The 72,089-nt window shown below is 33.2% G+C and overlaps 3 protein-coding genes and 1 pseudogene across 4 annotated transcripts; all 4 read left to right on the top strand.

Moving 5' to 3' along the window:
- The first annotated feature begins 6,946 nt into the window (after positions 1–6,946).
- LOC133698860 (flavonol synthase/flavanone 3-hydroxylase-like) lies at positions 6,947–9,500 on the top strand. 2 transcript variants are annotated; one of them, XM_062121953.1, is made up of 3 exons: positions 6,947–7,576; positions 8,073–8,400; positions 8,772–8,981. In XM_062121953.1, exons 1-3 carry the CDS (start codon positions 7,023–7,025, stop codon positions 8,799–8,801), a joined length of 912 nt encoding a protein of 303 aa, XP_061977937.1. In that variant the 5' UTR covers positions 6,947–7,022; the 3' UTR covers positions 8,802–8,981. The 2 variants fall into 2 exon arrangements, with proteins under 2 accessions (XP_061977937.1, XP_061977935.1); XM_062121951.1 differs by lacking the exon at positions 8,772–8,981 and adding an exon at positions 9,090–9,500 and having other exon boundaries at positions 6,951–7,576.
- Positions 9,501–21,202: 11,702 nt separating this feature from the next.
- On the top strand, positions 21,203–23,938 carry LOC133698353 (flavonol synthase/flavanone 3-hydroxylase-like). Its single transcript, XM_062121244.1, has 3 exons — positions 21,203–21,815; positions 22,314–22,641; positions 23,525–23,938. The coding sequence occupies exons 1-3, from the start codon at positions 21,349–21,351 to the stop codon at positions 23,735–23,737; spliced, it is 1,008 nt and encodes a 335-aa protein (XP_061977228.1). The 5' UTR covers positions 21,203–21,348; the 3' UTR covers positions 23,738–23,938.
- A 4,015-nt stretch (positions 23,939–27,953) lies between these two features.
- LOC133699455 (flavonol synthase/flavanone 3-hydroxylase-like) lies at positions 27,954–29,280 on the top strand. Its single transcript, XM_062122689.1, has 4 exons — positions 27,954–28,184; positions 28,311–28,349; positions 28,432–28,572; positions 28,871–29,280. The coding sequence occupies exons 1-4, from the start codon at positions 27,969–27,971 to the stop codon at positions 29,081–29,083; spliced, it is 609 nt and encodes a 202-aa protein (XP_061978673.1). The 5' UTR covers positions 27,954–27,968; the 3' UTR covers positions 29,084–29,280.
- Positions 29,281–42,948: 13,668 nt separating this feature from the next.
- On the top strand, positions 42,949–67,431 carry LOC133699454 (oxysterol-binding protein-related protein 1A-like; annotated as a pseudogene).
- The last annotated feature ends 4,658 nt before the right edge of the window (positions 67,432–72,089 follow it).

The following is a 72,089-nucleotide window of genomic DNA, read 5'->3' as shown; positions in this document are numbered from 1 at the left end:
TCAAATTCAATATGTTAAAGTTACATATTACTACAAGGTATTCGATTTTTCCAAGAACTTTAACTTTTGATCCAATAAATTAATTCTCATATTAAATGACAACAAAATTATATATCAATTAAGATTTTAATAGGACTCTTATTATATAAATACAAGCTTTTAATTCCTAGGCTTACACACTAATATACATATTTTTACTTACAAAAACACACCATTAAATTTTAATGTGTTAGAGTTTAAAAGTACCAAAAACTTTTAAAAAACCTTTCGTGAGTGTTTTTCATCAAAGATAGGAGGTATATTCTGATATATTTATTTTTTTCATATTAGATCTAAATGTAAATTGTTCTAGAAACATGTTTAAATCTATCAAGTTTTAACAATTGATATTAGAGTTTGTAATAGTACTTCTGCCTTGATATCTATGTTGATATATCTATCTAGAAATTTTTGTGTTCAAGTATATTAATTAATATGTTTAATTATATTTGTCATGGGATTTTTTTATGGTCAGTTGATTTTTTTATTCTGCTATTTGCCTTGAGAATTTTAGGAACATTGGTTCGTGAATTGAATTAATGATTAATCTAACTTTATTTATGGCTTAAGAGTTTAGTTTATGGTGGAATGAGTTTTGATAATTGTTATGAATATGATGCCTAGTAGCGAAGGAAATAATTGCCTGAACATGCTCAATAGTGTAAGAATAAATTGAAAACCATTTGTGCCAAAAATAAATATTTTGGGGCTTTTGTTTTATTTGTTGTTTTGATGCTTTGTATGGTTACAAATCATTAGGAAAACTAATTTTTAATCATTTAATGTTTGGGCTATCCATTTGTTTTCCTTCGGGCTATGTAATTTGTCTGGTTGTCACTTTGATTTTTTGCGTGGTTTATTTTCATAGTTTTATTTTGTTTTTTTATGGTGCTTCTTTTATGAATTAATAAAAAAAGGTAACATGTTATTTTATGTCATATAAAATTATACCTCAACTTAATGTCTAGTGATCTATATGATTTTATATAATTAGGGATTAGCCACAACATCTTTAATTAAATAAAATTATATATTATGCTATGTTAGGATCACATAAAGAATTATAGACATTAATTGTAATTAATTATAATAAATATTATCCCACAATAATTTTTCATTATATTTATATAATTGATTAGAATAAAATATCAAATTATTTTTATAATATACCCATAAGAATTATACATTAAGTACATAATATGATAGTTTTACCATAAGATTTACGATAGAATATCAAATTATTCTCATAATATATAACCATAAAATTATAAATTAAGTACATAATTTGATAATTCTATCATATGATATATTTGAATTTGATTGAATTAAAAATTCAGTCCACATGCAATTTTTATGTCATTAGATTCAATTTTAGCATGATTTAAATTAGAAAAGCATGAAATTTTATTTAGTTCTCAATTTTGATGCAAGCATGCACTTTAAATTTGTTTTTGTAGTTATACAACATGTTAGTTTTTCTTATATTCGTTGTGACATTCCCGATCTAAAGGGTGATAAATATAAAGTATAGAAGGAAATAGTTCTTCTTTTTTTAGGGTGGATGGACATAGATTATACAATTAGAAAAGATGAACCACTTGCAATTACTCATACTAGCACTTCAAAGGATATTGTTCTTCATGAACGATAGGAGTGACCTGATCATCTTAGTATAATGTTTATAAAAACAAGAATATCAACTTGTATATATAGTTCAGTTGATCAACATGAAAAAGCCTAGGATTTGTTAAAAGCAATTAATGATCAATTTATCACTTTAAATAAGGCACCAACAACACTGTAATCATAAGTTCTCATCCATGAGGCTTACCAATATAAGAGGTTTGTATGAGCACATCATACAAATGAGGTATATTATGGCACAATTGAAGAATCTTGATGAAGGGGAAAGGTAAAACTCCTCTTCAAGTTGATATTAAAAAGGAATCCATATGTTTTTTCTAGAAAAAAAAAGGACAGTTGGAGAAGAAACGTGCAAAAATTCAGAAATGACTTGAAACAAAAGGTATTTCAATCTCATTTATTTCTTATAAATCTAATATGATTGATATTAATTATAACACATGGTTAATTGATTGTGTTTTATAATCCATTTTTCAAATACCTTACAGGGTATGCAATACCTAAGGAAACCAATGGGAACTGAGTAAAACATCTATTCAGAAAACAAGATGTGTTCACAAATGAAGGCTATATGATCGTGTTATTTTACTCTAAGTAATGGTTTTGTTTTAGAGTTAGAAATGACTTTTTATCTTCCAAGTTTTTCTAGAAACTTGGTTTCAGTTTCAAGAATTTTTTTTCTGGATATTCTGTTAAGTTTTCAGAAATTTTCAGATTATTTTATAAATTTGATTGTGTTGGAAATGGTATTTCGTCTGATAGTCTTTATTGCATTAATTTACAAAACAATGCCATTTATAGTTCAATGCATGTTCACACTACATTACAAAATGTGTTATTAATGAGCATCCCTCTAAGTTATGGCACTAGAGATTAAGATATATTTTCATAAAAGAGTTAATAGATTAGTAAATGATAAGATACTTAGTACTCTTGATTTTATTGACTTTGGACTTATATGGATTGCATTAAAGGAAGACAAACCAACAAGTCAAAAGAAAGGAGTCAGTAGGAGTTAAAACATATTAGAAATCATTCATACTAATATATGTAGTCTATAAACATTGACTCATATGGTAAGAAATACATCATCTTTTTTATATATAATTACTCATGATACATATATATTTACTTGCTTAATAACAAAAATGAAGCATGACATGCCTTTAAGATTGTTAAGACTGAAGTAGAGAAATAATATAACCTAGTTCGCTTGCAAAATTTTTTCAAGAGAATGAGATAGTTGCCTAATACACTATATCTAGTTCACTAGATTAGAATGGTGTAGAAGAAAGAAGAAACCAAATATTATTGAACATTGTACAAAGTACGCTTAACAACTTTAATCTACCTAAGTCCTTATAGATTGAAGCATTAAAGACAACAATTTACATATTAAATTGAGTTCCAACCAAGACTGTTTCAGAAATGCCATTTAAGTTATTGAAAGGTTAGAAATCAAGTTTGCGACATGTGTGTGTTTAGGGATGCCCATCTGAAGTAGGAATTTATAATCCGTAAGAAAAGAAGTCAGACCCAAGGATAATTAGTGGGTGTTTCGTTGCATATGTTAAAAGGTATAAAAGTATAGATTTTATTGTCCATCTCATAGTACTAGGATTATGAAATCAAGAAATACAAAGTTTTCTGAAAATGACTTGATGAGTAAGAGCAATCAATTCAAGAACATAGTTTTTAAGAAATATCATTCAGAATCACAATCTTCCACATCAAGTTATATATTGGTTATTGTTAACAACATCGTTCAAGTGTACAAAATGGGGTTTTAAGACTAATTGTTAAAGTTCAACAAGCTGATAACAACATTTTAGTAGATCAGGTAGTTCAAGCATTACTAAGAATTTCTGAATAACCAATTAAACCAAATACTTCTTAAGAAGATGATGGTACAATATTGAGAAGATCTACTAGAATAAAGAGATCAACAATTCATAATGATTATGTTATACATATATAAGAATATATCTGACTATAACATTAGAGCAAAAAATAATCATGAATGTTTTTACAGGCCATAAGTTGCAAAGAATCAAAATTCTTATATGATGCCATAAAGGAAGAGATGAATTCTATAAAGAGTAACAAAGTCTAAGATCTTGTTGAGTTACCTAATAATACAAGATGCATTAAATATAAATGAGTCTTTAAGACAAAGATAGATTCATTAGACAAAATTGAAAAATATAAAGCAAGATTCATTGTTAAGGGATTCATTCAAAATGAAGAAACTAATTACAAAGAGACTTTCTCCCTTATATCTAAGAAAGATTCTCTACGTATTATTTTGGTATTAGAAGCATATTTTGACTTAGAAATGCATCGAATGAATGTGAAAATCATATTTCTCAATAGAGATCTAGAGAAGGAGGTTTACATGAAACAACCTGAAGGATTCTCTTTTAGTGATGATGAGCATCTGGTTTTCAAGCTCAAGAAATCCATATATGATTTAAAACATGCATCCCAACGATGATACTTTAAATTCCATGATGTAATTTATTTATTTGGACTTAAAGAAAACATCATGATCAATGCATATACCAGAAAAATAAGTGGGAGTAAGCCTTTTTTTTTTCTTGTTTTATAAATGGATAATATTCTACTTACGACCAATGATAAAGGTTGTTACATGATGTGAAACAATTTCTTTATAAGAGCTTTGACATGAAGGATATAGGTGAGGCATTTTATGTCGTTCACAATAAGATATACAAAGACAAATTTAAAAGCATTTTAGGTTTGCCTCAAAAAACCTATATCAATAAAGTTGTAAAGAGATTTTAGATGAAAGATTGTTTACCAAGTGTTGCTTTGATTGTGAAGGGTGATAAGTTTAATTTGAATCAATGCCCGAAAAATAATCTTGAAAGGGAACAAATGAAGAACATTCCATGTGTTTTTGTTGTAGAAAGCCTAATGTACCCTCAGATCTGTACAAGGCCTGACATTATATTTGTTGTGGGAATGTTAGGACAATATCAGAGTGATCCAAATATAGACCATTGGAGAGTTGTATAGAAAGTAATGAGATACCTTCAAATAATCAAACACTACATACTTATGTATAGATATACAAACAATCTAAAAGTAATTGGCTAATCAGATTCAGACTTTGTTGTTTGTATTGATTTATGAAAATCAACTCTAATCTAAATGTAAATTATTTTAAAAACATGCTTAGATCTATAAAGTATAACACAATCTATTTCCATTTAATTATTGTCAGAAAAAATTAGTGTATGTGGTGCATGTATATGTGTATGTGAAAATATAATATTTTTTAGTATCTATTTAGTAATGTGATATAAGATATATTTAAAAATAATTTTTAATTGAAATATTTTAAAATAATATTTTATTTTTATTTTTTTATATCATCATCTAATATATATATATATATATATATATATATAATATTTTTTTTTAAAAAAAAAACCTTGTAAAGAAGTTTGAAAAGGAAAAGTTCATACAGGGCCACGTAAACTCTTTCTCAATGATTATCTTTCGTGGTCTGAAACGAGGTCGCCGACAATTCAGACATGTTCGGAAGAAAACGAAGAAGATTTGATGGTCTCTCGACGTCCACGTTAGCTTAGAGTTTATGTTTTTAAGAATGTGAGGCTAGAAATTTTCTTGTACTAGAATTTGATGATGAATAGATGACTGTCTTCTGGAGATTAATTTGTACACTTTCTTCTGCATCCCACATGTGTTTTCTTGAGTTAATAATAACAATAATAATGACTACTGATTTATGAGCTGCTTAATTAATTTGAGAAAACTCATTTGTACATGAACAAGAATAAACATAAAGTTTATTTGTTAAGTGAGAGTAACACATATAAAATAATATTTGAGAAATTATATGCATTGTAATATATGGAATACAGTACTCATTATTAGAGGACTTATTATCATGATTCCTGCATTTGTTTTCTAAAAAAAATAAAGGATATGATTAAATTAAGAGATTGAGTTAAACATGTTAATTAAGTGGAAGAATGTTAAAGTTATGTTTTAATATATCCCTATTATCGTGAGATTCAATTTTTTCAAGAATTTTAACTTTTGATCTAATAAATTAACTCTTATATTAAATTGCAATAAAGTTATATATCAATTAAAAGTTAATAAGACTTTTGCTATATAAATACATGCTTTTGATTCCTAGGCTTACACACCAATATACAAACTTTTACCTTAAAAATACACTATTAAATTTGAGTATACTAGAGATTAAAAATACCAAAACCTTAAAAAAAATTGAGTATTTTTCATTAATAACAAGAGGTATATTTTGATATATTTATTTTTATCGCATCACATCTAAATACAATTACTCTAAAAGTATGCTTGGATGGATGAAGTCTATGTCCATTTGAGTATTGTCTTGTTTTAGGTAGGAGTATGATCCTACATACGTGATCAAAGAAAGTAGTGTGTGTCTATGTATATGTATATGTATGTGTGAAAATATGATAATTTTTAATATTTGTTAGGTAATGTAGTGTAAGATATTTTTTAAAGTGATTTTTAATTGAAAGTGTTTTAAAATAATATATATTTTAATTTTTTATATCATTATTTAAAAAATATATATTAATTTAATATATTTTTTTAAAAGAAAAACTTGTAAAGAAGTTTGAAAAGGAAAAAGTTCATACAGTGCCACGTGAACTGTTTCTCAATGATTATCTTTCATGATTTGAATGTGAGGCTAGAAATTTTCTTGTACAAGATTTTGATGATGAATAGATGACAATTCAAAAATAAAAAAATCTGGAGATTTGTATCCTTTCTTCTGCATTGGATTCTGTCTTCTCAAATATCTTTTGACTCAAAATAAAATAAAAAATGGAAAGATTTATGCATTGATCATTTGTGAGAGGTGGTTCTGATTAGTGGCTGATTTAGTTCTTTCCTCCAATTTCGTTACTCTTAATCTTTGCTAAAGATGAATGTGTTAAATTTGGTTTGGATTTCTCAACCAATCAGCATCCCACATGTGTTTTCTTGAGTTAATAATAATAATAATAATAATAAAGACTGATTTTGACATATGCAAGGAATCTAATTGTCGTTTTTAGAACCATGATGCATGCAGCATTTAATCAGAATCAAAATATAGAAAAAAGAAAAACATATTTAGTAAAACAAATAAATATGAAAATATAAAATAAATATTTTCATGATGATTTTAAAGTCTGAAAAGAGATGACAAACAAAAACCATTCTGCTATTTTCGTTTTTTTATATCTTGAATTAGTAAAGAATTTAATACTTCAACCTACTAAATTACAGACACTTTATTAATTTACATGCTCGTAACTCAAGTCTCTCTATATATGGAGGGCAGTTTATTTTGCTTTGTAGAGAAATTAAGAAACAAGAAGATAGCCTTCAGGATGGAGTTTGATAGAGTTCAAACCATCGCTTCTTTGTCATTTGACAAGGAGGCGATTCCTGAGGAGTTCATTATGCCAGAGAAAGAGCAGCCAGCAATAACCACATTTCGTGGTCTAGCCCCTGAGATTCCAGCCATTGATCTCAGTGACCCTGATCAAGAGAAATTAGTGGGTTTGATTGCGGATGCTAGCAAGGAATGGGGGATATTCCAGGTTATAAACCATGGAATTCCAAGTGATCTTATTGCCGAACTACAGGGTGCTGGTAAGAAATTCTTCGAACTCCCTCAGGAAGAGAAAGAGGTGTGTGCTAGGCCTCGTGATTCAGAAAGTATTGAAGGCTATGGTTCCAAATTGCTGAATGATCCCCAAGAAAAAAAAACTTGGGTTGATCATCTCTTTCATAGGATATGGCCTCCTCCTTCCATCAAATACCAGTTCTGGCCCGAAAACCCTCCTTCTTACAGGTCTGTTTTCTACCATTTAAATTGGGTTAAAAAAAATAAAAAAAGTGCTGCATAAGACACAAGTACTCCCACGTAAGGACTAAATCCAAGTTCTTGCGAAGGGGACAGATAATTTCAGTAGTCAGTGCACATGAAAACAACCAAAAACTTTTGTAGGAACCCCTAAGTGGTTAGAAATTAACATATTTTGTTTCCACAGTCCTAGATGCCTCACTTTCCACTTTGGGGGGTACCGTTTCTTTTGACAACACAAGTAATCCTCAGCTGCTTGAAACTGTTTGCATCAAGATACAGTAAGCGTTTTGTAGATTATTCGATTGAGAATCTAGGTGGTGGTCATGTCTCAAACTTTTTCAAAATATCATTGAACTTACAAAATCTTGGAATATTTATACGAAATGCCACCCCTGACACTAAAACTACACATTTTGACCCTCCCACTTTTCAAACCCTTGATTCGTCCCTTTTACTAAAAGATAATATTTTTCTATGGCAGAGAAGTTAACAAGGAGTATGCTAAGTATATGAGAGATGTGGTAGATAAGCTATTCACAACCCTCTCTTTAGGGTTAGGGCTTGAAGGGCATGTGTTGAAAGAAGCTGCTGGAGGTGAACAAATTGAATTTATGCTCAAAATAAATTACTATCCACCATGCCCACGTCCAGACCTAACACTTGGGGTAGAGGCTCATACTGATCTATCTGCCATCACCATTCTTGTGCCTAATGAGGTCCCCGGTTTGCAAATCTTCAAGGATGACCATTGGATTGAAGCTAAGTATATTCCTGATGCATTGATCATTCACATTGGTGATCAAATTGAGGTAATTTTCTTAGCCCTTTATTTGATTTTTCACTCAATTTTTCTTTTAGTTCTTTTATTGCATTCTCTATTCTTGTTTGTTGCTATCTTTTTTGTTTTTCTTTCTTTTCCATTTCTAACAACAAATCAAATAAATTTCAATCTTGGAAATATATGCGATAATGTTAAGTTTTTCTTTTCCTTTTTCTTTAATTAGTTAATTACAAAGAAGAGATTTGAATTCTTTTTTTTAAAGGCCATATATAAATGCTAACTGGGCTATAAATTTATCAGCAACATCAAATCATCACCTCACCAATTAATCAATTATCTATCTAACACCCAATTGTTTTTTTTTTTTTTTTTTGGGGGGGGGGGGGGCGGCATTAACAGATTGAAAGTGTTGAAAACAACTTGGTATGACTATGCATTCCTTCCAAGTAACGGATGCTTTAATAGCAAGTTATTACTTACAACCAGTTGGCATTTAGTGGAGGAAGAGTTAATGAGCCTTTATGAGGAGTCCATCTTTCATTCATGGCAAAAGAAGGGTGTGGGCACAAAGCATTTAGAAAAAAAAATGATTGCATTGTTTTACACCAGGCATGGGCACTATCATTTAAAGGCTATCTGTACAATTTCTCTTGACTTATTGTGTTAATGGTTACTAAAATTTGTCAACTACATATACACTTGGCAATTGGAATGCAGATCCTTAGCAATGGTAAGTACAAGGCTGTTTTGCATCGAACCACGGTGGCTAAAGATAGGGCAAGAATGTCATGGCCAGTTTTCTTGGAGCCACCAGGCGAGCTTGTGGTTGGTCCTCTTCCTCAATTCATTAACAAAGACAATCCTCCAAAGTTCAAGACCAAAAAATTCAAGGATTACATGTACTGTAAACTCAATAAGCTTCCCCAGTAGTGAGGACTTGGGAGATGTCACTGCCCATAAGCCTTCCATGAATTTCATATGCATGTTACTTGGTATTACTTTATGAGGTCTTGCCTTAGAGATGCCACTGGATTTAGCACTCAGAATAATGGTGTGCTTTCTGTGATGATAATATTATGAACCTGCTATATTTAATTTTATGGCCAAAACCCTGTTGGGAATCTTAAATTTCTTCTTGTTTTCTCGAGTGCAAATTTACCATTTTATTTTTTTATGAATAGAAAGGTAATATAGCTAGGTGATACCGATTCAATTTGGCTCACAAAAATTAAGTTTATTTTTGTAGTTCTGCGAAAGATAGATTGCATATATATGTCAATTTTTTAAAAAAACAAATTGAAAAAAAAACTAGTATTATTTTTTAATATTTGAACCTTGATGACAAAAAAAAAGCACACAATTCCTATAATTATAGAGTTTAATTATAAAGCAATGGTGTATAAATAACATTATCTCACTAATTATATACAAAACATTATATTTTTCTTAAATTCACACGTGTTTAGAGATACTGATGAGAACCTAGGGAAACCATATATAAATCAACAACAACCAAGAATGGATAGCAGTAGAAATTCAAGCAGCTATAAATCGGCAACCAGAGGCGGTTTTCTTGAGGCAACTCGACAGGAAGAAAGAAGAAGTTTCCTACAAGGAAATGGAGAAAAAAAGTCTAGATTTAAGAGACTTTATAAGTGGCAGAAACAACATTGAAGTCAGCATCTCAACATGGCATAATTAGGTCTCTAAGTTGAGAAGTTTTGGGTTTTAACTTAAGTTGAGAGTTCTAATTTGTCGCAGCTATCTTAGATTAGAATATGATTAGATATTTATTAGATATTTTCCAATATTGTGGTCGGTCCCAAGCAGGCACTAAACCTTGGATGGAACATAGTGTTTGTCTGTTAGAATGTGAAACAACCTATTTGCTGCGAAACAACTAAATATATGACTCGTTTGTGATTACCTTTAATCCTTCCATGTTGGATTGAAATTTGAATTCAAGACTAGCATCTGTTGTTTCTATTATGCAGTAGAACTGTCAAAGCTTTTTTGCTGGAAAATTATGCGGGACCCTTCTAAAATATATAACGATTGGACAAAAAGATAATAATAAATTTTAAATTTGACACAAGTCATGAGGAAGTAATGCATGTTTCTTTGTTTTATCAGAGCTAATGAAATGGAAAGAAGTAATATTTTGGTGGACTATCAATGTATTATAATTAGATTTTATTTGGCGATTTTTAGCATTGTCTGGTTAGGATTTCCTTCATTCTGAAAATGGATGTTATATATCATTGATGATATAAGTCAAGAAGAGAAAGAAAAACATCTTCAGAAAGTTCTTAAAGGTGTTTGGTAATTTCTTATAATTACTTGAATGAATGTTCATACATCCTTGCTATTTATGTAGACTTCTACCTTAGGCTAAGAAGAAGGATTTGTTGGGAATTCCGACCGGTGATATTTTGATAGTTGCCCATTGAAGATTAAACACACTGACACAATATTTAACGTAGTTCGGTAAATCGCCTACATCCACGAGAGAAGTTAATATTATTAGAGATAGAGAAAGGGTTACAACACACATGGAGGAGGAAGATCACTTTACTCAAACTTAACTCTCATTGCTCTCACATACTGCTGCACATGGTAGCAGGGCTGCTGCCCTTGGCACCCACTCCACTTTCTCTCCTCTTCTCTCTTGTTCTTCTACTACACTCTCTCACATTTTGCTCTCCAAGTGATGTCTCTATTTATAGACTTCAATGGCAGCCCTTCTTGCTCTTTTGTCAACAATGGTGGCCATCCTTTATTAATGGTTGGTGCAGCTTCTTTTGACATTAGCAGCTGCCACCAACAACCCACCATTATAGCCTTTGACAATGACAACCCTCTTCTAAAGTAGGGCTGTAGATATTGTTGCTTATTAATGGCAACATCCAAACAATCACTCTTTTTGCCATTTATATGGGCAATTGTCCTTTTTCTTTTTCAGCACATGCTTGCATTCTGCAGCTTTTCCAAGCTTACCATTTTGAGAGCATCTGTGGCCAAGTTTACAGGTACTTGCCAAACCTTTCAATCACCAGAGTCACTAAGCACCCTTTTGCTCACTTCAACCATGTGATCTACCACATCACATCTAAAGAGTGTGAACGCTTGTCTCTGGGACACCATAACATTCCCCTTCAAGCGTATCAACCATGCTCAGTCCGGAATGATTTATCAAGCTTTACACCAAGGCTTATAACACCCCCTCAAACAGAAATTTCTATTCCCAAGTGTGATAGTCATTAAGTATTTCAATGTGATCACAAGCTCACCACTCTTCCAAAAGTCTACTCATCTCGGAGTTGCGTCTGCCCTCTGTTCCACCCTAGGAATCACGTCTTACTTCTCTACGAGTCTCTCGCTCTTAGTCCAAGAGTCCAGGTAGCTCTCTACCTTTAACCATGGGGGTAGCTCATTAAAGGTTGATATCTATCTTCATACTCTGAGTATTACAATGCCATTACCGAGCTCACCACCTTGACAAAAGTCAACTTGTTCCCGAAACCTACGCATGCCCTCTACTCCTACATAGCAATCGCGTCTTAATGCTCCATAAGTCATCCACTTATTGTCCAAGGCAAATGTCTCCTAACTCATTGATCTTTAGCATAGGAGCAATATCCATGAAAGTTGATCCTGCATTTATCTCCATACTCATCATAACCACTCTATTGGCTATCCATACACCTGTCCACTCATATCTAGCCATCACATTAGCTCTTGAGGGTTCTGTAATTGGGCTCCTATCATAGCCCTCACACCTCCTGAGGTGTCTCCGTCCGTTGTCATAGTGCAGTCTAAACTTGGGCTCATTTCATGGCCCTCACACCTTCAGTCTAAGGTGTCTCTGCCCATTGTCATGGGGTGATTTATACGTGGGCTCATATCATGGCCCTCATACTTTTCATCTGAGGTGTATCCGCCCGTCGTCATGCGACGGTCTAAACCTGGGCTCATATTGTGGCCCTCACACCTTCTGTCTGAGGTGTCTCTACCTGTCATCATGGGCTGATTTATGCTTGGGCTCATATCATGGCGCTCACACCTTCTTTCTAAGGTGTCTCTACCCATTGTTATGGGACGGTCACATCCTCCTTCATCAGGGAGTACTCTAGTGGCTCTAAGATTCTCTACTAGGGGTGATCATTTTCGGTTCGGTTTTTATAAAAAAAAGTAATCAAACCAAAAAATTAAAAAAAAACTGAAACCGGTTCAAACTGGCCGGTTTCGATTTGGTTCGGTTTTTTAGGACAAAAACCGGTTCAAACCAGTTTGACTCGGTTTTGGCTCAGTTTTTTCCGATTTGGCTCATTTTTTTCCCGGTTTATTCGGTTCTGTTCGGTTCGGGTTCGGGTTTAGTTTAATTCGATTTGGTTTTAGACTTATAAAACCAAAATCGAACTAAATCGGTTAATGTTTTCAAAATTTTAATCAATTTTTTTTCACGGTTCAATTTTTTCAGTTATTTTTTTTCTAGTTTTCTTGGTTTTTTGGTTTTTTTGCTCACCCCTATTCTCCACCACAATGTGGATTATAGGAGATATCACTTCCACTGATTACATAGAAAGAGAAAGTTACAGTACACTCATCGTAATCTTCCATCTCATTTTCTATGTTAAGAGCTTATGCGCCTTTCGTCATCGCACTTGACAACTCCACCTACACAAACTCTCTTTAGTGTTTTCGCCTTTCATCATAGGCGGTTGCACCCCATTAATTTGGTGCCTCTACAATAGCTTATTTTTTCATCCTTGCATGCATTGGAAAAGTCCTTGCATGTTGTCTTCATCAAGGGCACAAGAGACTTCCTATTGTACAACTTTTCACACAGTCTCTACTCTGAGCTTCATCTGGGAACTCTTCTTCTCCTTGCACCCGTCGTCTCATTAAAGTACCTCGTTGGATCTTACAGGTACTCTTGCACAATCTCTGTGTGCCCTCGTGCAATTTCTATTCTCCATATTTCTCCCTATTCTTTGCTTTTATGTTTGACAGCAACTCATCCTGTCACAACACCTATCCAAGTTAAAATAGGGTGTCAATCTTTATCCCCTTTCTGTATTTCTCTTCCATTATCAAAGTCTTCATCAAATCTCCCTTCAAGAAATCACAGTCACCGAATCTAACCTTTTTGGAGAAATGACCACTCTATTAGATCCTTGAACATACGGAACCCAACTGTTCTTTTGTGCCGTCATCTTGCTAGTCTTTAACAGTTTCATTACAAATTGTTACATATACAAAAATAATACTGTGTGGATGATCTTTCAACTAAGAAAGTTCCCAGAAAAGATTGGAGGGGTCACACCAGTCCCGTTTAAAACCCAATATCCTAGATAGAACTTCTTAGAACGTATCTATCCATTGTATTGTTTTTCTGTATATACAACCATTTGCTAGCTTTGTTGCGACTTTTCTTTACAAGTGATCTGGGGTATCCTGGTTTTATACCTGATTTCTGAACATTTATCGAGACTACCAGTGCTTAGATTGATCAAGATTGGTCTTCATCAATTTCCACTCTCCACCTCAAATCGTCCACATGATCGGGTGTCCAAAGTATCCCAATTTTGCTTTCCTTCAAGGTAACTAAAAAATCTCCCCACTTAGCAATTCAGCACATGTAACTAGGTAAACATGTGTGATTTCTTATTCTTCATCTCCATCGACCACCATGATGACCTTTAGATGCCTCATAATCGGGCAATCTCTTTTGTTAATTCACCACCACCACTTTCAGTCTAAATCTCAACAATCAGACCGTACCATTGCATCTGGAACGATCAAATTAGCTAGAAACGAGCCTGAAATCATCCAAATCGCATTTCAGACGGCTAAGATTTGATCAAAACAATTCAGACCTGATGAGCGGCCCAGATTCAATCTCAGATCCAGTTGCACGTAGGATTAGCCACACAGGATCCTGTCCCTCGGCTCGTGGCTCGCCACTTATGACGTGGTAGGTGGGTCCCACTATGCTGCCGTGTCAGCTAACATGGCATGCTGACGCCATGCTTACATCATGATGACATCATCCTCCATCCGGGCCAGTCACGTGGGTCGTGTCATCGGTATTCGGGTTGGGTCAACCCATCTGGGCAAAGAAGATGCATGGCACACGTGGGGCGCGTGGGTAGCCTCCTTGTCAGCACGTGTGAACGCATGCGGCCATGTCCCACATATGATTTTAACGTTGTTTTCACCAGTGTGCTCATCTTTTCCTCCTCTTTACAGTGGTATGGTCAAAACACCATTTTAAAAACATTCATTTTTGGGCAAAAATCAAACATCATTTTAAACCATAAGCTCTGATACCAATTGTTGGGAATTCTGACCGGTGATGTTCTGATAGTTGCCCATTGGAGGCTAAGCACACTGACACAATATTTAATGTGATTCGACAAATTGCCTACATCCATGAAAGAAATCAATATTATTAGAGATAGATAAAGAAATGGTTACAACACACATAGAGGAGGATCACTTCACTCAAACTCAACTCCCATTGCTCTCACACACTACTGCACATGGCAGCTGGGCTGCTGCCTTTGGCAGCCACTCCGCTTTCTCTCATCTCCTCTCTTGTTCTTCTATAACACTCTTTCTCATTTTGCTCTTCAAGTGATGCCTTTATTTATAGGCTTCAATGGCAGCCCCTCTTGCTTTTTTGTTAACAATGGTGGCCAACCTTTGTTAATGGTTGATGCAGCTTCTTTTGACATTAGCAGCTGCCACCAACAACCCACTATTATAGCCTTGACAATGGCAACCCTCTTCTAGAGTAGGGCTACAGATGTTGTTGCTCATTAATGGCAACAACAACATCCCAATAGGATTCTGAGTGTTGATAATTAAATAAATAAGATAATCTAATCCTATGATAGTTAACACAAATCAGAACACAGACTCGACTCAAGAACCTGAGCTTGGCTGGCAGAAAGGTTGGTTTTATGGGTTTTTTTGCCTCATAGAATGCCTCTTGTTTCTGAACTTTGCTTCTCCTATTCCCTATAATATTCTTCCATCTGGAAAACTCCCCTTTGTTGCTGACTTATAGTTGTTGCTTCCTTGCTTTTTCCTTCGCCTTCTAGCTCTATTTTAGGCCTTTTTTAACAGCCTACCTTGATCGCACTTTTATGTGTGTTGTTTATAAATGGTAGGGTTAAATTTGATACTGCATGTGTTTTTGTAATAAATTCTTGTGTGGCGTGTAAGTGTAGCCTGGTTTGGAGTTTTTGTGCTTCAAAATTCCTGAGTTCATTGCCATGCTAGCAGCCATATTCATCCACTTTTTAATGTTGCATCAACTCCGTTGTATATTTTTCAATTCAAACTGATGGATATATGGAGAAATAAATACAAAAAAAATATTTGATTAAATATAGGGTATTTAGATAATTATTTATATGCACTAAACTAAACAAAATTAAAAAAAAAAACACAATAAATTTTAATTCAACAAGGAAACCCAAATCCTAATTTAACTAATAAATGCTAATATTCTTAAATACAATAATTTAGAATAATTTTAAAGCATTAAAATTTACGAAATAAATAAATATCAATTTTCACAGTTACCCTTCATCCGCATCATCTATCTTCTTTCTCCATTTTTCTTTTAAACTGTGATCATCCATTTTAACCTCTCTCTTTTTCCCCTCTTTTCATGGAATATATATGAGAGGGAAGTGTGGGTGGCTCTGATGATGATCAAGAGATTCACGACATACAAGGATGACAATGAATTCCTTGATACTCAAGACTTTTTTTCATCAAATTAACTTAGAAGTGCTGAATCTGAATTATGTAAAATATGATATGATTCTAATTACGAAGATGTTAAAGGGCCTCCTGATATTAAAGATGACATGGATTCCTGCATTAAATCTATTAGATGTAACTATCTTTGAAACTGCCTAACACGGTCGAAAAAAAGGAGTAGGTAGTCTTTGGTCAATGATTAAAGATAATATCGGGAAAGGCCTCACTAGAGTTCATCTTCTAGTTTATTTCAATGAGCCCATCTCTTCTTTACAGAAATGTTTTGAGGATATGAAATACTTGTGCTGAATTCTGGAAGAAACTAAGGAGATTTTGTAGTTATACATAGCTGCAGTACTAGGGTGAACTACTATATATCAATCAAAATGTTGTTGCTGCAAGGTCTTTGTGCTTGACTGTGGAAGTGTGGTCCTAAAGCCTAATGGAGTCACTAAACTCTATTTTGTTATTTCTATTCTGCACCATTTCTAGTGTTGATGGAAGTCTTTCTTCTCAGTGCGCAAGTGTACATATTTTTAGTTTTATTGGAAGAATCTTAAACCCATCACCCTCTCGCACTTTACTATTCTTTTAACAAATATTTGATTACTATCTTGAAGAAGCTTTTGTTGGGCAATAGCCTTGTGTGAACACTCAATGTGGCGGCATTTGCAGTATCAGGATATGCATGTACTGATTGAAGACATTGTAAGCCATTCGATCCACTTCAGGGAGAGACATATAAGACCGATTATCCGGAATAAAGCATTAGCTTTTTCTTTGAGAAGGTATCATTCTCAATGCTAGAAGCATCAGCAATTGCTATTCCTATTTTATACATGTTTAGTATGACATGGTTTTTCACGATTGCTTCTCAAGAAAAACATATTGTAGTTGGAGAGCGTATTTGTGCATATTTATTGGAAACAGTCATTGTCCAAAAGTAGCAAAGGCCACTACAACCTGAACTAACTAGGTTAAGAATGCCACTTATAGTTTAATGCATATTCACACTAGCATTACAAGATGTGTTATTAATGAAGATCCTTCTATGTTATGGCACTAGAGATTAGGATATATTTTCATAAAAAAATTAAGAGATTAGTAAATGATAAGATACTTAGTATTCTTGATTGTACTGACTTTGAACTTGTATGGATTGCATTAAGGAAAAGCAAACCAACAAGTCAAAGAAAGGAGTAGTTCAAACATATTAGAAATCATTCATACTGATATATGTTGTCTATAGACAAAGTCTTACATAATAAGAAATACATCATCTTTTTTATAGATAATTACTCACAATACATATATGTTTACTTGCTTAATAACAAAAATGAAGCATGACATGCCTTTAAGATTGTTAAGATTAAAGTAAAGAAATAATATAGGAAACAAATTAAGATTGTGAGATTAAATAAAGATAGAGAATATTATGGAACATTCATAAAGGATGGATAAACACCTAGTTCACTTTCAAATTTTTTTCAAGAGAATGAGATAGTTGCCTAATACACTATGTTCGATTCACTAGATCAAAATGGTGTAGAAGAAATAAAAAACCAAACATTATTGAACATGGTACGAAGTATGCTTAACAACTTTAATCTACATGAGTCCTTGTAGATTGAAGAATTAAAGATAACAATGTACATATTAAATCGAGTTCCAACCAAGGTTGTTCCAAAAATATCATTTGAGTTATTGAAAGGTTAGAAATCGAGTTTGCAACATGTGTGTTTAGGGATGCCCATCTGAAGTAGGAATTTACAATCCACAAGAAAAGAAGTGAGACCCAAGAACCATTAGTGTGTGTTTCGTTACATATGTTGAAAGGTATAAGAGTATAGATTTTACTGTCGATCTCATAGTACTAGGATTGTGGAATCAAGAAATGCAAAGTTTTCTGAAAATGATTTGATCAGTGAGAGTAATCAATTCAGGAACATAGTTTTTGAGAAAGATCATTTATAATCATAACCTTCCACATCAAGTTATATATTGGTTATTGTTAACAGCATCATTCAAGTACAAAATGGGGTTTTAAGACCAACTATTAAAGTTTCACGAGCTATTAACAACATTTCAGTAGAATAGGTAGTTCAAGTATTACCAAGAATTTTTGAATAACCAGTTAAACCAAATACTTCTTAAGAAGATAATGGTACAATATTGAGAAGATCTACTAGAATAAAGAGATTAACAATTCATAATGATTATGTTATGTATCTATAAGAATCTGACGATAACATTGAAGTAAAAAATAATCCTGAATTTTTTTTTACAAGCTATAAGTTGCAAAGAATCAAAATTCTTGTATAATGCCATAAAGAAAGAGATGAATTCTATAAAGGGTAACAGAGTCTAAGATCTTGTTGAGTTGCCTAATAATACAAGATTCATTGAATGTAAATGAGTCTTTAAGACAAAGATAAACTCATTGGGATTGAAAAATATAAAGCAAGATTCGTTGCTAAGGGATTCATTCAAAATAAAGAAACTAATTACAAAGAGACTTTCTCCCTTATATCTAAGAAAGATTCTCTACGTATTATTTTGGTATTAAAAGCATATTTTGACTTAGAAATACAACGAATGAATGTGAAAACCATATTTCTCAATAAAGATCTAGAAGAGGAGGTTTACATGAAACAACCTGAAGGATTCTCCTCTAGTGATGATGAGCATTTGGTTTGCACGCTCAAGAAATCCATATATGGTTTAAAACAAGCATCCCAATAATGGTACTTTAAATTCTATGATGTAATTTATTTATTTGGAATTGAAGAAAACATCATGGATCAATGCATATACTAGAAAAATCAGTAGGAGTAGGACTTTTTTTCTTGTTTTATATATGGATGATATTCTACCTACGACCAATGATATAAGTTGTTGCATGAGGTGAAAAAATCTCTCTAAAGGCTTTGACATAAAGGATATAGGTGAGGCATCTTATGTCATTGACATTAAGATATACAAAGATAAATTTAAAGGCATTTTAGGTCTGTCTCAAAAAACCTATATCAATAAAGTTGTAAAGAGATTTTAGATGAAAGATTGTTTACCAAATGTTGCTTTGATTGTGAAAGGTGATAAGTTTAATTTGAATCAATGCCCGAAAAATAATCTTGTAAGGGAACAAATGAAGAACATTCCATGTGTTTATGTTGTAAGAAGCCCAATGTGCACTCAGATCTATACAAGGCCTGACATTACATTTATTGTGGGATTGTTAGCACAATATCACAGTGATCCAAGTATAGACCACTAGAGAGTTGTATAGAAAGTAATGAGATACCTTTAAAGGATCAAACACTACATACTTATGTATAGATATACAAACAATCTAAAAGTAATTGGCTAATCAGATTCAGACTTTGTTGTTTGTGTTGATTCATGCAAATCAACATCAGGATCTATTTTGTAGAAGTGTTAAATATTGGCCAGTGGAGTTGTATCTTGTAGAAGTGTTAAGTAGAATTTGAGTGCTACTTCTACTATGAAAGCTGAGTTCATTTTTTATTTTTAGGTTATTGCATATGGTGTATTTTTTTAAAGTTCCATATCTAGGTTAAAATTATGGATTCTATTTCTAAGCTATTAAAAATATATTGCGACAATTTAGATGTTTTTATGGCTAAAAATAACAAAAGTGGCAGGTGAAGTAAACATATCAACATCAAATATTTAGTCATAAAAGAATATGTTAAAAAAAAAAGTGGTTGTATGGGACCAAGAATAAACATAAGGTTTTTTCGTTAAGTGAGATCTCTAGATTTACACACTTATATACAAACTTTTACCTTAAAAATACACAATTAAATTTGAGTGTGCTAGAGATTAGAAATACCAAAACCTTTAAAAAAACTGAGTATTTTTCATCAATTATGAATGATATATTTTGATCTATTTATTTTTCCACGTTAGAATCTGAATGTAAATTATTCTAAACACATTCTTATATCTATCAAGTCTAATACAATCTATTTCCATTTGATTATAGTCTTATTTTAAGTAGGGGCACGACCTTCCTTACGTGATCAGAAAAAAATAGTGTGTGTGGTGTATATATATATATATATATATATATATATATATATATATATATATATGTGAAAATATGATAATTTTTAGTATCCGTTTAGTAATGTAGTATAAGATATTTTTAAAAGTAATTTTTAATTAAAAATATTTAAAAGTAATATTTTATTTTTATTTTTTATATCATCATCTAAAAATAAAAAATATATATATATTAATTTAATATTTTTTTTAAAAAAAAAATCTTGCGAAGAAGTTCGAAAAGGAAAAGTTCATACAGTGCCACGTAAACTCTTTCTCAATGGTTATCTTTCATGGTCTGAAATGAGGTGGCCGACAGTGCATTAATTTCCAATTCAGACATTTTCGGAATAAAAAGAAGAAAGATTTGGATAGTCCCTCGACGTCCACGTTAGCTTAGAGTTTTTGTTTTTAAGAATGTGAGGCTAGAATTTGATGACTTTCTTCTGGAGATTTGTACACTTTCTCCTGCATCGGATTCTGTCATCTCAAATATCTCCTGGCTAGATTGACGTTGGATCTACCAACCTAGAGACGATACAATCTGTGTGCGGTGGTTCTGATTAGTGGCTGATTTCCAATTTCCATTTTCGTTACGCTAAAGATAAATTTGGTTTGGATTTCTCAACCAATCAGCATCCCACATGTGTTTTCTTGAGTTAATCATCCTAATGAAGACTGATTTTGACAGATGCAGGGAATCCAATTGTTGTTTTTAGAACCATGATCGATGCAGCATTTAATCAGAATCAAAATATAGAAAAAATAAAAACATGTTTAGTAAAACAAATAAATACGAAAATATAAAATAAATGTTTTCATGATGATTTTAAAGTCTGAAAGATGTGTCATCACATCACGGGATGACACATCTTTCTACTATATTTTCGTATTTTATATATATCGAGATGAAAAACAAAAACCTTTCTACTATTTTCGTTTTTTATATCTTGAATTAGTAAAGAATTTAATAATCCAACCTAATCGGTGAATCACGAGATCGAACTGCCCTACCTATAATAAATTACAGACACTTTATTTACATGCTCGTAACTCAAGTCTCTCTCTATATATTGAGGCCAGTTTATTATGCTTTGAAGAGAAATTAAGAAACAAGAAGATAACCCTCAGGATGGAGGTTGATAGAGTTCAAACCATCGCTTCTTTGTCATTTGACAAGGAAGCGATTCCTGAAGAGTTCATCAGGCCAGAGAAAGAGCAGCCAGCAATAACCACATTTCGTGGTCTAGCCCCTGAGATTCCAGCCATTGATCTCAGTGACCCTGATCAAGAGAAATTAGTGGGTTTGATCGCCGATGCTAGCAAGGAATGGGGGATATTCCAGGTTATAAACCATGGAATTCCAAGTGATCTTATTGCCGAACTACAGGGTGCTGGTAAGAAATTCTTCGAACTCCCTCAGGAAGAGAAAGAGGCGTGTGCTAGGCCTCGTGATTCGAAAAGCATTGAAGGCTATGACTCCAAATTGCAGAAAGATCCCCAAGAAAAAAAATCTTGGGTTGATCATCTCTTTCATAGGATATGGCCTCCTCCTTCCATCAATTACCAGTTCTGGCCCGAAAACCCTCCTTCTTACAGGTCTGTTTTCTACCATTTAAATTGGGTTAAAAAAAATAAAAAATGTGCTGCATAAGACACAAGTATTCCCACGTAAGGACTAAATCCAAGTTCTTGCGAAGGGGGACAGATAATTTTCAGTAGTCAGCGCACATGAAAACAACCAAAAACTTTTGTAGGAACCCCTAAGTGGTTAGAAATTAACATATTTTGTTTCCACAGTCCTAGATGCCTCACTTTCCACTTTGGGGGGTACCGTTTCTTTTGACAACACAAGTAATCCTCAGCTGCTTGAAACTGTTTGCATCAAGATACAGTAAGCGTTTTGTAGATTATTCGATTGAGAATCTAGGTGGTGGTCATGTCTCAAACTTTTTCAAAATATCATTGAACTTACAAAATCTTGGAATATTTATACGAAATGCCACCCTGACACTAAAACTACACATTTTGACCCTCCCACTTTTCAAACCCTTGAGTCGTCCCTTTTACTAAATGATAATATTTTTCTATGAGCAGAGAAGTTACCAAGGAGTATGCTAAGTATATGAGAGATGTGGTAGATAAGCTATTCACAACCCTCTCTTTAGGGTTAGGGCTTGAAGGGCATGTGTTGAAAGAAGCTGCCGGAGGTGAACAAATTGAATACATGCTCAAAATAAATTACTATCCACCATGCCCACGTCCAGACCTAACACTTGGGGTAGTGGCTCATACTGATCTATCTGCCATCACCATTCTTGTGCCTAATGAGGTCCCCGGATTGCAAATCTTCAAGGATGACCATTGGATTGAAGCTAAGTATATTCCTGATGCCTTGATCATTCACATTGGTGATCAAATTGAGGTAATTTTCTTAGCCCTTTATTTGATTTTTCACTCAATTTTTCTTTTAGTTCTTTTATTGCATTCTCTATTCTTGTTTCTTCTCATGGGACTCCTAGCTATCTTTTTTGTTTTTCTTTCTTTTCCATTTCTAACAACAAATCAAATAAATTTCAATCTTGGAAATATATGCGATAATGTTAAGTTTTTCTTTAATAACAAGTTATTACTTACCAGTTGGCATTTAGTGGAGGAGGACTTAATGAGGCCTTTATGAGGAGTCCATCCTTCATTCATGGCAAAAGAAGGGTGTGGGCACAAAGCTCGTCGCGTTACTACAAAAAAGTTTACTATCGGTCTACTCATGAAATTAACTACAAAAAAGTTTAGAACATTTTACTATATATTTTTTCTGATTACAAAATATTTATCTTAGATACAACATAATCATTATTACTGGTTTCAATTTTGTGATGAATTAAACTCTTCACAAAACATTTAGAAAAAAATAATGATTGTATTGTTTTACACAACATGCATAGTATCATAGTTATTAAACCCGGTCTAGCGGATTGACTCGAAATTCGGTCAATCTAGTGGCTGGACCGAACCGGGTAAAATAAAAAATCGGGATGGGCAAAAACTTGAAAAAACCAGGTTGAACCATCGGGTTGACTTGTGACCCGGACGATCCGACAAAGTTATTTATTATTTTTTCAAATGTGTGTTTTCTCCTAGATAAACACTTATTTTTTTTATATTTTTTAGTTGGTTAGTTGGTTGTTAGTTATTTTTTTAATGTAAGATTTAAAGGATTTTATGCTACCTGTGTAATTTCTCTTGATTTACTTTTAATGGTTTCTAAAATTTGTCGACTACATATACACTTGGCAATTGGAATGCAGATCCTTAGCAATGGTAGGTACAAGGCTGTTTTGCATCGAACCACGGTGGCTAAAAATAGGGCAAGAATGTCATGGCCAGTTTTCTTGGAGCCACCAGGCGAGCTTGTGGTTGGTCCTCTTCCTCAATTCATTAACAAAGACAATCCTCCAAAGTTCAAGACCAAAAAATTCAAGGATTACACGTATTGTAAACTCAATAAGCTTCCCCAGTAGTGAGGACTGGGGAGATGTCACTGCCCATAAGCCTTCCATGAATTTCATATGCATGTAACTTGGTATTACTTTATGAGGTCTTGCTTTAGAGATGCCACTGGATTTAGCACTCAGAATAATGGTGTGCTCTCTGTGATGATAATATTATGGACCTGCTATATTTAATTTAATTTATGGCCAAAACCCTGTTGGGAATCTTAATTTTCTTCTTGTTTTCTCGAGTGCAAATTTACTATTTTATTTTTTTATGAATAGAAAGGTAATATAGCTAGGTGATACCGATTCAATTTGGCTCACAAAAATTAAGTTTATTTTTGTAGTTCTGCGAAAGATAGATTGCATATATATGTCAAATTTAAAAAAAAAATTGAAAAAAAAAATAGTATTATTTTTTAATATTTGAACCCTGATGTCAAAAAAAAAGGCACACAATTCCTATAATTATAGAGTTTAATTATAAAGCAATGGTGTATAAATAACATATCTCACTAATTAAATACAAAACATTATATTTTTCTTAAATTCACAGATGTTAAGAGATACTGATGAGAACCTAGGTAAACCATATATAAATCAACAACAACCAAGAATGGATAGCAGTAGAAATTCAAGCAGCTATAAATCGGCAACCAGAGGCAATTTTCCTGAGGCAACTCGACATGAAGAAAGAAGTTTCCTACAAGGAAATGGAGAAAAAAAGTCTAGATTTAAGAGACTTTATATGTGGCAGAAACAACGTTGAAGTCAGCAACTCAACATGGCTTATTTAGGTCTCTGAGTTGAGAAGTTCTGGGTTTTAACTTAAGTTGAGAGTTCTAAATTCTCGCAGCTATCTCATTTTAGAATATGACTAGTTAGGTGACCGTGCTATATCACATGCTCACCTTTTATTTTGGTCTTAATACTCAGCAGGAGTCAAGGCTATTTAGGTTCTAAACAGGTAGGAATCAATCTATTTTAGGCTCTGCACAACCAACCAACAACCCAAGACTATTTTAAACTTTGTGTAAGAAAGTGTCAAACCTCTAGGCAGGCAACCCAAATGACACATGTGCGCAGGGGTATGGTCACCCCTGAGGGAGGACCAGAGCGCTACGTAGGCGCAGGGGGTGTACCGAGCCTCCAAGGAGCAACCCGAAGCGCAACGTGTCCCCACGTAGTTTTTCTTCGATAGTAATAATAATTTTTTAAAATTTATTAATGATGATGATAATAATAATAATAGTAATTTTTTGTTTTACCTTTCAAATCAAATCTATGGTTCTTTTTCAATATTAAGAATATTTTTTTTCTAATTTAGTAATTATTTGATTAATAATATTAATCATTATAAAAATAATAATATTTATAACAGAAAAGATAATATTTTTAATATTAATACTTTTTACTATAGTAAAAATAATAATATTCATAACACAAATAATACTATTTTTAATTCCAAGCATATTTAGAACGCAAATAATAATATTTTTTATATTAAAATTTTGAATTTCTTATAAAAATAATAATATTATAACACAAATAATAATATCTTTGATATGAATATGTTAAATTATAAGAAAAATAATAATATTTAGAACACAAATAGTAATATTTTGATATGAATACTTTTAATAATAAAAAAAATAATATTATTTTTTAGATGAATACTTTGTATGATAAGAAAAATAATAATATTTACAACGCAAATTATAATATTTTTTATATTAATACCCGGAATTGTTGAATATTTTTATTAACACTACACCACGGGTTAAATTTTTATTTTTATAAAAAATATCATAAAAATTTATAATATAAATGATAATATGTTTTCAATATTAAAACTAATATTTTCTTTGAAATTTATTATTTTATTAATAATATTAATTATTTTTAGTCATAAGAGAATGTGTTAAAGAAAAGAAAGTGGTCATTGAGCGTATTAGTACTGAATTGATGATACTTTTGACTAAGAGCATGCCACCTTAATTGTATTAACTATATTAGTTTTAAAGAAATTCTATTTGTTGTGATATTTTCTAATATTTATATGCACCTTAATTTATTTGAGAAAACTCATTTATATAGAACCAAGAATAAACATAACATTTATTTGTTAAGTAAGATTGTCACATATAGAATAATACTTGAGAAATTATATGCATTATAATACATGTAATGCAATACTCATTATTAAAGGAATTATCATCATCATTCATGCATTTGTTTTCTAAGAAAGATAAAGGATATGATTAAGAGTTAAACATATTAATTTAAGTGGAAGAATGATAAAGTTATGTTTTACTATATCTCTATTAATTTGAGATTCAATTTTTTTCAAGAATTTTAACTTTTGGTTCAAAAAATTAACTCTCATGTTAAATTGCAACAAAGTTATATATCAATTAAGATTTTAATGAGATTTTTTATCCCTAGACTTACACACTAATATACAAAATTTTACTTTAAAAATACACCATTAAATTTGAGTGTGCTAGAAATACCAAAACTTTTAAAAAAATTTGAGTACTTTTTGATCAGTGACTATCTTCATCAATTTATTTTTTTCGCATCAGATCTAAATGCAAACTGTTCTAAAAACATGCTTAGATTTATCAAGTCTAACACAATCTATTTCCATTTGTTTATTGTCTTGTTTTAGGTTGGACTATGGCCTTCCTTACATGACCAGAAGAAGAAAATATTGTGTGATCTACGTATTTGTGTGTAGAAATATTGTACTAGAATTTGATGCTGAATGGATGACAATTCAAAAATAAAAAAATCTGGAGATTTCTTCTCAAGTATCTCCTGGCTAAATTGATGTTGGATCTACCAACCTAAAAATAAAATAAAAAATGGAAAGATATATTCATCGATCATTTGTGATTAGTGGCTGATTTCCAATTTCCAATTTCGTAAAGATAAATTTGGTTTGGATTTCTCAACCAATCAGCATCCCACATGTGTTTTCTTGAGTTAATCATACTAATAAAGACTGATTTTGACAGATGCAGGGAACCCAATTGTTGTTTTTAGAACCATGATCGATGCAGCATTTAATCAGAATCAAAATATAGAAAAAATAAAAACATGTTTAGTAAAACAAATAAATACGAAAATATAAAATAAATGTTTTCATGATGATTTTAAAGTCTGAAAGATGTGTCATCACATCACGGGATGGCACATCTTTCTACTATATTTTTGTATTTTATTAAGTAATACTTTAATATATTTACTTATTAATATATTATATTATTATAATTATTATTATATTATAATATATTATATAACTGTTTTTTTTTTGTTTTTTTTAATGAATTTTTTTGTTTGATTTAGTTTGTTAATGTTAAATTTTTTTTATTTAGTTATCAGATTTAATTTTATGATACGGATCCCGAGTTTGATGAGTTAACATAATTTGAAGAGTTAATCCGGATTTTTTTTAATTTAGTTTAGTTTGTTAAAGTTAATTTTCTTTCTATTTAATTATCAGACTTTCATGACACGTATCCTGGACTTGACGGGTTAACTTGATTTGATGGGTTAACCCGGTTTGATGGGTAAACCCTTCATATTTTTTTTTATTTAGTTATCAAACTTTCATGATGCGAATCCCAAATTTTACGGGATAACCTGGTTTAAAGGGTTAACCCGATTAATTTAATTTTTTTTCTTCATTAATTTTTTTTTCCTGTTGATTTTTTTTCTTTGTTTTTCTAATTAATCGATTTAATTATCACACTTTTATGACACGACCTTATAGCCAGACCCACATCCAATATTCTTGGATCCGGTGTTGCAGTCAGACTCACTTAAACTTGGGTTATGCAAGTTTAATGTTATTATTAATATTATAAATATTACTCTTAGGTCGGTCGTTGCAGCCAAACTCAAGATACTTGGGTATAACTTTGCAGAAAACCCCAAGATTTTTAATTTTTTATTTTTTTATATATTTTTTATGCCAAAAATAACCCGCGGCATCGCGCGGGTCATGTAACTAGTACATATCGAGATGACAAACAAAAACCATTCTACTATTTTCGTTTTTTATATCTTGAATTAGTAAAGAATTTAATAATTAATCCAACCTAATCGGTGAATCACGGGATCGAACTGCCCTACCTATAATAAATTACAGACACTTTATTTACATGCTCGTAACTCAAGTCTCTCTCTATATATTGAGGCCAGTTTATTTAGCTTTGTAGAGAAATTAAGAAACAAGAAGATAGCCTTCAGGATGGAGTTCGATAGAGTTCAAACCATCGCTTCTTTGTCATTTGACAAGGAGGCGATTCCTGAGGAGTTCATCAGGCCAGAGAAAGAGCAGCCAGCAATAACCACATTTCGTGGTCTAGCCCCTGATATTCCAGCCATTGATCTCAGTGACCCTGATCAAGAGAAATTAGTGGGTTTGATCGCGGATGCTAGCATTCACGATAAGTTTCAAAAATTTGTTTGAGGGAATGTTTAGGATTGTCTGTACTATATTGAATATTGAATGTTAGAAACAACTTGATATTTGAGGAATGAAAACCAATATAGAAAGATATCCTATGACATTTATTTTACTTTGTTGCAGGTTGGATTAGGAATCTCAACTCTTTTTTTCGGTATACCGGTGCTGATCTATACAGGAATCATCAATGTATTTCGGCTTAGTCTGCTTAATTTCTGATTTAGTGTGGGTTTGTTTTGCTTAGCTTAATAGTAGGGTTATAAATTTTCTTGTATTTCTTGTGCCTAATGAGGTCCCCGGATTGCAAATCTTCAAGGATGACCATTGGATTGAAGCTAAGTATATTCCTGATGCCTTGATCATTCACATTGGTGATCAAATTGAGGTAATTTTCTTAGCCCTTTATTTGATTTTTCACTCAATTTTCTTCCATATTTTAGACACGGAACAATATATTACTGCTGAAACATGGAAGAAATGAAATCTTAGATCAAAACACTATGTTTCAATTTTGTGATGAATTAACTCTTCTCAAAACATTTAGAAAAAATAATGATTGTTTTGTTTTACACCAGGCATGGGCACTATCATTTAAAGGCTATCTGTACAATTTCTCTTGACTTATTGTGTTAATGGTTACAAAAATTTGTCAACTACATATACACTTGGCAATTGGAATGCAGATCCTTAGCAATGGTAAGTACAAGGCTGTTTTGCATCGAACCACGGTGGCTAAAGATAGGGCAAGAATGTCATGGCCAGTTTTCTTGGAGCCACCAGGCGAGCTTGTGGTTGGTCCTCTTCCTCAATTCATTAACAAAGACAATCCTCCAAAGTTCAAGACCAAAAAATTCAAGGATTACATGTACTGTAAACTCAATAAGCTTCCCCAGTAGTGAGGACTTGGGAGATGTCACTGCCCATAAGCCTTCCATGAATTTCATATGCATGTAACTTGGTATTACTTTATGAGGTCTTGCTTTAGAGATGCCACTGGATTTAGCACTCAGAATAATGGTGTGCTCTCTGTGATGATAATATTATGGACCTGCTATATTTAATTTTATGGCCAAAACCCTGTTGGGAATCCTAATTTTCTTCTTGTTTTCTCGAGTGCAAATTTACTATTTTATTATTTTATGAATAGGAAGGTAATGTAGTTAGGTGATACCGATTCAATTTGGCTCACAAAAATTAAGTTTATTTCTATAGTTCTGCCAAAGATAGATTGCATATATATACTCCATATATGTCAAATTCAAAAAAAAAAAAAACATTATCTCACTAATTATAATTATAATGTAGTTAGGTATTATTTTTTAATATTTGAACTTGATGACAAAAAAAAAAGAGCACACAATTCCTATAATTATACAGTTTAATTATAAAGCAATGGTGTATAAATAACATTATCTCACTAATTATATACAAAACATTATATTTTTCTTAAATTCACACATGTCTAGAGATATCACTACGAGAAAATCGGCGAAAATCAACATAATTACCGATGGAATTTTTTTGTTGGTAATTTTTACTGACAGATATATTTTTGTCTCTAATTTTGTTGGTCTATACCGATTGACCTTTGTTGCCAGTAATAATTACCGACATAATCTATAGAATTTTGAAAAGAAGAAATAGTGTGATAACGTAAAGTTTTTTCAGATGATTTTACTGATGGAATGACCGAGGGATTCAAACCGGGATCTTCGTATAGTGACGTGACGCATTCACAGTCAGAATTACCGACGGGTATTGTCGCATGTGTGCGGCGAAAACAACCACCCTCAAAATTTTCTCTTATCTAAAAATGTGGGGAGATAAGGAATTCTTGTCTCTTATCAATGAAAAATTAGAATTGGAGTCGCTACCTAGTATTTTGGTCACTAGGAATCGTAAATGGTCTCAGAGATCGGGTACGGGAATTGGTTGGATAAAGGGAAGGTATTAGCATCCCAAATACGCCCTACCTAAGGTAAGTTGTATTATTTTATTGTATGATAAAATCTAAGGTCTTGTCGTGTTTTCTAGTTGTTGGTTCATCAATGATTTAAGAAAAGTCCTTCTTGGTAAGGAGATCCTTATCTTATCGGGTAATTCTGACGTCAACAAAAAAAATTTAATATCCGGAATACGTCTTACGTATCAGATCATAACCCTAGATATTAAAAGAAAACAAAATAATTTTTTTGGAATTTTTAAAATATTGGCCTAGTTCTCGCAACTTTAATAAACTAGTTATTAAAGCCAAAATACATGCCAAAAACATATTTTTGAAATTTTATTTGTTGTATTCAAATACAATATGATTTTTTTTATTTTCGAGAGACTTGGCCATATGCATAAAAACAAAATATTTTATATATTTTTTTTTATGAAAATCAGGTATTTTAATACCGGATTTGTATCTTTATAGTATAAAAATACAAACCAATATCGATCAAAATGCAGTAAAAACTATATGAGAAAATCACAAATTTTTTTAAAAGATTTTTGGAAATTTTTTTTGGGCTTGGTCCAGCGCAGCCCATCGCACTGTTCATCCTTCTTCTTGCAAGTAACTTAAGACGCAGGCGACACTATTTATTACAAGGACTGTGGAAGGAACTTGAACATACATGATGCTGGAGAGATGAAGACGATGGTGATGCTGACTTCTTCTTATGCGTTCTCTGCTTCAGGTTGTTCTCCTCTCTTTGCTTTCTTCTCTTTAGTTTCTTATGCTCTTCCTTACGTTCCCCACTGTTTTCTCTTCCTTGCGTTCCCCTCTCCCTCTGTTTTTCCTTTCCTCTCTCGTTGCTTTTCCTTCTCTGTTCTGCTCTCTTCCTCCTCTCAGTCTCATCTCGCTCTCCTCTTTTATTTTCCCTTACTCTTCTTCTTTCTCCTTTCTCATTCTCCTCATGTCTCGTTCTTCTTTTTTTTATGTGTTTCTGCCTTGTTCTTTTTTCTTTCCCTCTCCATGTCTTCTTTTCTCCTTTCCATCCTCCCCCTGTCCATCTCTCCTCTTGCTTTTATAGCCAAAAGATGCATGCTTTAAGGTAACGGTCGGAGTGAATCACGGTGGCGAGGAACATCAGCCGCCAGATGTGCCTCCCCTTGACTGCAGCTCTGCTATCTCTGCCGCTAATGCTTCCCCTGTTTTTATTGCCAGCCGTTTTATTTGAAGAAGACAATGAATAGCTTTGAGTGAAACGACATGGTTTTGCCATTTTAACTGATATTTCTGATTTGGTCCTTGGATGTTTATGCAATTTTGTAATCAAGCCCCCCCCCGGAAAAATCATAATTAGATCCCTTGATTTTAGCACCTTTTTCTGTTTTGGTCCTTGATTTTGGATTGTTTCAATTAAGTCCCTAATTGGCCATCAAACTTCAATAATTATGCAATTAAACCCCTGATTTGGCCAAATCAACTCTTTAAAATTATAATTGGACCCTAGAACTTTAATTTCATCCAATAAAAGCCTTAATTGACTTAAAAATCTATTTTTTTTTGCAATCAAACCCTCCATAAATTCAATTAAACCTTGGATAAAATTTAGTTGAGTCCATAAACATCTGATTTTGGACTTTTCTTCCATAAATTGAATTTTCGTTGTCAATAGGGCTCTCACTAATCAAAAATATACTGTCAAATTTCAACTTTTTTTTCTGCATTCCAGCATCTTTTTCTCGCTCCTATTATTTTTTGGCTTTCTTCTGAATATATATATATATATATATATATATATATATATATATATATATATCCATGTATTTAGGGTAACAACAGGTATACCGAGAGAATTTATCCGTCGGTGATTCCATCTGTAAAAGCCAATATATCCATACTCTGCCGACTCTATCCTCCTCTATTTCTCCTTCTTCTTCCTTATCCCAACTCTCCCCTTCCAAACTACAACCAACCACCCATCCCAACTCCCCCTCTCTTTTTAACACAAGCACTCAAGTTTCTTATACTTTTTATATGTGGTCACAACATCCGTTCTCCGATTAATTTATTGTGAATTTTATCATTTTTTATAAGTAAATCTATCCTTTTTAGTTTTAACATTTAAATGTCAATTTTATTATTTTTAAATGTTTTTTTAGTATATGTATTTTGCTAACGTATGTACTTGTTTTATTGTTATTTGTCAAATAAACTTGTAGTATGAATGTATAATTTTGTAGTTGTTATAGTTTGTTTTAGATTTTGTCAAATTGTATTTATTTGTAAATTGTTGAAACTTTGTTTGAATTACACTGAATTAGATGTATTGTGATGAAATAAATAATAGCTTGTCTAACGGGTCCATTTTAATTTTTATCAATTTTATTGCAGAGTTATGATTTCCGTAAATTTATATATGTATAAATTTGTATGGACGTTGATAATTGATAATTGATAATTGATAATGAATATTTAACATAAGTGTTTTTTTAGTTTGTTGGGTAATGTTGGGGCAAACCAATATTTTTGTAAATTTATTTACGTAACATAGTTAATTAATACATGTTGTCATCATTATTTTATAGAGGTTCGATAGAAGTCATGGATGATCGTTCATAGATGTATCGAGACTCATCCCAATGATTGCAAAGGATGAATTATTGTAATGGGGTTCAGGGTTTTATTAATTTCGCAACATCTATTCAGAGGAATTTTACTGATGGCGGTATTAGGTGTCCATGCAGGAAGTGTAAAAATAAAAAGTTTTTGTATCAAGATGTTGTAATGATGCATCTTTTAACTAAAGGGTTCATAAAGGATTACCTGTGTTGGTATGCACATGAAGAACTATTTGTTCCTAATGAGAGCAAGGTAGAAAGGGTGGTTGGGTTAACTTTTAGTGCTAGCAACGTGCATGAAGTTGTAAATGACAACAATTATCCTTACAGGAATATGGTTATGGATGCAATGAGAATGAATCAAGGTAATGTTAGTTAATGTCCAATCGTAGAAGAAGAACCTAATACAGATGTAGCAATGTTTTTTGATTTGTTGAAAGATTCTGGCGAACCATTATGAGATGGGTGCATGAACCATTGTAAATTATCGGTCGTAGCATAAGTGTTTACCATCAAGTCAGATCACGGGTTAAGTGAGGTCAGTTATGACAAAATTATGGAATGGATGATAAGCATTTTACCTGAAGGGAACAAGCTTAAAGAGAACTTCTATGCTGCTAAGTCCATGATGAAACCCCTCGGTTTAGGATACTAGAAAATTGACATGTGCCCTAAATTCTGCATGATTTACTACCTTAAAAATGCTGAGCTGACCGAGTGCATGACATGTGGGCATTCTCGTTACAAATACAGAACTGGCATGGGAAAGAATCTAATGGCATATAAGAAACTTAGATACTTCCCAATCATACCTAGATTACAGAGGTTATTTATGTCACCAAGGACTGCTGAGCACATGACATGGCACCAATCACATAATACGGTTGATGGAGTGATGGTGCATCCTTCTGACGGCAAAGCATGGAAACACTTTAATAGTGTGCATCCTCACTTTTTAGTTGAATCAAGAAATGTGCGTCTTGGGTTGTGTACAATCGGATTCAACCCATTCGGGTCATTTGCTGCTTCTTATTCTCGTTAGCTAGTCATACTGACGGTTTATAACTGTCCACCAGGGATGTGTATGAGGCCAGAGTTCATGTTTTTATCTATGGTCATACCACGTCTCAGCAGTTCGAGTTGAAATATAGATGTTTGTCTTCGACCGTTGATTGATGAGTTCACACAGTTGTGGTCCTTCAGAGCTTTGACTTATGATATATCGAGGAAACATAATTTTGTTTTGAGAACAGCTTTGATGTGGATTATCAATGATTTCTCAACTTATGGAATGACTTAAAAGTGCATTTTCATTAAGGCTTTATATCATCATATTGCACTAAAGTATCATTAAATTCCCTAACTATAACATGTTTTATAATAACAAGTCTGATAATATAAGATACTTTTAATTTATGGTAAATACTCATTTTAAATGCAGGTTTATCCCATAATTCAAAGGATTGATTGATGTGATTAACTATTGAAAGTGAACAGATAAAAAAAGAACTAAGCTAAGAGAAGAGATGCTGGTTCAATTCCAAATTGAAACACCATTCGGTTATTGGATCATAACTGAAGTTGTAGACCTTGGATTTAGGTCTGCTTTATATGGATGGAAAGATAAGACATAGACCTAAAACTTTCATGAAGAGCCTAAAACTCAATTCTTCCTTTTTCAAGTTCAAATCTTAGCAACAACGAAGAAGTTGGAATCTGTCCTACAACTCAGATATTGTTCGGTTTTTAGCTCATATCTTGAGTTCTAGGAGTCCAAATGAGCTTTAGTTTTTTTTTTTGGAAAGCTAAGATAATTGCCCACAGCTTTCATGGAACAAAGGGCTCAAATTCTGATGTTAGCAATGACATTTTAGCCAGCCAACAATATCAATAACCAGCAGCCAACAATGTCAAAAACCAGCCACCAAATCAGTGGTTGGCCACCAACTATTTTCTTAGTCAACCAATCCATAGTTCTAAATCTTAGCCTATAAAAGGAGGCATTTACCATGTATTTAGTCATCTTGATTTTCAGATCAAGATCATTTTCTTGCTTTCTTTCTTTATATTTTTGTAATGCTTAAGTTTTGCTTTCATTAATCTCTTGTTTATGCTTTTCATCATAACTATGCTCTTATCTAGTTTATTTATGTTCTTCTTCTTCATTATAGCTAAGTTAATTATGTCAAGGTGAAAAGGTTTTACTAATGGTGTTAGAATAGGTATAATATAAACTCAAAATGGACTTCAATGTTTATATCCAAGACAGTTTTCTATTAACATGTCTTATCTTTTTATCTTACTAATTATTAATACTTTGCTTGTTAAATGACTATCTAGATTTATGTTGTATAACACTTGGTACATCAAATACTTGATCATTCATAGTCTTCGGCTGACATCGTTGTTATCAGAGGAACTTGATTTGTTGTTAACATAAGTTAGCATCATGAATGCCTGATGATATTTATAAGTATGGTGTTACCTAAATAAGATAATTAATATGATCATGTTAATACTTTATAATGAGCCATTAATGATAAATCATCCGATTGGAACCTCTTTTGTGTGTGGTTTCCAGTTGAGAAATAAAAAGAGTTTATATTATATTTATTTGAAATACCGTTAGTGGATCCTCTAACCTTGACAACTGTTTTTATCATTGTTTAGTCTTCACATCTCAAAGTCCTTTTTAAATCATCATCATCATCACCATTATTATTATTATTATTATTATTATTATTATTATTATTATTTATAATTTATATAGTTCACCTCCTTGTGGTTCGACCCTGGTCTTGCCGAGTTATTTATTACTTTGACACTCCTGCACTTGGGATAAGACATCAACTCTTTAATCGTGTCAAGCTTCGTGTTAGAGCAAAATGCACAACTACTAGTCTACAAATGGCTTAAGAGTTTGTGTTTTTTTGATAAACATGCCTTAAACATATCAAGACTAGTTAATATGGAGGAATGCAGATTATATGGAATGAAGAGTCATGATTGCCATGTGTTTATGCAAACACTCATTCCATTAGCTTTTCGTGATTTGTTGCCAAAGGGGATATGGGTTGCACTCACGGAGATCAATCATTTCTTTAGAGATATATGCTCTACCAAGTTGAATGTTGATCACATTGAAAGGCTTGAAATGAATATCGTCGAGACAATATGCAAACTTGAGATGATAATCCCTCTATTATTTTTTTGACTCACTGGAGCATCCACCCGTACATTTACCGTATGAGGTAAAAGTTGGAGGACTAGTCTAGTATAGATAGATGTATCCATTCGAGAGGTTAGATATTATAGTTGCAATGTAATTTATAATTAAAAGTTTTTTCATTATTTTTTTAATTGATAATTTTTGTTTAATTCTATATATGCAGGTACTTGTTCAATCTTAAAAAAAGGGGTTAAGAACAAGGCACATGTTGAGGCTTCAATATGTGAGGCCTATATTGTTGAGGAGATCTCAATCTTTATCTCGTACTATTTTGAACCTCATTTAAGAACGAGAATCAACTGTGTTCCACGACATGATGATGGTGGTAAAGTGCCTTCAAATGGGAACTTGTCAATATTCTCCAATCCTGGACGACCCACACCTAAAAATGTTGTAAGGGGAAGATAATTTTTCTGAAATAGAGTTCAGACAAGCACACAATTATGTTTTATTTAACTGTAATGAGCTGAGACCTTTTATTAAGTAAGTTGATATACTACTTAAACTTTGTGAAGATTGTACTATTTATTTATTGTAATATCATAAACTCATATAATTTAGAACAACCTTGTAGGCAACATCGACAATATTTACTGTCAAATAACTCATAGCTGACCGAATCCCAAATCTTTCAATTACAAGATGAACAATTTATCACGTGGTTTAGAACACATGTAAGTCCTATCATAAACTCATTATCTCTTGCAAGGTAACTGTATGTCAATATTACAGAATGTCCGTTTATTGATTATTGTTGTATTTGATATGCAAGGTTGATCAATTGGGAGGTAGTGCTGCTATTTCATTATCTTTACTAAGCCTGGACCCTGAAAGAAAAGTCAAGTACTATAATGGGTATTTTGTCAATGGATATGTGTTTCATACTAAAGAATATGAGCATGGAAGAAAGACATATAACAGTGGTGTTTGTATTAAGGGATCGACTTCTAGTGAGTTTGAAGTTGACTACTATGGAAAATTAGAAGAAGTCGTCGAATTGCAATAGAGTGTTTTTTTCAAATGTTATTGGTATGGCACAACTGACACAGGAATCAGAGTAGATCCTCATTATGATCTCGTTGAAATCAACTCAAAAGCTAGACTCCGCAACGTAAACGATGTCTTTTTTTCGTAAAGCAATGCCAACAAGTTTATTACACATACACCCCTTCCTTTAGAAAGGACCGATCAAGAGTTGATTGGTTATCCATTTTAAAATAAAACTCAGGGGTTATGTCGAGGTTGTTCAGGATGAGAACGAAGACACAAGTGTGATAGATGAAGTCTTTCAAGTTAGTGAGTTGGTTGAACCATATCGAGTTGTTCCTTCGATTGACTTAAGAAGAAAATTTGAATTTTCATGTTTTCGATGACAATCTTGTTGATGTTGACGCAAAGGAGTTGAATGTTGTTTTGAGCTCTAGTGGACTAGAGAATGTTGATGAAGAAGAAGATAACCACATTGAAGAGTCAAGGAAGCTGATAACAATTCAATTAAGGACGAAGATGAAAATTCTGACTAAATATGATCAGAACACGAAAGTCTAATGCCTTTTTTTATAATGTAATATTATGGATGATATTTTGGAACATGAAATATTTATTTTATAATTGTTTGTTGTTGTTATTGTGTTGTGCGGTAAGTTTGCATTTTAAGCGTTTGTGTAAGAGGATAAATAGGCAATACAAACAAAACATGTAAAAGTATGACACAAATATCAACGTCCATACAAAAGGAAACAATCACCGACGCCAATACGGTCGTCGGTATTTTACCAAGAGTTGCAAAATATTTACTGTATTTGCCACCATCACCGATGACCATACTGACAACCAATGACCGTCAATATTTTACCGAGAGTTGCAAAATATTTATTGCATTTGCCACCATCATCGACGACTATACCAATAGAATCACCGACGGACGTTGCAAATTCCAATGCGTGTGACTGTCAAAGTGCTAGGTCAGTCGGTCCATTGATCGACGGAATCACCGACGAACTCAGCAATTCCAAGACGTGCATGCTCTAAAACCTTTATACCGACGGACATGCCGACGAAAATAAAAAATTCTAGAGGTATTTTTAAAATTTTAGTGTGAAATTCAAAATATACCGACGAAAATTTAATGCCATTGCTAGGAAAATATTATTCTAATTTCCATCGATAAATCCGTCTGTAAAATTATAGTATAAAACCCTCCCCATCCTCCGTGGTTCATTTTTTCTTCGTTCCTCATTCATCTTCTCTTCTCTTCTGCGTTCCTCATTTCATTTTTATTGTTTTGATTGTAGTTTTCAACATATTAAAAGGTATGATTCTCCTTTCTTTATCTTTGTATTTTTTTTACTTTTTTATTTTAGTTATGATTATTTTTGTTGTGTTTTTTGTTTTGTGTATTGTTTGTAGATAAAATCTTGAAATCAACACACTATTAAGGTAAACATTTTTCATTCCTAAAGTCTTTATTTTTTTTCTTTTTATTTGTTTGTATTGCCATAATAATTGAAAAACTTTGTTAAATTTGAATTGTTATTGTTGAATTTTCCTTTAAAATGTTAATTGAAATATAGAATTAAATTTTATTATTTTATCTTAATTTTATTATATTATGCTTGTTATGTTTTTTATTATTTCTATTAATTTTAATTGTTATTTATGAATTTGTATAGATGTTAGTTGAAAATATATAGATGTTAAATTTCTATAGATGTTAGGTTGTATAAAAGATTTTGCAATGAAGTCAATTGGCTTGTGGATATTATCAATATTTGTAGATATGAAAACTATGGATAGTCTCTAATATAGGGGAGGTGGTGGCGAATGATTTTTAAATAATAGAATTTAATTATGTAATTATTCATATAAATTTGTGTAGATGTGTAGAATGAAAGTTTAATTATTTTATTGTTTGTATTGTAATAATTATTTGAAATTTTTGTTGAATTTTAATTGTTATTGTTGAATTTACCATGGAAATGGTAATTGGAAATGAAGAATTAAATTTAATTATTTTATCTCAATTTTATTTTATTATTGCTTGTTATGTTTTTTATTATTTCCATTAATTTTAGTTGTCATTTATGTATTTCTATAGATATTAGTTGAAAATATATAGATGTTAAATTTCTATAGATGTTAAGTTGTATATAAGATTTTCCAATGGAGTCAATTGGTTTATGGTTATTGTAAATATTTGCAGGTTTGAAAACTGTGGGTAGTCTCTAGTATAGGGGAGGTGTTGCCGAATTTTTTAAATAATCGAATTTAATTATGTAATTATTCGTATAAATTTATGTATATGTGTAGAATGAAATCAACAGCACGTCGTCAGGAGACGGTTGCAGCTAGTTCTTCTAGCAGCAAGGATGACTTATCCTTAGGTGCTGATCACGAAGAGGCACCTGCGTTAACTTCTGATACAACTACTTCTTCTAGCGCAGTTTCACAGTGCAGAGGCAGTGTGCCTTCACAACGTGGTCAATTCACCTGCAAATACTAGGCATAATGGAAGGATGACCTTTCAATGTTAGTTTGTTTAGGTTTTAGTTTTTTTTGTTATACTTATAACATAATTTATGAACAACTAATTAGTATTTTATTAATTTTATTTAATTTCAGGTTCACAAACATTGAGGCTGCCCGGACAATAACATCGGTGTTTAAATCGTCGATGCAGAATCCATTATTTCAATGGAGTCAGGTTTCCAGACATCCTGAGTGGAGACCTAATATCGATGTATGGTTTCAACGATTTCAGGTAAGTGTTAACTTCTATTTTCCAGCTTATTTTTAATAAATTATTTTTATAATTTTATATCTTGTACTATTTTTATTTTAAATGAATTATTTATACACAGCACAAATTTGAGTGGGATAGTGCGAACAACAATGTTGTGAGGAGGGTATGGGAGAATCACGTGGCAACTAAGTAACATCGAAAATAATATATTTTTTTGATTTACAATTTTATATTCTAAATTCTAATTTGTTACTATGGAAGTAGGTTGCGTGATTTTTGATATGACATACAAAAAAAAGCAAAACGATACGCGAGAGATAACGATCTAGAAGGCTGGAATGAGGTGACGGTTTGACAAGAATTCAAACCGCCATTCATCTCGAGGGATATATGGATGCAATATATTGAGCACGTGATGTCTGAGCGGTTTGCACGACGCTCACAGTCTGGTGCCGACAATTAGAACTGACAAATTCATGGTTCGGTGACCACGCACACCGACGACTCGGATGGTAAGATTAATTTAAATGAAATATATCGTTGATTAATTTGTTGTTGCTTATAAATATATTTAACTTGCAACCATTTTTTCCTTACAGAGTACGTCTCTTGGATATGAGCCAAGCCCGATAGAGTTGTTTGTAAAGATGCATGTGCAGAGTCAAGACCGCCAAAAGAAGGTGCAACAGTTCATGAACAACTGTGCTCAACACTTCATGGTATGTTCGTTCAATTATTTTATATTGTAAGTTATTATTTTCTTGAATTGAATATAATGATTTTAAAAAAAAAATTCAGAAGACCTATAATAGCCAGTTGAGAGAGAGATATGGGGATGATTCTTCGACCCATCCGGATTTCAATCCGGATTTGTGGATGGAGGTAGGATCGTCTAGTGGACCTGATAAAAATCGGGTCTACGAGCTCTCTAACACTACAGTCGAAAACTTGTGGACGGCCCGTAGTGTCTCAACCATTAGGAGCTCTCCATCAGTATCGAGCACCCAGTCCGAGGAGTTCATGGCCTTGAAACAATAATATGAACGACTCTCGATGGATTATGATCAGCTCCGTCAAATGGTCATGGACATTAGATCAAGGATGGGTGATGATACATGTGCAGCTCTTTTTTTGTCGTACGGTCCTGGGAACAACCAGCCTCCTCCTCCAGCTCTGCCGTTATTCTAATTTAATTTTGTTTTTGAAACACATTAAATTTGTAATGAATATTTGAATGAATATTATTTAACATTATTTTTATATTTTCAATATTTAATACAATTTTATTTGGTTAATTAGTTTTTTTTACTATTAATCAATATAATATTTGAAAAAAAATTATTTATTCTAAATAATTTTTAAAAAAATATTTTTAAATAAAGACCGATAGCCTTACAGACGGAACAAGTCCGTCGGTATTAGACAGAGAGTTGAAAAAACTTTACTGCCCATGCCACAATTACCAACGAAATGTATCCGATGCGGTTTTCTTGAGGCAACTCGACAGGAAGAAAGAAGAAGTTTCCTACAAGGAAATGGATAAAAAAAAGTATAGATTTAAGAGACTTTATATGTGGCAGAAGCAACGTTGAAGTCAGCAACTCAACATGGCATAATTAGGTCTCTGAGTTGAGAAGTTCTGGGTTCTAACTTAAGTTGTGAGTTCTAATTTGTCGCAGCTATCTTAGATTAGAATATGATTATATATTTATTAGTTATTTTCCAATATTGTGGTTGGTCCCAAGCAGGCACTAAACCTTGGATGGAACCTAATGTTTGTCTGTTAGAATGTGAAACAACCTATTTGTTGTGAAACAACTAAATATATGACTCATTTGTGATTACCTTTAATCCTTTTATATCTGTTGGATTGAAATTTGAATTCATGACTAGCACCTGTTGTTTCTATTATGCAGTAGAACCATCAAAGCTTTTTTGCTTGAAAATTATGCGGGACCCTTCTAAAATATATAACAATTGGACAGAAAGATAATAATAAATTCTAAATTCGACACAAGTCATGAGGAAATAATGCATGTTTCTTTGTTTTATCGGAGCTAATGAAATGGGAAGAAGTAATATTTTGGTGGACTATCGATGTATTAAATTGGATATTATTTGGTGATTTTTAGCATTGTCTGGTTAGGATTTCCTTCATTCTGAAAATGGATGTTATATATCATTGATGATATAAGTCAAGAAGAGAAAGAAAAACAGCTTCAGAAAGTTCTAAAAGGTGTTTGATAATTTCTTATTACTTGAATGAATGTTCCATACATCCTTGCTATTTATACAGACTTCTATCCTAGGCTAAGAAGAAGGATTCTGAATGCTGAAAAATAAATCAATAAGATAATCTTAATCTAATCCTAAGATAGTTAACGCAAATCAGAACATAGACTCGACTCAGGAACTTGAGCCAGGCTGGCTAAAGGGCTGGTTTTAGGGGTGTTTTTGCCGCATAGAATGCCTTTTGTTTCTGAACTTCTCTTCTCCTATTCCTTGTAAAATTCTTCCATCTGGAAAACTCCCTCTTATTGCTAAATTACAGTTGCTGCTTCCTTGCTTTTTCCTTCGCCTTCTAGCTCTATTCAAGGCATTTTTTAGCAGCCTACCTTGATCCTCATCAGTCATGTACCGCACTTTTATGTGTGTTGTTTGTAAATGGTAGGGTTAAATTTGATTTTCCATCTATTTTTCTGATAAATTCTTGTGTGGCATGTTAGTGTAGCCTGGTTGGAGTTTTTGTGATTCAAAATTCTTGAGTTCATTGCCATGCTAGCAGCCATATTCATCCACTTGTTGATGTTGCATCGACTCCGTTGTATATTTTTCAATTCAAACAGATAGATATGCGGAGAAATAAATACAAAAAAAAAATTGAAATAAATTAATGTAGTTTTAAACAAAAATATAGGGTATTTAGATAATTATTTACATGCACTAAACTGAACAAAAAAAACACAATAAGTTTTATTCAACAAGGAAACCCATATGCTAATTTAACTAATAAATGCTAATATTCCTAAATAATATAATTTAGAATAATTTTAAAGCATTAAAATTTAATAAATAAATAAATATCAATTTTCACAGTTGCCCTTCATCCCCATCATCTATCCTCTTTCTCCATTTTCCTTTTAAACTGTGATCATCCATTTTAACCTCTTCTTCTTTCTTTTTTTTCCCTCTTTCCATGGAATATATATCACAGAAAAGTGTGGGTGGCTCAGATGATGATCAAGAGATTCATGAAAGACGAGGATGACAATGAATTCCTTGACACTCAAGATTTTCTTTCATCAAATTCATTTAGAAGTGTCGAATCTGAATTCTGTAAAATACCATATGATTCTGATTACGATGATGTTAAAGGGCCTCCCGATATTGAAAATGGCATGGATTCCTGCATTAAATCTGTTAGATGTAATTATCCTTGAAATTGCCTGACACGGTTGAAAAAGAAGAGGGGGTTAGTCTTTGGTCAATGATTAAAGATAATATCGGGAAAGATCTCACTAGAGTTTATCTTCCAGTTTATTTCAATGAGCCCATCTCTTCTTTACAGAAATGTTTTGAGGATTTGGAATACTCGTGATGAATTCTGGAAGAAACTAAGGAGATTTTGCAGTTATACGTAGCTGCAGTACTAGGGTTAACTACAGTATATCAATCAACATGTTGTTGCTGCAAGGTCTCTGTGCTTGACTGTGGAAGTGTGGTCCTAAAGCCTAATGGAGTCACTAAACTCTGTTTTGTTATTTCTATTCTGCACCATTTACAGTGTTGATGGAAGTCTTTCTTCTTGGTGCCCAAGTGTACAGATTTTTAGTTTTATTGGAAGAATCTTAAACTCATCACCCTCTCACACTTTGCTGTTCTTTTAACAAATATTTGCTTACTATCTTGGAGATGTTTTTGTGAGGCAATAGCCTTATGTGAACACTCAATGTGGCGGCATTTGCAGTATCAGGATATGCCTGTACTGATGGAAGACATTGCAAGCCATTCGATCCACTTCTGGGGGAGACATATATACGAGACCGATTATCCGGAATAAAGCATTAGCTTTTTCTCTAAGAAGGTATCGTTTTCAATGCCAGAAGCATCATAAGCAATTGCTATTCCTGTTTTACATGTTTAGTATTAAAGAGAAAGATAAGAACCAGATTATCGTAATGACTCCACACTCTTTTTCATTTACATTTGCATGTATAAATACAGGAATGAAGAGCTTATTAAGCCTGAAGTTCTGCTATTCTATAACTGACTACAAGCTGCGATTTATGAGTTGTACATGATTCAAACATTTAAATTAAACGTAAGGAATTGATTCTGGTGGATGAGGATTTTATGAAGGAGCTGATGTTGTTGAGTGAGTAATTTGTGGAAGAGTAATGACTTTCCTTATATGCCCCCGCAAGATGGAGGTACCATCAGTAACACCAATCTTGGATCTTAAGCTTTGAAAACGATGGTATGGAAAAAGCTTTGTGAGTAAGTTTGCAAGCTGTTCTAAAGTGTCAACATGATTGACAGTAACTCGACCTTTCTGGACAAGATCATGAAAAAAAAGAAGGTTGATTTTGATATGTTTTATGCGAGTGTGTTATACTGGTTTTAAGCTGAAATGAGTTGCACCAATGTTATCACAAAAAACTTGGGGAGGATTTTGTATATGCAAGCCAAATTCTATGATTAAGGAGTGAAGCCACACTGTTTCAAAAGTGGCAACAGCTAATGCATAAAATTCAGCTTCTGTAGAGGAACACGATACAGCTCTTTGTTTGCGTGCAGGCCAAGACATGGGATTGGAGCCTAGAAAGGTGATAAATGTAGTGGTGGAGACCTCTTGTATCAGTGTTGGTAGCCCAGTCCGCATCAACAAAGGTGTGTAGGTTGAAGGGGCTACTCTGTTGAATAAGAATCCCATGGAACATTGTTTGCTTGAGATACCTGAGAATGCGTTTGGCTATAGTCCAATGACACGTTATTGGTTTGTGCATAAACTGGGAAAGTCGATTTACTGCAAAAGCAGTGTCAGGTCTAGTCAGGCCAAGATATTGCAGTGCCCCAATAACTCTTCTATATTATATGCTGTCTGCAGGGGATGAACCATCTGTTAAAATCAGTGGTGTGCTGGTTGACATTAGAGTGTGAATGTCTTTTGCCATATCCATGGAAGTTTTAGAGAGTAAATCTCGTATGTATTTATGTTGTGAAAGGAAAAGACCCTTGGTTATAGGAATAACTTCAATGCCAAGAAAAAAATGAAGACGTCCCATGTCTTTGATGAAGAAGGTGTGACTGAGTTTGTTGATGGTATCAGCTACAAATGTTGAGACATTTCCTGTGATAATAATGTCATCAACATACACAAGACAATAGCATAGAACATTGTTAGAGGCATAGATGAATAAAGAAGTGTTTGTAGCTGAGTGAACAAAACCAAACTGCAAAAGAGCATCTCGGAGAGCTTTGTACCATTGCGGGGTGCCTGTTTCAGTCCATAAATACTTTTCTTCAGTTTACAAACATAGTCAAGCTTGGATATATCTTTGAACCCTGGAGGTTGATGCATAAACACTGTTTCTTCAAGATTGTCATGAAGAAAAGCATTATTAATGTCAAGCTGCCGAAGGGACCAACCTTTCATGACAGCAATAGAGAGGATTAAGTGAATTGTAGCTGGTTTGACAACTAGACTGAATGTCTAGGAATAATCAAGACCTGGTCTTTGGTGGAAGCCTTTAGCAACTAGACGAGCTTTGTATCTGTTGATGGTTCCATCAGAGTTTCTTTTCATTCGAAAAACGAATTTGCATCCTATAAGATTTTGGATGTCTGCAGGAGGGACAAGTTCCCAAGTTGCATGATTAAGTAATACAGTGATTTCTTCTGACATGGCATGGCGCCAAAGTGGATTTTTAAGTGCTTGACTGACACATGTTGGTTCAGGTGATTCAGGTAATGGATGTGTGGTGGTGGTGTGAAGTTTTTTAGGAACAAAGATGTTATTTATAGACTAAGTGGTCATGTTATATTGTCTTTGAGAAACAACAGGAGCTGGAATATTTACCTGAACTGTGGAGACTGTTGTTGTAGTGTCTGAATTGGATGTAGGGGGAGAGAGCTCTTCTTGAGGGGCAGTGAAGACTAGTGCAGAGGGAGCTTAGTTGGCTAGTGTGACAATTTGCAGTAGTGGTGCAGAGAGAGTAGGAGCGACAGGTATGGAAGACTCAGAAGTGGACTGGTTGTTGATGTTCTTTAGGATAGATATTTTCATCAAACGTAACATGTCGGGAGACATATAAGCGTTGAGTAGGTAAGTGTAAGCAAAGATAGGCACTTTGTGTAGTGGAATAACCAAGAAACACACAGGGAACAGATTTTGGCTGGAGTTTATGTGTGTGGTAAGATTTTAACTAGGGAAAACACAAGCAACCAAATGATCTGAGTTTGAGATAATTTGGAGCTTCTATGAATAAGGTTTGAATAGGGAAGTTATGATGAAGAATAGGTGAGGGCAACCAATTGATTAGATAGGTTGTTGTGGCAAAGGCATAAGACCAAAAATGAGAAGGAAGATTGGCGTGACTGAGAAGTGTGTTGTCTGTTTCTACTATGTGTCTATGGCGACGCTCTGAAACACCATTCTATTGAGGAGTGTGTGGGGCTGTGGTGTAATGGTTAATGTCGTGAAGAGTAAGAAATGCTTGAAGGGCAACAAATTCTCCGCCATTATCAGAGTAGAGATTTTTGATATTAGCATTAAACCGATTTTGAATCATTTTATGAAATTGAGGAAAAATGACTTTAACATCAGATTTGTTACGGAGTGGAAAAAACCAGACATATTTTCTGAAGTGATCAATGAAGATCACGTAATATTTATGACCTTGAATGCTGGTTTGTGATTATGGTCCCCAAACATCGGTATATATTAAATCAAAAGGAGCAGATCTAGTGAGGCCATGGTTATGAAAAGGCAAGCGATGAGATTTATTGATAGAACAGGAATGACAAAAATAAGATGTAGAGGAATTGTTAGAAACTAGAAGAGAGAAGGAGGTGATCATTCTGGCTACAACCTTGGAGGAAAGATGACCTAGGCGTTGATGCCAACCATTTATGGACATACGTTCATGGACCATTGCAATGGGAATGGAGGCACAGGGATGAGGTAGAGGATAAACACCATTCTCACACGATCCATGAAGAAGAGTCTCTCTTGTCTGCTGATCCTTGACAAAGAAACATGAAGGATGAAATTCAAGAAACACATTGTTGTGTTTGGTAAAATGATGTACTTAAATCAAATTTTGATTGATAGTGGGAACACAAAGAGTGTCTTGAATTTGGAAATTACGTTTAGGAAAAGGAAGAGTAAGAGAACCTAAATGGGTTATTTTCAAACCTGAACCATCTCCAATGAGCACTTCATCTGTGCCATCATATTAAGAGTGTAGGTGCATATTGGATACTTGAGAGGTGATGTTATAGGATGCAGCAGAGTCAATGAGCCAGCACTGTTCTGGACTGGGAGAAGCAGTGGCGCAGTTAGTTGTAGCCTTCCTGGTATGTATCTGAGGACAGTATTTGGCAACATGGCTAAGTTGATCACAGTATTGGCATTTGAGGGTATATTTTTGCTGCCTAAAATAGCGGGGTTGAGATTTGGAATCATATTTCTATGTGGCTGCATTCAGAGAAGACCATGGTTGTTTTTTTTAAAACCAATGATCCTTGCGCTGAGTATTGTGTGTTGTGACAACCAGGGAATGAGGATTAATGTCCAGGCATTTGAGATAAGACTCGTGACCAATGAGAACATAGAGAGTAATGTCATTGAGAAGTTCTTCAAATGATAAAGAAGATTCACGTGTACGAATGGGAGCTACCATTTCTCTATATTCAGGACCTAAGCCATTGAGAACATAGAGAGTAATGTCATTAGTAGAGAGAGGGGCATCATTGAGAGCAAGCTCATCTGCAATAGACTTGACAGAATAAAGAAAGTCTGTGACAATGCGTGTTCCACGCTAAATAAGAGTGAGATCCTCTTTGAGTTGCATGACTCGTGTTCTAGAACGACTGGCATAAAGCTTGGTCAATTTGTTCCAGGCTTGAGAGGATGTTTTGGAAGCAGCTATGAAAGGTATCACAGAATCAAACATCAAAGTAAGGATAGCATTCAAAATTAATTTGTCCTGTCGAAACTAGTGAGTATAGGCAGAAGTAGGTGCTGCATCAAGGTTTGTGGACGAGGGGCATATGAGTGTACCATCGATATAAACATATAGGTTGTAGCCGAGAAGGAGAGACTCAAACTGTGCATGCCAAGAGGGATAATTGGTTGGTGTGAGTCGGGTAGTGATCCGCTGAGTAGCGTTAATAGCAACAGGAGAAGGAGCTGAAGAGGCCATTGCAGAAGCGAAGAAGAAAGGGAAAAAAATCAAAGGGAAACTCGTTGGAGAAAAGATGGCTCTGATACCATAAAGAGAAAGATAAGAAGCAGATTAATGTAATGACTCCACACTTTTTTTTCATTTACATTTGCATGTATAAATACAGGATTGAAGAGCTTATTAAGCCTGAAGTTCTGTTATTCTATAACTGACTACAAGCTGTGATTTATGAGTTGTACATGATTCAAACATTTAAATTAAATGTATGGAATTGATTCTGGTGGATGAGGATTTTATAGAGGAGCTGATGCTGTTGGATGAGTAATTTGTGGAAGAGTAATGACTTTCCTTATAAGTATGACATGGTTTTTCATGATTGCTTCTCAAGAAAAAACGTAGTGTAGTTGAGAGTTTATTTGTACCTATAGATTGGAAACAGTTATTGTCTGAAAGTAGCAAAGGTCACTACAGCCTGAACTAACTAGGTTAAGAATTAATGGAAACTAGAAGACAGAATTCACGAAAAGAGTCCAGCAAAAACATAAGCTGGACGGTTATATTTTGATTAACATTCTTCTGCCACAAAATCTCCTTCACAGAAGAGGTTTATAATAACTTAAATAGGTCTATCTCCTATCTTAACCAAAATGGAAAAAACAATCCTAGACAAATAGGAAAATTCAAAGTCAAAATATGAAATTAAATAGAAAAAACTAAAACTGAAAAAAAAAAGCATTTTCCAAGCCTAATTTAAAAGTATTTCAAACACATTCCAATGATCATCAAAACAAAAGTTATGTTAGTTTATGTAATATTGGTTGTTTGACTCTGCCGGATATTTTTTTATCTTAGACTTGTCAATCATCCATAAATGTATTTGAGCTAGGTTTTCCATATGATGTAATTATAACATATCTGATTGTCAGGCTTTCCAAAACCTCTTAGTCTCTTCAAATCCTCTAGAACATCCTATTTTAGTTTGGCTGATCTAGAAACAGGTTGGTCATCACTTAATGATTGTTGCTTGACATTGTGAAGGCGAGGTTGGAAGTTTTAGGGTGACAACAACTTAAAAATTAAATTTTGGGGTTTTTCAATTCAGCTTAATCCTGTTAGCATTTGAACTCTAGAGTTTTGATGATGGAGAAATTTCTCAGGAGAGTAAGTGGTTTGTTTTTGACATTTAATAGCACTTACCATTCTCTTTAAGGTACTTGATAATCTGATTTTCTCTTATATGGCGACAATATCTATTTACAACCATATTTTAGGAAAATTACACTGTGATCACTATGGTGCAATGAGTATAAAGGGGAATCAGAGCTACTCCTGTAAGCTAAAATTCAAAAACAGTCAATTCTTCACAGAATCCCTACTAGGTTTCAATCCCCTTGTATCCATATTTTTCATCAAAATATTTTTCATTTAGAAATTTATTATAATAATTTTTTTAGATTATTTTGTTTTTGATATCAACATGTTAAAATCATTGAAAAACACTAAAAAAATCAATTTAGTGTTTTTTCAAGACAAACACACCCAAACACAAGTGAAGACACAAAATACCAAACATGCATTAAGCTCAGGTCTAGTACTATAGGTATACTCATGATGCTATGATTCCTGGCTTATTCTTTTCCCTTAATTGTTTAGTTAAATATGTGAACTAACGCACCTTATGGTTACTTGCTTCAAATGTTTTCTTATTTTCATACAACAATTTGCAACACAGTTTTCTTTAATGACACTAAACTTGCATATTGTAAATCATTTAACCATTAGCATGAAACCATGAGACTATCAATAATTGTTTGTTGATGTTTTTGTCGCGATTAAGATCTGCATTACATTCTCTCATTTTATGAATGAATCATGATCAGGCATTACCACTAATGGCACATAATATAATTTGTTTGATAGGTATTATTGTGGATCACGTGGTGTTAAAGATCAATGCTCGTTGGAGGTTGAGCACGCACAACACAATGTTTAACGTGATTCAGCAAGTCATCTACATTCATGGGAGCATTCTATATTATTAAAGATGGAGAAGGGGTACACATTTACACACTCATGGAGGAGGATCATCATCAACTCACTTAACTTCCATTCGCTCATTGTTGCACTTACAGCTTCTATATAAGGCAGCAAAGCTATTACCCTTAACAGCCCTTCTTTTTTTCTCTCCTTGTGTGTTTCTCTCTATTTTGCTCCTATTTTCTCTCCAAATGATGCCTCTATTTATAAGCTTTAATGGACACTAACTCTAGCTCATTGTCAAAAATTCTAGCCACCTAACTTGTGCCAACCTTGTGACTTTTAAGCCACTCCAGCAGCTCTATTTGATTATATAAGGTGTTTCCATTTCTTGCTTCCAGCTCACTTTCAGTGGAGCTTTTTTGTCTCTCTCTAGCCACATTCTTGGACTGGGAGAGCTGTCATCTCACATGAATGGAAATAATCCTAATAATCAACCCATTTGTCATTTATATGGGGCAATTGTCCTCTTAGTTTCTTTAGCATATGCTTGCACCTTGCAGCTATTTCAAGCTTTTCATTGTGAGAGCATCTTCGACTAAGTTTATAAGTACTTACAGACCTTTCAATCACCAAAGCACACCTTTGCTCACACCAAATGATCGCCACAACTAAATGGTCTATCACATCACATCTAAAAGTGTTAACGTTTATCTTTACACACAACATTCCTTCATCAAGCTTATCAACCATGCTCGGTCTGAAATGATTTATCAAGCCTTTCATCAAGGCTTAAAACAACCTATCAAGCGGAAATACCTATTTTTTAGTGTGACAATCATTAACTAAATATTACAATATGATCACGAACTCACCACTTTTCCAATAATCTACTCATCCAGGAGTTGTGCATGCCCTTTATTCCACCCTAGGAACCACGTTTTACTTCTCTGTGAGTCTCTCGCTCTTAATCCTAAGAGTCTAACTAGCTCTCCACCTTTAACTATAGGGGCAACCCATTAAAGGTTAATCTATATCTATCTTCATACTATTACTATTTCAATGCCATTACCAAGCTTACCATATTGACAAGAGTCAATTTGTTCCTGAAACCTGCACATCCTCTCTACTTGTACCTAGTAATCGCATCTTAATGCTCCACAAGTCATCCACTTATTGTTTAAAACAAATGTTTTATAGCTCATTGATCTTTAACATAGGGGAAAATCCATGAAAGTCAATTCGACACTTGTTTTTATACTCATCATAGCCACTCTATTGGCTATCCATACATATATCCACTCATATTCTACCGTAACATCGACTCTGAGGTGATCTGAACTCGAGCTCATATTATATCCCTCACACATTCTCTTAAAGTGTTTTCACTCGTTATCATGGGGCAGTTGCATCCTTCTTCATTTGGGATGTCTTAAAGTGACTCAAAGATCCTCTACCATCATATGCATTTATAGGAGAGATTATTACCACTATTTACATAGAAAGAGAGAGTTGTGGTACACTCCTCGCAATTCTCCATCTCGATTTCTATGTTTGGAGTTTCTACACCTTTCATCATCATGTTTGCACCAGCTCACTCAGAATACCTTTATTCATACCTTCTTAAACAAGGTGTCTTCACTTTTCATTATAGGCGATCATCTTTTATCATAGGCATTCGCACAACCTCAATTAGGTGCTTATGCAATAGCTTTTCTTTCCATCCTTACATACATTAGAAAGTTATTCGCTATTATTTTCATTAAGAGCACAAGAGATTTTCTTTTGTACAACCTTCACACTGTCTTTGCTCTAAGTTTTAATGGGAACACATCATCTTATTACACTTATTGTCTCATTATAGTACCATGTTGGATCCTACAAGTACTCCTACACAATCTTTATGTGCCTTTATGCAATTTTAGTTCACTAGATTTCTTATAACATTCCTATTTCTAAGATCAAACAATGCAATAATACCACTGAAAATTTATGGGTAAATGTTTTTTTTTATCGACTTATTTAAGGTTTACCAAAATTTCTATCAAAATTTTGGTATAGTCTCCCGTATATTGGGAGATCCCAAGTTATCAATAATTTATCCTGCATATATTTTATGTTCATTCCATAATCATAACATATTCATATTGCATCGCAACCACAATCATTACTAGTCACAAGCATAATATCTCACATATTCATTTGTTTCCCTTCTCATTTGCAAACACATACGAGATGGTAGTTAAACATAGATAACAACATTAATATTACAAGCAAAAAATAGTAAGAATCTTAAGTCTCGTTGATTAATATAAAGAGATACTAATACAATTTGAGTCATATAATTACTTAGGGCAAAATACATTGGCATTCATTTCATTCCTAATTCATACAAAAGGAACTAGAAACGCTAATTTCCCAATTCATATAAAAGGAACTAGAATCTTAAGTCTCGATGATTAATATAAAGAGATACTAATACAATTCGAGTCATATAATTACTTAGGGCAAAATACATTGGCATTCATTTCATTCCTAATTCATACAAAAGGAACTAGAAACGCTAATTTCCTAATTCATATAAAAGGAATTAGAAACATGAATTTCCTAATTCATACAAAAGAAACTAGGAACCTAGGAACTCTTGGCATGAATGTGAATGACCTGTAATATCAAAATATGAAAATAATTATATTAAAAGTGAAAATATAGTAGAGATGAAGGAGAGTCACCAATACATGTATCTACATATATAATTACCTACTCGATAATACATAATAATAGTTGTCCTAGAAACCCACACTTAACTCTTTCTTTACTACACCTAGAGCTTATCATTCCAAAACCAACTTATGGTTTTCCTTTTTTTTATTATTATCCATTATTTTTCACTGGGTATACACACCTTACTACCCACCCTAAATTTAGGGAGATTACTGCCAACACTAATAATTTCTATTAATGTCATTAATAGCCCTTACCCGGATCAACAAATTATATCCTTGGTAATGGTGGCACCAACTTAACCAGTCAGTGCCATTAACTATTTCCAACCTGAAATAGCCAATCAATTCTTTTCCGCCTTACCTTGGAGGTTTTTCCGGAAATGATGATGCCAAGGTCTCTTGACATCATTAGCTTCCTTCTTGGGAAGCTAATCAAATTATCCTAGGTTTGCCAATACTGACATTGTTCGTTGGTATCATTAACTATTCTTAACCTGAATAATTAATAAAGTTCAACATTCGTTATATTTCCATCAAGATCATGCCGAAGTTAGCAAATCTTGCTAACATCATTAACCACCCTTATGCGGGATCGACTAATCAAGTTTAGAAGCAGTTGTTTTGAGTTCATCATTATAGTTCATTATTCGAAATTAAAGTCCATAAGTCCACAACCAAAATTAGATTTCAATCAACATCTATTTCATCATATCTTTCATTTCTCTAACTTTATTCACAAGTGTCAAATTCTAAAATAAAATAGAATAGTAATTTCACTACTAACTAAGGAGAGTATAGGTGTGAAACACCTATCTACCATCGATGCTCGATTTACGCTCCCTTGTTGTTGTTGTACTCCTCCCACAATTCGTCCTGAATCCACAAGTACATCATATTAGTTCATGTTGAATTTATATTTTGCAAATAGCAAGGCAACAACAATAACATTTACTCTTTGTGTTTTGTTATCTTAAATCATTAAGAATATTATCAAATTCATTTTCAAATGTGGTTTCCACCAAACTTATATTGTTTTGAGGCCCAAATCTCCTCTGGAATGGGGGTGATGAATCTACCTAGATTCCATCGACGATTCCTAAGTGAGTTTTCCACCAAACTTCCTTCTCTTTTTCTTCTACGACATTTATTTTCTATGTTTTCCTACATTTTATGATTTCTCCCATGTTGAAATCATGAGTTATACCCATGGTTAATAATTTCATCTTCACTTCATATAACATGTATCAAACTCGCAAAATCTCCTATTATCAATTTTTTTTTCACTTTTCCCTATTAGTGAGCTTTCCACTATAATTAATTCATGCATCAAGGTCATTTAATACACCAGAATTCTTCTTCCTTCCCCTCAATTGACTTTTAGCTGAACTTGGCCTAAAGGAACTAAGGGTTTCCTTTTTCTTTCTAGTCAATATTTTTTTTGCTTCATTCACTCATTGTTCACATCATATACATACTATAAGTGTTCATCAAAAAATTTCAGAATTCCCTTCTTCCCCCATTTAATCCTCACATTACTGGTCACTCAAACCTTTGAGTTAATGATTTTTTTTTAACAATTTTGTATGTTTTTCATGTTCAGAACATCTTATGTTAACTCAACTAACTTCATTCTAATAATTTCTGCACTTTTCCCAAATTTTCACTCAAAAATCCTAATTTATAAAATCTAAAATTGGTGTATAATTCCTAATTAATTATTAAAATGTTTTTCAACATTAAATCCAATGTCTATACCTTGAGAAATTTCATAATTTCACTTCAATTTAGTTGAAGATTTTTTTTCCTCTCCTCTCTAACATACAGCTAGCCCTTTTCTCTTTTTTTTCTCCAATTTCTTCACTTGTTTTCCTTGTTAAAGTCCTAGTTAATGGGTGTCCTCTCTACTTAAGGGTCTTAGGTTTGTATAATTCTAGAAGATTTGGTGTTTTTTCTTCTCTTTTGATGAGAAAAAATCTGCACTCTCCTTTCTTTTTTCTATAGTGTTCAGCCGGCCATGAAAGAGAAAGAAATAGGGTATTTATAGCCTCATTCTTCCTAATTACACATTGGCCCCTTTTCTCTTCTTTTCTTTACAATTGGAGTCACACTCCATATGTCTTTCATATTTTTCTCATTTGATTTCTTAATTATTATATTTATTTATTTTGTATTTCATTTCATCAATCATCATTCTTTTTTTTTAGGATTTTATATTTCTCCATATTCTTCGCTTATGTCTAACAACAACTCATCCCATTATAACACATGTTTGAGTTAAAATAAGATGTCAATCTTTATCTTCTTATTGTATTTCTCTTTCATTATCAAGGACTCCTTCAGTTCTACCCTTGAGAGATCAGTCACGGAATCAAGCTTTTAAAGAAATCACTGCTCTATCAGATCCTTGAACATACGAAACCTAAACGTTCCTCTATGTCATCAACTTGCTAGTCTTCAATTGTTTCATGACAAACTATTATATATATGAAAATAGTATCATATGGATAATCCTTCAACTAAGTAAGTTCCTGGAAAATATTGGAAGGGTCACATCGGTCCCACTTAAAACTCAATCTCCTAGATAGAACTTCTTAAGCCATATTTATCCACCATACTATCTCTTTATATATACAACTATTTTCTAGCTCTATTATGACTTTCCTTTACATGTGATTTGGAATGTCTTGTTTTTCTACTTGATTTCTCAACATCTAGTGATACTACTAATGCTTTAGATTTGTCATGATTGGTCTTCACTAATTTTCACTCCACACTTTTAATCTTCTACATTCCACATGATTGAGTGTCTAGAGTATCCTAATTTTCCCTTTCCTTTAAGAAATTAAAAATCTCCATTTAGCAATTCAACATGCATAATTAGGCTAACATGTGTGGCTTTTTCTTCTTCATCTTTATCGACCACCACGATGACCTTTATATACCTCATCATCAGGCAATCTCTCTTATTAATTTAGCACTGCCATATTCATTTCAAATCTCAACAATCAGACCATACCATTGCATTTAGGATGATTGAATTGGAAGGACACAAGTTTCAAATCATCTAAATCACATTCCAAACGGCTATGATTTGATCAAAACTATTTAGGCCTAATGAACAGCCTAGATTCAATCTCAAATCAAGTTACATGTAGGATCACACACATTGGATCTGACACGACCAAAAGATTGATGTCTTTTCCCAAGTGCAGGAGTGTCGAAGTAATAAATAACTCGGTAAGACCGGGGTCGAACCACAGGGAGGTTAATTGTATAAATTATAGATAACAATAATACAAAAGTAACAATAACAATAACAACAACAACAACAACAATAATAATAATAGTGATAATAATAATAGTGAAGAAGAAGAGGATGAAGTTGATGAGAACTTTTGAGATGGAAGATTAACGCAAGGATTAAACAATGATAACAACAAATGTCAAGGTTAGAGGATCCACTAATGGTACATCAAACAAGTATAGTATAAACTCTTATTATTCAACTGGTAACCACACGCAAAGGAGGTTCCAATCGGATTATAAATTGTTAACATGATTACATTAGTTATCTTATTCGAATAATGCTAATACTTGTAAATGTTGTCAGGCATTTATGATTATAACTTATGTTAACAACAAATCAAGTTCTTTTCGTAGCTTAGGTGTCGGTTATACCATACAGTATGGGCTATGAAAGTACCAAGTATTTGTTGTACCAAATGTTATACAACATAAATCTAGATTAACCATTTAACAAGCAAAGTATTAAAAGTGAACAAGATAGCAAATATAAAGCATGTTAGTATCCAACATTAAGGTCCATGTTAAGTTTATATTATACTTATTCTTACACCATTAGTGTACGCTTTTCACCTTGACATAATAAACTTAGTTAAACATAATGAAAGAAAGAAACATAAATAAACAAGGAAAGGAAATGAAAAGCATAAGCAAGAGATTAATATAAGCAAAACTTAAGCATTACAAAATATAAAGAGAGAAAGCAAGAGCATGATCTTGATATGAAAACCAAGATGCCTCAATACATGGCAAATGCCTCCTTTTATAGGCTAAAATTCAGAACTATTGATTTGTTGACTAATTGATGAGTGGGTGGCCACATCTTGACTTGGTGACAATTCTTATCTTCTTGTCTGCCAAAAACATCATTGATGACGTCATAATTTGAACAAACTTAAATCATGAAAGTTCTAGGAAATTGTCTCATCTTTCCAGGGTAAAAATGTGAGATCATTTGAACTTCTAGAACTCGAGATATGGGCTGAACACTGAACAGTGTCTGGGCTGCAGGACAGATTCGGACTTCTTTGTTGTTGCTACAATTTGGACTTGAAAACAACCTTTTTAAATCTTGGGCTCCACATGAAAGTTGTAGGCCTATGTCTTATCTTTCCATCCATATAAAATGGACCTAAATCCAAGATCTACAGCTCCAGATATGACCTAATTACCGAACAGTGTTCTAGTTTGGACTGCACCAGCATCTCTTTTTTAAGTTTGGCAATCTCTTTGTCCTTTCAATTTCAGTACTTCAACTCATCAATCAATTCTTTCATTTATGTGATAGGCCTGCATTTAAGATGAACATTTACCATAAATTAAAGGTATCTTATATAATTAGATATGTTATTATAAAACATGCTTTAGTTAAGGAGTTATTGATACTTCAAGTGCAAAATGATGATATAAAACCTTGATAAAAATGCACTTTTAAGTACTAATCACACCCCCCAACCAGCTTATTACTAGTCCCTAGTAATTAAAGCGTTAAGATAGAAAAACAATTTGCAAATTCCACAAAGCAAGGCATTCATCATTCAACTTCCATTAATCTATCCAGATAAACAAACTCTCATTAAATTTTATATATCTGCTCAATATCTCTTAAACACAATATTAATAAACCTTCCTTGTTATGTGCTCAATGTATGAAACATAGATGATGGGGCTTTTATTGGAAGAAAACAATATTTTGTTCTAATGTTTAAGGTTAACTTCCTTGGGTTAGGATTATTTTATTTTATTTTACCTTTTTTAAAAAAATATCTATACATATAACTTAAAACACAATGCATCTTTAACCCATGTAACGAGCTTTCAGCTAATGACTCCCAGACCAGTTGATCTTAGGGCATTAGGTGTTGAGACACCCCTACGAGCTTAGTAACTCGGGTTGCAGATACTGATACGTAGATAGTGCAATGTTTGATTCCCTTAAGCTTTTCTCCTTAACCCATGTAACAAGCTTTGGGCCAATAGCTCCCAAGTCAGTTGACTTTAGGGTATTAGGTGTTAAAACACTCATTCGGGCTTAATTGCTTAGGTTAGGGAGGCTACGAAATCAAACTTATCTATGTTTTTATTATCATCATTTTCTTCTTCTTCTTCTTTTTTTGTTTTTTGTTTTTTTTTTTTTTTTGCAAATTATAGACTATCCCTATCCCTTAGTTGTTACCTTTAACAAAAGAACATAAATAATGTAATAATCCAATGTGCAACCCACAATCATATGTTAAAGTGTGTGTGTGAAAATGAAGGTTTAAGAATATTTGTTAAATGAGAATATGAGCAGAACCAAGTGATAACAATGCGAGAGTTTGTAAACCTGAATATTTCAAGAAGTATTCTAATAGGCCTTGTTATGAATATTGCAAATAACCATTAGAAAATGTTTATTAAGATGCGTCTCAAGAGTCATTCCCCCTTACTCTACCATCCTAGTAATAACAGTTTTGCCAAATGGTTTTTAAAAACAAAAACAGTTAGTTTGTTAGTTTTTTTTTTAATTACTACTACCCTCTCCCCCCAACCAAAACGAGACATTGTCCTCAATGTCCTAAGGTAGAAAGATAGAGTATAGAAGACATCACCTGAAACAACGAACACTAACAAACCTGAAACACACTTAAACAAATATAAGAAATAACAGAACAAAATATTATGCTTGAAATAAAATCAAAAGACACAAGGATTCACAAACGAAGGCTCAAATCCAATCTAAGCTTTTTACGGCTTTCTGTAGTTGACCAATTTATGCGACTCATGGAAGGATCAATTACAAGGGTGAAAGATTGTAGTTTGTCGATCAACTGTTCAGCAGTAGCAGCAGAGATTATGATTTGTCATGCCGAAGATGTTAGAAATTCCTGTTCCACAGTTTGATCAAGAAAAGACAACAAATTATCATAAAAACCATTAACATTGAGCAAACCGATAGGTTTATGGTGAATGTGAAGTTGGGCCCAAGAGGAAATATGAAAGATCTCTTTCAATGTGCCCAGACCACCTGGTAAGGCAATGAAGGCATCAGCATGGTTAAACATTGTATTCATTCGATCAAACATTGTGGAGACCTGTAGTTCCTCTCCAATTGTTCTTCCAATGATATCCCCTTTTGTTAAAACTTCGGGGACGACCCCCAAAACTTGACTACCTCCTAAAAATGCAGTTATTGCCACACCCCCCATTAACCCAAGGTTGCCTCCCCCATACACTAAATGAATCTTTTTCTCAGCTAGTACCTGACCAAGATGATTTGCCGCTTCTAAAAAAACTATTTCCTTCCCAAGACTGGATCCACCGAAAACACAAATATTTTTTATGTGATAACTTGAGGAACCTGCCATTTCTACACGATTCTATATCTGTCTAATGTAAGGGTTGAGTAGAAATGAGGGGAAGGAAGAGAAGATTTTATAGATGCGGAATTGAAAATGCAATCATATCACCTATATGTAGGCCAGCTGGAGTCACACACACTCTCTCTCTCTCTTTATTTATTTATTTATTTGAAAAAGCATGTGTATGTACAGGTAGTTGTGATTGTGGCTCACATCTTTCCTTGGTTTTACGTCCAAGAACGGCTTAAACGTCCTCTATGGGTCGGGGATAGGCTTCCCATCCAGTTTTCTTAAAAACTGGCAAACAGGGTCTTTTTTAGTCAGATTCCCAAGACTAAGTCTATCATGTTCTTTATGAAATTAGGGCCATAAATCATGAATTGCACGATGCACATCTCCACTAGGATGCGTCTCAAGGGTCAACAAAAGATTATCTAAAGACCCCTTACTCAGGCCATCCTTAATGAATTGTATTTTATCTTCACGGTTTATAGATACCATTCCTAAAGAACGACATGTGGCATTACAAGTCCATCTAGCACATCAGTGACAGACTTTCAGTCATTTTGCACGACGTTTCTTTGCAAAAGTGCTTTTACCTGTTCCAGGCATGTGTGAAATGAAAGAATTGGAGGACTCACCTGATAATCGGACCTTTGCTTCAATCAGCCAGCGAATATCTTCAGGAATTCCATGATTTATTAACAACTTCAATCTTGCACACCTAGCATGGTAAATTTTTGTAATCGCATTCTGAGGCAGAGCGGGAAAGTACTTTTTCAATTTTTCAAGAATGGTGTCCATTTTGAAATGAGAATTGGAGAAGAGATTCAAAGAAGAGAGAAAGAGCAAAGAATTGCACAAATATATACAGATATCAGTTATTATGGGAAACTGAAAGAACCGACTTAAGTCACGGAGTACCGTTATCCGCCATTTGACCGGGATGAGAGACTAGCAAAACAAGAGTCACACCAAAAGGAAACACAAAAACAATGTGAGAAAAACATAATAATCAACCTTTATCTACAGGATCATTCAAACCAATGGATTCATTTTCACTAGGAAAATTATCAAAGTAAGTTTTCAAACGATGTCCATTTCTCTTAGAAACATTGTCATTCTTTGGATTCTCAATATCAAAGGCCCCATAAGGATACACATGTTTCTCAATAAATGGACCGCTCCATCTTGATCTTAACTTTCCAGGAAATAAATGGAGTCGAGAATTATAAAGCAAAACTTTTTGACCAGTATCAACTTTTTGACAATTTTCACAAGTTTTGCAGAATGCATATGTGTCCTTGAACATGGTGGGCCAATAAAATCCATTTTGAAAGATTTTCGCAATGGTCTTTTTGGACGAGAAATGACTCCCACATGCTTCAGAATGACAAAATTTAATGACACTACTTACCTCATTGTCCGCAATGCATATTTGAAATATTTGATTAGGACAATGTTTGAATAAGTTAGGGTCATCCCAATAAAATTTCTTCACTTCGTTCAAAAACTTACCTTTATCTTCGGTACTCCAATGAGTTGGCAAGTCTCCTGAGGCAAGGAAATTGATATTTTTAGCAAACCAAGGCATTGAACTAAGAGAAAGTAAGGATTTGTCAGGAAAGTAATCATCGGTTGGTGTGATGTCAGTTATCGAATCTGTTGTCACTCTTGACAAAAGATTCGCATCAATATTTTCAATGCCTTTTTCATCTGTGATTTCTTCCTGAGAATAAATCATTTGCAAATCTTCAAATTCATCAAACTCAGTATTACTCAAAGTAGATTCAAGTTGATCACAAACTAATTCTTCAATAAGATCTACTTCTTGTAAATCATTATCATCTCCAGGTTGCTTGCAAATATTGAAAAGATTCATCTCCAATGTCATGTTTTCAAAAGATAGCTTCATCAGTCCATTCCTACAATTAATCAATGCATTAGAAGTTGCAAGAAATGGAAGCCCTAAAATAACAGGAAATGAATTACATGCTTCAACAAGTTGTGTGTCCAAGACAATAAAATCCACAGAATAAATGAATTTATCAACTTATACTAACACATCTTCAACTATTCCTCTAGGCACTTTTACAGATCTATCGGCAAGTGATAGAGTTACAGAAGTTGGTTTTAACTCACTTAGATTGAGACTTTGAAAAACTGAATATGGAAGTAAATTCACACCAGCTCCAAAATCAAGTAAGGCTCTTTCAATTTTATGTTCTCCAATAAAGCAAGAAATTGTAGGACAACCAGGGTCTTTATATTTCAAAGCATTATTGTTCTGAAGAATGGCACTTACTTGTTCGGCTAAAAAGGCTTTCTTTTTCACATTCAGTTTTCTCTTCACAGTGCACAAATCTTTCAAAAATTTAGCATAAGAAGGAACCTTTTTAATAGCATCCAGCAAAGGTATATTGATCCTTACCTGTTTGAAGGTTTCAAAGATTTCAGAGTTGTGATTGACTTTCCTTTGTTTGGTCATGGCATGAGGAAATGGAAGTGCTGGCGGAGAATCAGTCTTTTCTTTGCAATGATCATATTCAACCCCTTCCTTACCCTCAGAGATTGATTCATCATCATTCTCACAAGGTTCAAGAATGGGTTTTTCAATAACCTTACCATTACGAAGAGTGATGACTGATTTTACGTGATCCATTTGTTAGCTTCCCGAACTACTTGCATTTACATTGTATTGCCCCTTTGGATTTTGTTGTGGTTGGGATGGAAACTTACCTTTCTCTTGGAAACTGAGAGCAGATGTGAACTTTGCAAGAGTATCTTTAAAATTTATCATGTTTTGAGCAAGTTGAGTGTTAATTGCCTCTTGCTTTTCCATAAATGCATGCAATGTTTCCTCAAGATTTCTTCTAGGAGAGGGAGCATAAGGAGGTGCATATCCATGAGAATTTTGGAAATTATGGTGTGCTTGAAACGGTGGCTGTGAAGTTTGAGCATTATTGTTCTCACTCTTCCAACTGAAATTTGGATGATTTCTCCAACCATGGTTATATGTTTGCGAATATGGGTTATGATTGGGCCTTTGAAAACTGTTTAATGCATGGGCTTGTTCATGGAGACATTCTTTAAAAGAAGGTAAGGTTGGACAGTCATTGGTTGAATGTTCGTTGGTTTCGCAGATTTGACATGCAATGTCTTGAACAGATTTTAATTGACCACTCTTTTTCAATTCTATCGCTTCGACTTTTTTAGCTAAAGATGCAAACTTGGCTTGGAGGTCATGATCTTCCATAAGGTTGTACATACCCCCACTAGATGTATGAGGTTGGGTTTTACTTGGTGCCTCATAAGTACCTGTGGTGTCCCAATTTTGTGCATTTTCAGCTAGCAAATCTAAGTACTCCATTGCTTCATTAGGGTCTTTATCCTCAAAAGTTTCATTGCACATCAATTCAACCATTTGCCTATCTCTAGGAGTTAACCCTTCATAAAAATGTGAAACTAATCTCCATGTTTCAAAACCATGATGGGGGCAAGTATTAAGCAAGTCTCGATACCTATCCCAATATTGGTAAAATGTTTCTCCTGGTTTTTGAGAGAAAGTAATGATTTGTCTTTTGAAAGAGTTTGTTCTGTGGGATGGAAAAAACTTCTTTAAAAATTGTTGTTGCATTTCATCCCAAGCACGAATGGATCCAGGTCTCAAATTTTGTAGCCATGTTTTAGCTTTATCTTTTAATGAAAAAGAAAAAAGCTTCAATCTAATGGTGTTCACGTTACAATTTGAGTCATTATACATGTTGCAAACCTCCTCAAATTCCCTTAAATGCAAGTATGGATTTTCTAAATCTAAGCCATGAAAAGATGGTAAAAGTTGAATAATGTCTGTCTTAAAATTAAAATGAGATGCATCAGGAGGAAAAACTATGCATGAGGGTGCACTTGTTCTTGTGGGATTCATGTGGTCTCTAAGTGTTCTAACCTGAATATTCTCATTATTCTCATTATGAAGCGATTGGTTATCTTCTTTGGCCATATTTTCTGAAAATGATGAGGATACCCTACAAAGTCTACCACTTAATGTACGTGACCAAACTCTCATGCACGTGTAAAAAGAGAATAAAAGGAAGAAGAAAACAAAAGAAAAAGAAACAAAACAAAAGAAACAAAGTTAGATACAAGAAAAGAGAAAAGAGAAAATAAAATAAATACTATAATTTGTACAAGAATTTACCTCCCCGGCAACGGCGCCAAAAACTTGACACGACCAAAAGATTGATGTCTTTTCCCAAATGCAGGAGTGTCGAAGTAATAAATAACCCGGTAAGACCGGGGTCGAACCACAGGGAGGTTAATTGTATAAATTATAGATAACAATAATACAAAAGTAACAATAACAACAATAATAACAACAACAACAATAATAATAATAGTGATAATAATAATAGTGAAGAAGAAGAGGATGAAGTTGATGAGAACTTTTGAGATGGAAGATTAACGCAAGGATTAAACAATGATAACAACAAATGTCAAGGTTAGAGGATCCACTAATGGTACATCAAACAAGTATAGTATAAACTCTTATTATTCAACTGGTAACCACACGCAAAGGAGGTTCCAATCGGATTATAAATTGTTAACATGATTACATTAGTTATCTTATTCGAATAATGCTAATACTTGTAAATGTTGTCAGGCATTTATGATTATAACTTATGTTAACAACAAATCAAGTTCTTTTCGTAGCTTAGGTGTCGGTTATACCATACAGTATGGGCTATGAAAGTACCAAGTATTTGTTGTACCAAATGTTATACAACATAAATCTAGATTAACCATTTAACAAGCAAAGTATTAAAAGTGAACAAGATAGCAAATATAAAGCATGTTAGTATCCAACATTAAGGTCCATGTTAAGTTTATATTATACTTATTCTTACACCATTAGTGTACGCTTTTCACCTTGACATAATAAACTTAGTTAAACATAATGAAAGAAAGAAACATAAATAAACAAGGAAAGGAAATGAAAAGCATAAGCAAGAGATTAATATAAGCAAAACTTAAGCATTACAAAATATAAAGAGAGAAAGCAAGAGCATGATCTTGATCTGAAAACCAAGATGCCTCAATACATGGCAAATGCCTCCTTTTATAGGCCAAAATTCAGAACTATTGATTTGTTGACTAATTGATGAGTGGGTGGCCACATCTTGACTTGGTGACAATTCTTATCTTCTTGTCTGCCAAAAACATCATTGATGACGTCATAATTTGAACAAACTTAAATCATGAAAGTTCTAGGAAATTATCTCATCTTTCCAGGGTAAAAATGTGAGATCATTTGAACTTCTAGAACTCGAGATATGGGTTGAACACTGAACAGTGTCTGGGCTGCAGGACAGATTCGGACTTCTTTGTTGTTGCTACAATTTGGACTTGAAAACGGCCTTTTTAAATCTTGGGCCCCACATGAAAGTTGTAGGCCTATGTCTTATCTTTCCATCCATATAAAATGGACCTAAATCCAAGATCTACAGCTCCAGATATGACCCAATTACCGAACAGTGTTCCAGTTTGGACTGCACCAGCATCTCTTTTCTAAGTTTGGCCATCTCTTTGTCCTTTCAATTTCAGTACTTCAACTCATCAATCAATTCTTTCATTTATGTGATAGGCCTGCATTTAAGATGAACATTTACCATAAATTAAAGGTATCTTATATAATTAGATATGTTATTATAAAACATGCTTTAGTTAAGGAGTTATTGATACTTCAAGTGCAAAATGATGATATAAAACCTTGATAAAAATGCACTTTTAAGTACTAATCAGGATCCTAACTCTCAGCTCGCAACTCGGCTTTAGTTTGGCTCGGCTCTTGACTTGTTGACGTGGATTATGGGGACCCATTAATGTGTCAGATGACTGGATGCTGACTGTTCACTAGCGTGGCATGCCATTGTCTTATACAATAATGACATCACCCTCTGGTTCAAGTCATTCATTTGGGTCAAGTCATCTAGTATTCGGGTTGAAGCAACCTATTCGAGTGAAGAAGATGGGTGTAGTGCATAGGGCGATTTGGCATGTTTTGGCAGCCTACATCTTCGATTTATGATGGCGCGTGCAACCATATCCCACGCCATAGTTTTACATTGTTTTCACCAGAGTTCTCCTCTTGATCACCTTTACACGATGGTATGTCCAAAAACATATATAAACACTTATGATGGCGCATGCGGCCATATTCCACGTCATAGTTTTGCGTTGTTTTCACCACAGTTCTCCTCTTGATCACCTCTACACGATGGTATGTCCAAAAACATATATAAACCACTTTCATTTATAGGCATAGATCAAACACCACTATTCACCAAGTTCTTATACCAATTGTTGTGGATCGCGTGGTGTTCAAGATCAATGCTCATTGGAGTTTGAGCACCCACAGCATACTGTTGAACATGGTTAGGCAAATTGCCTACATCTATAAGAACAGTCTATATTATTAGAGATAGATAAAGGGTACATATTTACATATTCATGGAGGAGGAGGATCATCAACTTACTCAACTCTCATTTGCTTATTGTTGCACTTGCAGTTGCTGCCTTTGATAGCCCCTCTCTTTTTCTCTCCTCATATGTTTCTCTCTATTTTGCTCATATTTTCTCTCTAAATGATGCCTCTATTCATAAGCTTTAATGACCACCAACTCTTTCTCATTGTCAATAATTTTGGCCACCTAACTTGTGCCAACCTTGTGACTTTTGAGCTGCTCCAACAACCCTCTTTGAATATGGATGGTGTTGCCATTTCTTGCTTCCAACTCACTTTCAGTTGAGCTTCTTTGTCTTTCCCTAATGACCTTCTTGGATTGGGAGAGCTACCATCTCAAATGAATGGCAACAATCTTAACAAGTACAAGCATAGTTGTTAAACTCTGTAGGTCGGCTTGACTCGCTAATTTAGAGTCAAACCAAGGTTGGATTTGTTTTCGAATCATTTTAGAGATTGACATGACAAGTCATTTACAACCCGATTAACCTAGCCAAACCCAAGTGAGATTGGTAGGTCATCTTTAATTTTTTTAAAAAAAAAAATTATCTTAAAACAACATCATTTTATTTTTCTAAAATTTTATATAAAATAATGTCATTTTAAAATTGATTATAGTTGATCTAATGACTCGGTTGACCATGCATACAACTCATGCCCTCAACCAGATCAAACCCTAGGCCGGTATGACAAATATAGTTACAAGGTGATGTTCAAGATAAGAATGGTAAGGCAGTGGCAAGTTTATTTGGCAAATATGATGATAGCATGCACTATAAAATGAATGATAGCTCAAGGAATGTAAACGGGTCAGAGCCCCATTTTCTCTGGAAGCGGAGTAAACCAGCGAAGTGTCCAACCAGATATAATCTGACGGTTTACCATCGCTCTGAATGAGCTCACACCAGGACTCAAGATTGGTAAAAGACATGAACAATTAATGCTAGTTATCTTTCTTTACGAGAATGTCATGCGCTCCTCTGCAGTATAGGATAAGGCCTCCATTCATAGCTGCTGACTTTAAATTTTATACACAGGAGAAGCTGCCACCAACAGATTCTAGGCTGAGAACTGATCATAGATGCTTAGAGAATGGAGAGTACGCAAAGGCCAAAGAAGAAAAGTTACGACTAAAGCAGAGGCAACTACATGTAAATACAGCCGTGAAGTAGTGATCTTGCTGTATTTGCACCTATGCATTTGTCTTTGGCACACGCTTCATGATGCTTCTACTACATATTTTTGGTAAATTAGAAGATAACAGGAATTCTTTTCATAAGATCGCAGGTATGGAAGATGCAAGAGAGAGGTTGGAAGCCTCGGCGGTTAGTGAAGGAGAAAGGCAGCCAAACTTAATTACTGCTATATCGACGGTTATTAGGAAGCCAAGGAAAAGGGCAACTGGGAATTATGTCCTGGTAGAATTTTTTCACTGGCAGCATAAACCTCACCGCCTTTTTTTACCTTTTGATTTACCCCATTCTTTGTTTTCCTCTTTCCCAAATATACTGCAAGGATGGACTGCCATAGTAACCATAAAAGGAATGTAGTGAACAGTTGAAATAGATGTATTAAAGGCATATACAGTGTACAAAAATGTAATGATGGTTTTCACATTCCGTAAAAATACTTGTATTTCTTGGACGAGTCTATGAACTTAACTCTTTAACTTCAATTAGGAAGTGGGTTTATTTTTTATATTATCATCTTGGATTTCAATGTTTGTTGGGTAATGTAATGAAACGTGGTTAAAACTGCGATTTGCATCGGCTATAGTTTTAAAATTGTCTAATTAATTAGCAAACACCATAATTTTATATAAAATCCACTTAATTTTTTTTCTTAAACTTTAATTATATATATATAAAAAAAAAAAAAAACTTGTTTGCAAACTCAATGGAATCTCCCCGTGATGAAAATGGAAAGAGGCAATAATTAAACATGACCCAAAATTTGTCATTCTAATGTCTCTTGTCATCAGATGTTAATGACAGCACAGAAAAGGACTTGTGAAGGAGTGTTGTGAAGTTTTGTCCTTCCAAAACAGAACCATATAAGCTAGAAGTTAAGCAATGCATGTTCACAAGCACTGGTCCCTATTTTATCCTCTAGTCTATTTTTAAAGCACTCTCCCTCCTTGCCCCTTGGACATGTTTGGAAGATCACATTCCCATGGATAAACATGCATTCGATTGACAGATTCCTTATCTCAACCTTGCCTTTCTGTCCCTAGAATTATTTTTTCTAGTTTTAGTCCTAATACTTCCTTTCTTTGATGAAAAACATGCTCTTCAGTTTTTTGTTTTCTTATTGGTCCTCAAAATATACATGACATTTCAATTGAGTGATTTTCTTAATGGTGTTAAGTTTTCAAAAATAAACACTCTCTCTATAAAAATTTAAGAATATTTGTCACAGCTAGACGACTAATAGCAAATGTAATAACAAAGTAAAATCTAATAGATTTGTACCAAGGCACAAATGTTTCTTGAAGTCACTTCCATCCAATATCCAAAAATCAAAATCAACTCATAAATCTTCAATAGTTAAAAACTTTTAATTAATATTTCAAAAATGAACTCATTTTTTTATTCAATAGTAAAAGATATACTCCAGCTCATATGTCAATCGAGATTAAATGTTTGGAAGGATACACTTTCCATATTGACCTAGTACATTAATTTTTTTTTAATAAATCTTCAAAGATGAACGCCGAATATTTAAATTCAAAAAATCAAGAAAGAAAGGTTTTGTTTGTTTTTTGCGGTTGGAAAGTACTTTTGCAAAAAAAATAATTTTTTAGTGTTTTTATATCGTTTTGATATGCTGATATAAAAAATATAATTTAAACAAATGATAAAATATTATTTTAGTATATTTACAAGCAAAAAGTATTTTGAAAAATAATTGTTATCACAATATCAAATATGCTTAAAGCAAACATTCTTAACCACTAAACCAACTCATCAAGGTCTCAATAAATTCAAATTTATAGGTGTATATTCACACAAGCACGTAAAAACAAAAGTTTTCAAGCCATTATAAAAGCTTGCGTTAATAATAAATATATCCCAAACTAACTTGCTATATTATTACACTCTCTTTAGACAATTTACTAGTTACATAACCCGCGCGATGCCGCGGGTTATTTTTTTCATAAAAAATATATTAAAAAACTAAAATTTAAAAGTTTTGAGTTTTTCTGCAAAGCTATACCCAAAAGTCTTGGATTGGGCTGCAACGCCTGATCTAAAAATAATATTTATAATATTAATAATAACATTAAACTTACATAATCCAAGTTTAACTGAACCTGACTGCAACACTGGATTCAAGAATATTGGATGTGGGTCTGGCTATAAGATCGTTTCATAAAAGTGTGATAATTAAATAGATTAATTAAAAAAACCAACAGGAAGAAAAAAACTAATAAAGAAAAAGAAAAAAAAAATTGAATTAATTGGGTTAACCCTTCAAACCAAGTTAACCCGTAAAACCTGAGATTCGCGTCATGAAAGTTTGATAACTAAATAGAAAAAAAAATTGACGGGTTTACCTAGATTTAACTGGGTTAACCCATCAAACCAAGCTAACCCGTTAAGCCTAGGATACGTATCATGAAAGTATAAAAATTAAATAGAAAGAAATTTAACATCAACAAACTAAACTAAATGAAAAAAATTAATTAAAAAGAAAAAAATCCGGGTTAACTCGTCAAATCAGGTTAACCCATCAAACTCGAGATCCGTATCATGAAAATCTGATAACTAAATAAAAAAAATTAACATTAATAAACTAAATCAAAAAAATAAACATTTATTAAAAAAATAAAAAAATAAAGACAATTCTATAATAATAATAATAATAATAATATAATATAACAATTATAATAATATAATATATTAATAAGTGAAAGGATGTGAAAGGCGTGGGGAAGCTACAGTGTTGTCCCCACGCCTTTTAGTATATTGTTAATAAGGAAAACAATTATGATAATAAGGGTATTGATATCATAACATTAGTTTGGGGACTATATCTATAATTAGCCCTAAAATTAAAGTCAAACTTATTTCAACTTATGTTCTTCCTTCTATAGATGTCCACCAACTAAATTGCCATTAAGAATAACTTTTATAATGGTCCTATATACCTTTTTAAGTGTGACAAATTTCATCAAGTGGTAACTAGTGGTTGGCATTTCAGTTATCTTCTTCCAACAAGCCATTGTTTAAAGTTTTGATAGAAAATTTAACGCCATCGACTAAAGAAATTCTAATAATAAAAGGTGTTATTACTCATTTTTTACTCCATAAAAAATAGAAAAAAATCCAAAAATACAAGAGGATACACATGAAGAAAGTTTAGAAGATTGCTCAAATTGGTGGTGAATGATCAAAATAACAGGTGGAAAAGTTGGAGGACCAGAATGTACAAGATTGACAAAATTAGCGACCCAATGTTGATTAGTAAAAGACCCATTCGGTGAAAATATTTTTATTTGGAGTAAAGAAATACTAATTTGGATGAGTAATGACTTAATGAGGATTTTTGGAACGCTTAATTGATTTTATTGAGGACTTAATTGCAAGGAGAATCAACTTTTTAAGTCAATTTGGGTGTCAATTGAAAACAATTGAAGCTTGGGGACTGAAATTTAACTTTGAAAAGTTTAATTGGTCAAATTAAAGGGTTGGTTGTGAAAACAATTAAATTTTGATAGCTAATTAGATGTTTGATTAAAGAAATTTAAATCCAAGAACGAAATAATAAAAGGCGCGAGACTTCAAAGGCTGAAATTAACCAAATCAGAGGTCAAATTAAAGAAAATTGAAAGTTTGATTGTCAATTAAAGGTCTAAATGCATAAATCAGAAAACCAAAGACCAAGGTGAAAATAACATTAAACTTTAGGGTTAATGATTGAGTTTAACATAGGTGACGTTGTATGAAATTAAGAGTTTGGGAGGTAATTACATATGTAATTAAAAGCAATTGGAAGAATATGGACTAAAATGAATTATGTTAGATCCCAAATTAAAAACCCTAAGTTTCAGGGGTTTAACCTAGACAATGCGTCGTTCAACCATTGTTCATCTCATTTCTTGGTAGTTTTAGATGATTGGGTTAGCACCTTCTAAGAGCTCATTATGGAGTTCTAGACCTCCAAATGTCATTAAGTTTTTTGCAAATGGAAAAGAAACATCCCCTTTATAACCCTATATCCATGAAATTGAACATTTACATCTCAATTGTTTTATGGAAGTCTCCAACATCTTGTCATTGACCAGCCATCATTGCATTTTTAGATTCTAGACTAATCGAGTTGGCACCTTTAAGCAAATGAATATATAGCTATAGACCTCCAAATTGAGCAAAGATAGATCCAAATGAAAGGTATGCATCTTCTCTACCAAGTTCAGATGGTCTCTTATGACGTTTACATCAGAGTTTCTCCGACGAAACCTTAAAAATGGCTAACTCAGTCAATCTTAACTAAGATACCTATTTGTGCAAAATCAACTAGCTTTTTTATGTGTTCACATTTAAAAACTCCCATATGGTTCTTATCAATAGTCATAAATCTTTCATCTGAGAACAGAATGTGAGAAATACATGTCTTTGTCTCCAAGAAAAAGAAAATCACCTAGGCAAAACAACCATCTCCAAAAACCATTGAAGGACAAAGGTTCCAGATGTTAATATTTGTCCAGAACTCTTTTATTTTTATTAAAGAATTGAGTTTTGATCAATCTTTGAGGGAATCCAAAAAAAAAACCTAGAAAAACCCTATAAATACCCTTAGAAATCACAGAAAGGGAAAAAAAGAGAAAGTAGAAAAACATGAGGATATGCTCTATAAAAAAACCCTAGAGGTTCAAAGACCTAACATAGAAGTTCTAGCAAGCTTTGAAAAGAATAGAAAGGGAAAGGGAAAGAATGAAGGAAAAGAGAAAGGAAGTACCAACCTATAACTAGCAAACTTAGAGAAGGCATAACTATGTGAAAACTCAATGGTGAAATCCATGTGGCCTGCCAATTCATATTTTTTTCAATGTTTAATGATATTTTTTTATTCTTTCTAGCATTATTTTGTGTTTTAGTA

The sequence above is a fragment of the Populus nigra genome, chromosome 7 (assembly GCF_951802175.1).
Source record: "Populus nigra chromosome 7, ddPopNigr1.1, whole genome shotgun sequence".
Taxonomy (NCBI): Eukaryota; Viridiplantae; Streptophyta; class Magnoliopsida; order Malpighiales; family Salicaceae; genus Populus; species Populus nigra.
Note: the sequence above shows the minus strand (reverse complement) of the source record. Positions and strands in the feature narration are given on the sequence as shown.

Coding starts and splice junctions, on each gene's coding strand:
- LOC133698860 (XM_062121951.1), top strand. CDS start 7,023: ATGCTCGTAACTCAAGTCTCTCTATATATGGAGGGCAGTTTATTTTGC. Junction 7,577..8,072: donor GAAAACCCTCCTTCTTACAG/GTCTGTTTTCTA, acceptor TTTCTATGGCAG/AGAAGTTAACAAGGAGTATG. Junction 8,401..9,089: donor ACATTGGTGATCAAATTGAG/GTAATTTTCTTA, acceptor ATTGGAATGCAG/ATCCTTAGCAATGGTAAGTA.
- LOC133698353 (XM_062121244.1), top strand. CDS start 21,349: ATGGAGGTTGATAGAGTTCAAACCATCGCTTCTTTGTCATTTGACAAG. Junction 21,816..22,313: donor GAAAACCCTCCTTCTTACAG/GTCTGTTTTCTA, acceptor TTCTATGAGCAG/AGAAGTTACCAAGGAGTATG. Junction 22,642..23,524: donor ACATTGGTGATCAAATTGAG/GTAATTTTCTTA, acceptor ATTGGAATGCAG/ATCCTTAGCAATGGTAGGTA.
- LOC133699455 (XM_062122689.1), top strand. CDS start 27,969: ATGGAGTTCGATAGAGTTCAAACCATCGCTTCTTTGTCATTTGACAAG. Junction 28,350..28,431: donor CTCTTTTTTTCGGTATACCG/GTGCTGATCTAT, acceptor TGTTTTGCTTAG/CTTAATAGTAGGGTTATAAA. Junction 28,573..28,870: donor ACATTGGTGATCAAATTGAG/GTAATTTTCTTA, acceptor ATTGGAATGCAG/ATCCTTAGCAATGGTAAGTA.